Here is a 72,089-nt window from a genome sequence, read left to right as displayed (position 1 = left end):
TGATCGCAGGGCAACGTGCCACGGGTGGCTTTACAGTAGCCCTTTTATGGCTAGGCTGGAGTTACTCAGCATTGTGAACCTTCCATGGTACTAAATCACGTCCCAGTGCTGGGCACCCCCGTCTAGTTTTCTCTGTGGTGTTAGATTTACATCGTATTTTACGGGGATGTTTCGCTACTTCCTGCTTCCCAGTTTGGCTGGGGCAGAGTGTTGTTACGTTTTGGTACTTGTGTAACTGACCTGTGGTTTCCGTTCTGCCAGTCTTACCGGAGCGCCGACTTTATGCTAGTGGACCAAGGAGGAGAGATTTTTAAGACCCTACACTACCTCAGTACCCTCATTCAGAGTATTAAAAACCCACTGGGCACCAGAGACAACCCGGCCCGAGTCTGCAGAGATCTGATGAATTGCCAGCAGAAGATGGGAGATGGTGAGGAGATCGTCCGTTGTGTCTGTAACGTGGGGGAACCGCTCGCACCCCGATATAACCCTGGGCTTTCTTTGCAGGCACTTACTGGATTGACCCCAATGTTGGATGTTCCTCTGATACCATTGAAGTCTCGTGTAACTTTACACAAGGTGGTCAGACGTGCCTTAGGCCTGTAACTACATCCAAGGTAAGAAGTTATTAGCTGGTCCCCTGGGCCGGGTACTGATCATCCGGCACTGATCATCTGGTAGGCCGCCGCTCTGTAATCATGTCAGTCTCGATGTGTAGAGAGCCCCTGCTGCGTTAGAGAGCCCCTGCTGTGTTAGAGAGCCCCCCTGCTGCGTTAGAGAGCCCCCCTGCTGCGTTAGAGAGCCCCCCTGCTGCGTTAGAGAGCCCCCCTGCTGCGTTAGAGAGCCCCCCTGCTGCGTTAGAGAGCCCCCCTGCTGCGTTAGAGAGCCCCCCTGCTGCGTTAGAGAGCCCCCCTGCTGCGTTAGAGAGCCCCCCTGCTGCGTTAGAGAGCCCCCCTGCTGCGTTAGAGAGCCCCCCTGCTGCGTTAGAGAGCCCCCCTGCTGCGTTAGAGAGCCCCCCTGCTGCGTTAGAGAGCCCCCCTGCTGTGTTAGAGAGCCCCTGCTGTGTTAGAGAGCCCCTGCTGTGTTAGAGAGCCCCTGCTGTGTTAGAGAGCCCCCCTGCTGCGTTAGAGAGCCCCTGCTGTGTTAGAGAGCCCCTGCTGTGTTAGAGAGCCCCTGCTGCGTTAGAGAGCCCCTGCTGCGTTAGAGAGCCCCTGCTGCGTTAGAGAGCCCCTGCTGCGTTAGAGAGCCCCTGCTGCGTTAGAGAGCCCCCCTGCTGCGTTAGAGAGCCCCCCTGCTGCGTTAGAGAGCCCCTGCTGCGTTAGAGAGCCCCCCTGCTGCGTTAGAGAGCCCCCCTGCTGCGTTAGAGAGCCCCCCTGCTGCGTTAGAGAGCCCCCCTGCTGCGTTAGAGAGCCCCCCTGCTGCGTTAGAGAGCCCCCCTGCTGCGTTAGAGAGCCCCCCTGCTGCGTTAGAGAGCCCCCCTGCTGCGTTAGAGAGCCCCCCTGCTGCGTTAGAGAGCCCCCCTGCTGCGTTAGAGAGCCCCCCTGCTGCGTTAGAGAGCCCCCCTGCTGCGTTAGAGAGCCCCCCTGCTGCGTTAGAGAGCCCCCCTGCTGCGTTAGAGAGCCCCCCTGCTGCGTTAGAGAGCCCCCCTGCTGCGTTAGAGAGCCCCCCTGCTGCGTTAGAGAGCCCCCCTGCTGCGTTAGAGAGCCCCCCTGTCCTCCACCAGCTCGTACAATAGGTCACGTTGGAATTCTCTCTCTTCTCTTCCTGCAGTTGGTGTTTGATGTTGGCCGGGTTCAGATGAATTTCCTTCACCTCCTGAGTTCTGACGCAGTACAGCACATAACTATCCACTGCCTGAACGTCCCTGTGTGGGACGCCGCCTCCGACGGGCTCTCCCAGAATGCTGTGCGATTCAAGGCCTGGAACGGGCAGATATTTGAGGCGGGCGGCCAGTTTCAGCCGGAGGTCACTCAGGATGATTGCAGGGTAAGATTCCAAACTGAGCCGAAACCCCAATGGAACACGTCCAATGTTTCATTTAGAGAGACAAGGAACATTAAATGTAATTTAGTGACGTGTTAGAGGAGTTTCAGACCACCACAAGCCTTCCCTGATAATTTATTTACCAGCACTAGTGCGTGTATGTATATATGTGTGTGTGTCTATATATATATATATATATATATATATATAGAGAGAGATGGTGATAGATAAAGAGAGATAGGGATAGATATAGAGAGAGAGATGGTTATAGAGAGAGAGATAGATAGTTATGGGGCAGCATGGTGGCTCACTTCTGCCTCACAGCGCTGGGGTCATGAGTTAAATTCCCGACCATGGCCTTATCTGTGTGGAGTTTGTATGTTCTCCCTGTGTTTGCGTGGGTTTCCTCCGGGTGCTCCAGTTTCCTCCCACACTCTAAAAACATACTAGTTGGTTAATTGGGGCTGCTTTTAAATTGACCCTACTCTCTGATCATTCACCCAAAACAATGTTTTTATAGTGTAGCTCCAGTTTAATCCTGTGTTTGAGAGTTTACATTTATCTCATCTCTTGTAACATTTTACATATAAATCATTTTAAAGATAAGCGGAACGGAGCGCAGCCCTGTGACTCACTGGACGCGGGTCTAGGTGCGGTTACAAGTCGTAGAGTTTACTCAACAGAAAGAAGCTAAAGTGCAGCTGTTCTAGGACAATAACAGTCAAACATGACAGAGATTAGTGGTTAGTGACTGTACAGCGTACACTCATTTACCTCTTATTTATCACTTTGTTCTCTAGTTTCTATGGTTCTTAAAAGGGCCCTTACATAAAAAAAAAGTGTTTAAATGAAAGCGAAGCCCTTTCATCTTTACAAACAGGTGATATTAGGCAGGGTTTGCAGAAATTTGAAGATTAAAAAATAAATTTGACTACTTATTTGAAGGGCCTACAATAAATAAAGTATATAGGGTAAGATGAGTACATGCTGTAAGATACTGTGTGCATATTCAGCCACTAATGTAAGGGTTCTGACTGGATGTAGACGTTCTGGGCCCCAGACAACTTTGGCCACAGATAAAAACAGGGCTCCCCCTTATCTGTAAAAGCGGACCTCAAACTTTTCTGGGTTTTAATCCTACTTGCCTGATTAAAATCATTATGCTGAGTCCCACAACGGGATTGTACGAACTCCTGATACTTGAAATAGGACTTGTGCCTGAAATTGCCTGTTGAAGACTCAGAAACCAGACTGTTGCTGGCATTTGACAGATAAGGAGTGTTAGTTATTGTGAGGATACCACCCTCAGCTGGGATGGCAGTTATCCTCTGTGGGATTCAACTCACTCGGGTGGACCAGAATGTATGCAAAATAAGGCTTTATTACGACAGCACAACACTACAAGACGTTCACAGCTTACAGGGTAAATGGTAGCATGTATCCTCCAGCAGCCTCTTGCAGTCAGCACTCCAAAGTAATAATCTCAGTCTCTTCCAGGATCTTATCCTCCAGCAATATTACCACTACCGATTAGCTAGACAGTTATGGTGTCGCCCAGGCTGGATTACTGGCTCACACAGACCCTGTCGTGGTAGGGTTTCCTCCAGCAGCACCACGATTATACAATGGAATGGCTTCACTCAATTAGCTATTTAGCTGAATACACTAAACAAAGGTTTATAAAATAACATCAAGGAAAGACACTTGAGTCTCTGATACATTTGATATAATAACATTATATTGATACATATAGATACATTTCCCAATGCTATTTCAGACAATATATTACACACAATTTCCGCAGTGCCGTACAGAGACAGACATAAGACCATACAGGGTAGATACAGTACCGAACATTAAACAAATACTACCAGGACTTCAAACACTCCAAACATAGCTTGTATAGTAACTAGGAGCTGAAGAATAGGTAACAAGAGGGAAGAGGGCCCTGCTCATAAGAGCTTATATTTTAGAGGGAGGGTAAACAGACACAAAGGGAGTTAGAGGAGGGGATCAAGCGCAAGAGAGGGGGGGGGGGAGAGAGGGTAAGGTAATCAAGTATGGATAGAAGATTAGGTGGATGGCTGGTAGGCTTTGAGAAAAAAATGAGTTTTGAGGGCCCGTTTGAAGGAGCCCAAATTAGGGGACAATCGGATAGAGCGAGGGAGGTCGATCCAATGAAGAAGGGCAGCCCAGGAGAAGTATTGGATTCTGGAGTGGGATGAGGTGATCAGGGTGGAGGAGAGGCGACGGTCATTGGCCAATCGCAGGGAACGGCATGGAGCGGAGGTTAGAAATGTAAGGGGCAGTGAAGTGGGAGAGGGCCTTGTAGGTGAGTGTGAGGAGTTTGAAAAAGGTTCTGTAGGAGAAGCGGAGCCAGTGAAGGGCGAGGCAGAAGAGGAGCGGCGGGAGAGAAAGATGAGTCTCGCAGCCGCGTTGAGTATAGACCTGAGGTGGGAGAGGGGAAGGCCAGTGAGAAGAAGGTTACAGTAGTCCATACAGGAGATGATGGTTTTGGTGGCATCCTGGGAAAGGAAGGGCCAGATGCAGGCGATTATTACAGAGTTTGAAGCAACAGGTTTGGGAGAGAGATTGAATGTGGGGGGTAAAAGAGAGGGAGGAGGGTGAGGCCCAGGCATCGGAGTTGGGGAACAGATGAGATGGTGGTGTTGACAGTGATAGAGAGGTCAAGATGGGATGAAGATCTAGAAGGGGGGAAGACGATGAGTTCAGTTTTGACAATGATAATTTTGAGAAAATGTGAAGACATCCAAAATAATCATTTTATTTAGGTAAAACCATTTATTAGTGACGTTACCCTTTAAAAATCATTATCAAACTGACACGTGGGGTCATTGATTGGTGGCCTGGTCACCAGATTAACCCCTGATCATCTCCTCAGCCATGTGTGGGTTATGAATGGGTTGAAGAGCACCAATGTCTTCCATACGTCGTGGCCTCCTCGGTCACTGTTATCAGAACTCCGTTAAGTATTTATGGGCTATTTTAGAACTAAGCCCATTAATACTTTTTCCAGAACCATCATCCAGACACCATTTGTGTGACTTGTGGAATAAGAATGCTGGGACAATTCCAGACATCGGTAGAATCCGTTCCACGGTTCATACAAACCGAACTAGCCCCACGTGGTGGCCCCACACTCCTATTAAGTGACCCAAAGCTATAAGTGATTAAAATGACAGAAAAGGGAGCATCAGTAACAACATTGGAGGAGTTTCATTTCCATCCTCTCCTGTGTGTGGGAGAGAACCAAGATTCAGTGTTAAAGCTTCATATCACGATTGTGGTTCTGCATAGTATGTACCTATAGGTGTAGTCTGTGTCTAACAAGTTGTATGTATGAACCTTGTTTCATATAGAACAGGATAAGACACCACAATGTTCCCGCACCGTTTTGAAAGCAGTCTCGCATATATAAGTGATCTGATTGGCTACATGTTGGGAGTAGTACAGAGTATTAAATCTCACAACAATCTGTTTTATAAGTCAATTTGTACTGGCCGAATTATTATGTTAATAATAAGAAAAATATATTTGTATTTGCAGTTGCAAGATGGACGTTGGCATCAAACCATCTTTACCTTTCGGACACAGGACCCAGCTCTGTTACCAATCACCGACGTGTTAAATCTCCCTCCATCCAAACCTGGGAAGAACCTTCACTTGGAAGTGGGGAGCGTCTGCTTCTTGTGAAACCGTACGCTGGTTCCCTCGGACCCCTGAGCTAGCAACCTCGGCCCTTTAATGACCTCTGACCTTGAACAGACAAAGGGCGACACATGACTCACAAACACAGTAGAGCTAAACCGCATTCACCTAAACCCCCCCCGCCCATGGCGCCACAGCATAGCTGACACTTGGGGGGGCGGGGAACCAGCATGACCCACCCTCCCCCCCCACAGTGCCAAGGAATCTAAGGGGACAGGACGCTGAAATAAATCATTAGCCACAGAGCTGACACTCACCGGACAAGCGTGTTAGCCAAAGAAACAAGGAAGATAACGAGGTCCAGCAGTCACACGCTTGAGAGACAAAACACAACAAAACCAAAAAGCGTCACCATTATCCTCCCCTTCTGCCGGGGAGCCGGTAATAGACGGGCGTTTTGGGTAATCCAGGCAGAAAGCATTGTGAAGTGCAATATAAAATAATGTGTAAAAAAAAAAAAAATATGGAAAAAAAATAATATAAATGTTATTTAATGAGAATAAGCGTAGTCACTCCCCACCTTCTTTCCTGCAATGGATCAAGGAAAAAAAAACGAAAGCTTTTTATTATGAAGAGACGTGACTGGTTCAACGTGAGGCAAGGCCAACCGGTGCTACCCCCCACTGTGAAAATCTCTGGTGCTTTGAAGCTTTTATTATTTTTATTTGAAGCTATTTAAAGTTTCTGAAGGTGCTGATGTCCACACACGTCCGTGGGAGGACAAACCAGCTTTATTTTTATTTTTTTTCTTCATGGAAGGAAGCAATCGTTCGCTTCCTGATGTACAGCCCCCCTTCAGTCCTACGAGACGTTACGTGGACAGCTCGTGTATAAAGTGTATAAACCTTAGGAATCTCGTACATTACAGCCTGTTAGAAAAAGATTGTCACTGCAAACGTTTACTTACCATCATATAAGTATTAAGAGACGCACTGAAACCACAATTGTCATACGCTCACGTCAACTAGGCCCCTGGTCCACCGTTCTGTGGATTTATGAAATGACAACTAAATGTACTAATCCCTAATTGAAGTTAACAGTTCATTTAAATACAACTATAAACTCCCCAACTCCCATTTTTTAACCATTTATGTTTTGTAGAGAAAATTCCAGTCAGGATGACGGCAAGACTGTAAAACAAAACAAAAAAAATGGCAGATTTTGCCTCCAAACCCGAAAATGTTATATTTTGGTAACCTAAACCCTGCAGTGAACAAATAAATAGTGACTCAGGGATGAAGGGGTAAATTCATATCTAAAATAAATGGTAAATTAAGAACAAATTTTATTTAAATCGTGTTTATATATTTTAAGGGAATATTTTTGTAGGCTTGCATCCTGGTGAAATTTGTACCAAAGTTCATTTTTATCCATAGATCTCTTTGTAGAATTATCTCTTTTCTCTCCGCTTGGTTGTATAAATTGCTTTTTTGTTCATTATTATTTTTTATTTTTTTTTGAAGCTGTATGATTTTTTTTCTTTTTTTTTTAACAAAAGAATAGGCCAAATGTTTTAGTGCTGCTGTTGCCTGTCCATTATACTCCCTGCCTGCTATCTCACATCGGAAAAGGAGAAACTCATTTAATTGTAATTTAAATACATCCCTTACCCCTCTCCTCCCTATCCCCTACCCCCTTCTCTTTGAGATCATGTTGCTTTGAAACCCAACTGGCTTTGGAGTACGTTCTGTAGAAATTTTAGTTTCTATGTGTAAATTTGGAGCTAAAGAAGAATTATGTATCTGTCGTGTTCTATATTATATTGTAATCTAGACTGTACTGTACTGAAAATACCATGTTCTATGTGTAGAAAGGTCTATTGTTTGTTTTTTTAAAGTCTGTATTTCATTTTTTATTTTTTTTTGTGTCTCATCTTCCATCAACAAACTCCATGAAAGCAAAATCCTTCCAAATACCTCAACATGTGATATTGGGGCTCTTATCTCTTCCATGTCTTTCCATTGCATAGTATATTTGTTTCCTATATAAACCTGCTCCCCGCCCTGTCTCTCTCCTCTATCCTTCGTTCTCGCTCAGCCCCGTGTCATTTACCTGTTTCAGGGTGTTGGACTTTTATTCAATCACTTTGTTTTAAGAAAACAACAAAAAAAATAAACATTTCAGAATGAGGCCGTGCAGAAGGATTTAGTGTTTGTTTGTTACGTCAAGTGTCCCGAACAACAATCAAAGTGCAGCAACTGAGGGTCACGTGGGATTGCAACAGATTTTATTTTGTACAAATGTACCTGTGACCCCCCTAGGTACATATAGTGGAGCATACAACCAGTCCCCTTTTTTTGTCTGCTTGTTTTAAAGAGGAAAAGTCTTCATTTTAAAACTAGGATCAACTTTAGAATTTCAATTCTGACACTTATATTCGCACAAATCAGATTTTAATCTGAGACCTGGGACAAACCATCAACATTCTCTAATGCTATCCAGGGGCCTAACAGATCAATGATCTTGTTCCATTAATTCTGAAAATGCAATAACCCCCTACACAGACTAATACGTACCTATGGGCACATTGTGGTTCTCAAGTAAACTGGGTGTATTCTAATTTTGGGATACAGTCAAGTTTTCGCTGGTGGTTTGCAAAATGAATTGGAGGCCACTAATGTGAAACATTGTGTAAACTAATTGGCAGCAGGGTCGCTCAGTGGTTAGCACTTCTGCCTCACAGCACTGGGGTCATGAGTTCAATTCCCGACCATGGCCTTATCTGTGTGGAGTTTGTGTGGGTTTCCTCCGGGTACTCCGGTTTCCTCCCGCTCTCCAAAAACATACTGGTAGGTTAATTGGCTGCTATCAAAAATTGACCCTAGTCTGTGTGTGTATGTTAGGGAATTTAGACTGTAAGCTCCAATGGGTCAGGGACTGATGTAAATGAGTTCTTTGTACAGCGCTGCGGAATTAGCGGCGCTATATAAATAAATGATGATGAATATCTTAGATTCGCTGGTTTCGCTGACTGTCAACGATCAACCAAAAGAGATGAAACCTAATAGCATTTTTATCCTTCACCTGGAATCACAGGATCTAATATATATAAGCCTAGCGGCGTGTGTGTGTGTGTGGAAAAAACTATTTTCTCAGAAAGGGCTCATCCAATTGACCTGAAATTTGGTATACTGACATTACTTGACAAAAAAATTATAATAGTGAAGTCAGTTATCTTCCATCATCCCCCCTTCCCCCCGTGGGAGGGGTAGTAAAGGCTAAATTTACCAGTTGAGGGCTCAAACTCTTGACCGTGTGGGTATTTATTTAACAGAGCCTGTGTTTGGTCATGGACAATTGTATGTCGCATTTTCACAAGTACAGAAAAGCAGTGATGTGAAAGTGCAGGTTATGAATACTGCCCTTCAAGGAAGACTGATTGAGCACAGCGATAAGGTGTTTAGCAGAAATGTGTATCGAGAGGTTTTAGAACAGTAAGATGATGGAGATTAAGGATGTGGCGATGAAGATGAAGGATGAGGTGAAGGAGAAGAATGATGAGGTGGTGACGTGGACAAAACCACGTTAAAAAAGGGCGCTTGCGTCGGGAAGTAACGCTCTTCCCCTGAGGAGGCCTGGCCTAGCCCCAAATGCATGACAAGAACCTTTTTAACACCTTAAGTAGCTTAATTTGACTAGAATGCATGAGTATCGTGCACGGGTTAACTTGTTTGAGTATATATGGCCAAGGTTTACACTGACAAAAGACCTAGATACACTAACCTTAGGTCTTTGCATTTTCTTACAAACATCTTTGTTGATCTACCTGCCCTAATAATGTCTGCATCATAGGTGCAAAAAATGTTATGTAACACAGGTACCAGCAGATGCTGTGTGTAATTCAGAGGAGAATGGGCAAGAAATACTATATAAGGGACTTTGACCGTGGTATGGTATTGTGCCGTGGTAATCGTTTCTAGCTGTCGTGTTTTCCTTCAATCAATTTTTCATTGTAGGTGGCCTCTGTGTCGATGTCATCAGCACCCTTGGTGCCAAGTGCACCAGATTGAGTGTATCAGAAATAGCAACACCCCCTGGGGTTTCCCATGTACAAAAGTGGTGGCTTTATCTAGAACGGACACCCACCTAGATACCACCCAGCCAGTTACACCCCTGCAGCTGTAAACAGACCGTTGATCAATGGGCCAGTGCGCTGCCGTCACTCAGCTAATTGCTGCATACAACAGTGATGCTGATGGAGACATTTGGCTTCTTTCCCCAGATTCAAAATAATATGAAGAGCAAATAAAAAAATAAACAAACCACGAGTAGGACAAGATGCTACTGAAAGAAATGGAAGCATACAATACAACGGTGGGTACTGCGCCGTAGACTAGATGAGGTGTAGAGGCAGAAGACAGCAGAGTAACGGTGTGTTGTACTCAACAAGGGTAGAACAGTGCTTTAAGGATCACTGGACACTGGTGGATTGGAAACATCTGATCTGATGAATCTCTATCCCTGCTGTCTCACATTGCTGGGGGAACCAGGATGGGGATAAAATTAGGCCATGGATTTATCACGGATGACAGAAATGTTTGTTACGACTTAATGACATGGGGGGTATTTTTGTTGTTCACTTTGGATCCTTTGATAGAAGTAGATCAATGTTTGGATGCCACCAGGAATGTGGTCATTTCTGCTGATCGGATGCATCTCTTCATAGCCGTGTAGTCATCTGTGAATGGACTTTTACAGCAAGATAGCGGCACAAAGCTAGGAAATCCCAGATCAGTCCAAGGCATGGATTTACACCATTAGTCCCTGGAGAGACACAACTCTGGTCGCCTCATTCCGTCCTCTACCAAGTGTTATATAGAACGCGCTCAAGCTTTTCTGCTCCGGACAAAGAGTAGAATAGTTCACCGCCCCCTCCGTCAACAGATCACTATCATCATCATTTATTTATATAGCGCCACTAATTCCTCAGCGCTGTACAGAGAATTCATTCACATCAGTCTCTGCCCCATTGGAGCTTACAATCTAAATTCCCTAATATAGACACAGTGAGACAGAGAGGGAGAGACTAGGGTCAATATTGATAGCAGCCAATTAACCTATCCGTATGTTTTTTGGAGTGTGGGAGGAAACCGGAGCACCCGGAGGAAACCCACGCAAACAAGGGAGAACATACAAACTCCACACAGATAAGGCCACGGTTGGGAATTGAACTCATGACCCCAGTGCTGTGAGGCAGAAGTGCTAACCACTGATCCACCATACTGCCCAGGATCTGTGGAATGGGCCATTCGAAGCAAAGATCTACCACTATCATATATAGGATATGCCAAGGACCACAAGCCCTGTTCCACGCCTTGCCAAGTCCATTGTCCAGACTGACTGACTAAATCTTGTTTGCATATGGGTAAAATACGGAGAACATTAGTTCCCCTACCCTGCATGTGTCTAGATTTGCCCTGACCCACCTACCTCCTCCCATCAAGAGGTTGTTATGGGGAACTCCTTAATTAGCTAGTCTAATAAACAGAATAAATCAATATATAACAATGTCTGTTTCTTCCACTTTAAACTTAGGAAAGAAACATACCATCATTTTTGTTTTATTGGGCGTGAAAAATATTCAGAAGTTCCTGGTAACATTTTTTTCCCCCTTCGGATCTTAATAACCGGCTTTAGTAAATATTAAGTAATCATTAATAAAAGCCAATTGTTACTAAGAGAACTGGCTTTGTACAAGGGTTAACTCTTCCCGTGCCAGGCAATATTGTATGTATTCTAACTTAAACCAACAGTGAATGATCTTCAGCCCTTGACCCTAATCAGAATTGCACAGCCTGGTTTCACGAGTCCAAACAAAGTAAACATATTGCAGATATAGTGCGGGCATTTGGCTGGCAGCCTAGACCCAGCAGAATCTTATGACTGGACTACGCAACGTATATGGTGCTAGGGTCACTTACTCCAGCACTATATGTTCTCGAGCGGGAAAAACAACTGTTCCTCAGCTCAGCGATTGCCTTCTACAAACAGTTTACTATATTCAGGTTATAAAAATTACTTGAAGTTCAATAAAAAAAAAAAAAAGGAATTTTAAAAATAACAGCAGGTTTTATGGTGTAACAAAGTTTACACAATGCCTTTATTATTACCATTTATTTATATAGCGCCACTAATTCCACAGCGCTGTACAAAGAACTCACATCAGTCCCTGCTCCATTGGAGCTTACAGTCTAAATCCCCTAACACACACACACTAGAGTCCATTTGTTAGCAGCCAAATAACCTACTAGTATGTTTTTGGAGTGTGGTAGGAAACCGAAGCACCCAGGGGAAACCCACACAAACACGGGGAGAAAATACAAACTCCACACAGATAAGGCCATGGTCGGGAATTGAACTCATGACCCCAGTGCTGTAAGGCAGAAGTGCTAACCACTGAGCCACTGTGCTGCCTTTCAGAGAGTGCCTATAAGGAACCAGTCAATTTAAATATCATCCTGCAAACATGATGCAAATCTTAACGCTGGGAATCATACAATCTAGGTAACACATTGTGGGTCATTTACGCACAAAATGCATTCCTGCAGTGCGTTTAATTTGTACTAACCCTGTGAATACAAGTGAACAAATGGGCACAGTTAACATCCACTTTAGGAAATGCACCTGCAGAGAGGGCCCTGGTATAGCAACTTCTTGGGGCCCTTCTGTAGCTGCTGGAGGGGGTGTGGCCATCCCAGGTTGATGGCTCCTCCCACTACACAGACAGTCCGGGGTCCCTATTGGCACCCCTACTTGCGGAATTCAATTAATATAGGTACAATAACTTACTGCAATAACGCTTGATATGTGCAATTGGACTTTTACCTGAAATTAGCAGTTGGAAGATTTGGAAAGAGCTGTAGCTGTCGTTGGCAGACACTTTGTGAGCAACTGACATCCGTTAGAATCATCTGAAACTATTGCAGTCCAGTTTGTTTCCATGGTTGCAGTTGTTGCTGCAAAGGTTTGTAAGATATTGACAACATGGGAGCAACAGTGAGGTTTTCAACTGCCGATTTCGGGTAGAAGTCCTATCTTTCCTATGAAGAGTTACTGCAGTACGTTGTAGTATCCAGCATAGTGATTTTAATTGCAAAATCATTTGTTGTAATTTTTTTGTGAAAATATCCTTTCATATTTTTCACACATGAGTAGGAATTTGGAATGAATGTAGAATTGCCCTTGTATAATTGTTGTTTGGAATCAGTGCTTGTGAGTGAATGAGCCGAGCAATATACCCAAAATAATAAAAATGTTCTACTTCAACGGACTTCCCACCTACAGGTGATTATAATTTATTGGCTTGTTGTATATAGCCTCCTGCAACTTCTATTATTTGCTTTATCTTTTTTTGTTTCCTTCTGAGCTTTTCAGCCATGTGTTTATATCATCAGAGCTGTTTGCTTTATTTTTGCCCTTTGATATGAGAAAATGTAGCTCTGCATTTATATCCAGAGAGCATCTTTGTATCAAATTCCATAATTCTGCCCGATTATATAAATATGGCTAAAAAGGCGAAAGAATTCTAGTAAACAAAAACAATGTGTTAAGTCACACCTGCACGAGGGTACACACAAGCTATTAAATTAATGCGGCCATTAAATGTAAAATACAGGGGTAGTCTACTAGGTTCTGCAACTACAGATTGGTGGTTTTCATATGGAACGGTATAAAGATACTGTAAATTACTGACATTGAACGCAATCAAGAATGCTTTGTGATTTCAGATTTTTGACCCCTCTCAGCAGCGATTTACTAATTGACTGCAGGCTTCAGAATTTTATTGTTCCTGTAGTCCTGTGCTTCTCAGGGAGATATAATACTTAATCTTGCTTTAATATTAAAAATGCTGTGGACACCAGGGGTCGTTGAGATACTTAATAAAACCACATATTAAACCATTTGGATGCTGACTTAGCGACGGACTGGTCAGCAGATCATTTCTATCTCCTATTCATGAGGCCTAAAATCACGCTGAAACGTCTGTTTCTGTATGTCTTATGGAAAATTAAAGGTATGGGGCTATTTAACATTAGCCCAATGCAGGAGCTATCAGAGATAAACTACCAGACAATACCGCAGTCCCCATTATTTTTAACGGGGACTAATGTCCAGACCTATTGACCTTGACAGCGAACGCCATCTGTAATGATCTAAATAAATATCCTCCTATCAGCCGCGTTGTCCTGGCGGGACTTTTTGATAAACGGGCCCGAAACTTCATCCCTTATTGCTGTGAAAAGCGTTGATCAGGGGTCATAATTTAGTTGCCAATTCTGCATTGGGTCATAAATAGACCCCACAAAGAGATAATCAACAAAACATCAGTAAGTTTGCAGCAGAAAACCGTATTAACAGAAAAGGATTGTTCTTGTGGTAACAGTAGAAGAGACTCTCAAAACAAACGACCACTTCAGTGCTCCCGATCCATCTATATCCAGCCGATCGTGTATGGATAGGCCAGTGCCTATGGAGAACCTGTTTTTAATAGCTATAAATCCTCTGGGAACCATTATTCCTGCCTATTGCTAGTTGTGCCAGTGTTGAGCGAAAGGATCCATTTGCAGTTCGACCAGCTGCTTGGCACAGATCTGATGGTGACCTGACCACGCACAACCTGTGCGTTCGCCAGATGATCACACGCAGCTTTCGCTAAAGTCCTATCGTACAAATATCACATTAGTGGCACATTGTAAGGAGGTCACTACAATGGGGGGGTACAGTTATAGAAAGGTGATGTAATTCTTCTGGTGCAGCTTAGGCAATGAAAACTTCTCCCCCCTACAGAACTATAGAACCTTTTGTGCACAATCCACCTTTTCGATTGGAATTCCAAGAAAGTTTTGTGTTTCCTTGAACTTTATTCTACAAATGATAAAAACCCATTATTATCTGATCCCTATCAGCGATTACGTAGCAGAGGTAAAGTATCGGGTAGTTATATAGAAGTTATTATTAGAGAAAAGAAAACAACCTAATGTAACCTCTCTGCCAGGTGTCAGCCGGTGTTACTGTTTTCTGCGTCCCCCCATGGTGATAGAGGCTGGCATAGACTGACTGTAAACTGGGGTGTGAATATTAATATGCTACTGACTAAGTCTGACAACAGTCTTTCTTAGATTACATTATATGTACGTGTGCGCTCGTTGTTAGCTGCACGTACTCTCGTCATCTGTATCACTGCACGTTCCTGTCACTTATTCTCAGCCTGCCAAGTAATAGGTTATCAGTATGTTTGTATAGTAAGTAGGAGATAGATTCTATAGTCTGAGCAAACCGTCAGGTGGGGAATCACTGTTTTCCGTTGCACAATTAAGAGTCCTCTAATGGTTTCACAGAACAGTATATTATTTGAAGTAGATGATATTTAAGCAACATTCCAAGAAATAGTTGGCAGCTTTGTAGTCCTGCTTTCTGGCAGATGCAAAGTCACGGGCTGGTTAGGGATTCAAAAAATGCAACTTTCTGTACAAGATTTAATGACGCGAAATGCGTCGCCCCAAGTCTAGACCACTGGGATGTGCAGACATGAAACGCGTCATGCCGGCTACTTATTAAAAGTTCTATTACCTGCTCCCCCTTAGTGGGGTCCAGAGAAGAGCACGCTGAAACAGTTTCCTGGGGAGTCCTTATTTCTGTACTATAGCACCAGAAAAGGACCAATGAGAAGCTGCAAGCTCCATGCTTGCGGCTATATAGGAGAACACACGCAGGGACTTGATTAAGGGTTCAGGCCGCCCTTGGCTAATACGCTCTTAGCGCCCTCTTACCTTCCACACCAGGGTAACATACGGTAGGTAAAAATCCACTTAATAAATAAATTTAAAATCCAACTTCACCCCCCCGACCAATGTTTATCTTCCTGGGTTTTCGAAATTCAGCTCTATTTAGCTTTTTAACAAGGGTCAGTCATTACGTTTTCATTAAAATCAGAACTGAGGAGTGAACGAGCGCTGAGGGTGAGGGGGGAGGTGGCTGTCATTTAAGCGCCTGTCGCCATCCTTCTCGCTCCTACTCCCGCCCAAGGATGACTCATTGCCTACAGCAGGGTTTCCCATATCTCCTTGCTGGAGCACAGGTGTATTCATTACTGACTGACACATTGTAACAGATCCACAGGTGGTCCTAATTATGTCACATGTGATCCAGAAAACCTGCACTGTTAGGGAGCCCTGAGGACTGGGTTTGGGAAACCCTGGCCTACAGCCTTTACCATGAGAATACGTCAAACTTAAAACCTTATTACATTGTTCTTTCCTGTTTTCTATTTACTTTGGAGAACAAACTATTCCCTTATATTTTAAGAATGCATTTCAGCTTCTACCTCTCCCTGTCACAATTTTGCATTGGCAGAAATCTCCCGCCCTCCAAAAGCCTGAGCCCTAGGCTGCTGCCTAGTCGGCCTATTGTATAATCAGGGCCCGCAGGCACAGCCACAAAACTCTCCGGGGCTGTGAGACAAACAGCGTGAGCCCCGCAAAAATCAGCTGAATGTAACCCACCCTGGTACAAATTTCTTTCCTTCTTCACAATCCCTGGGACTAATCTGTAAGCATATTCCACAGCGCTCCCACTATAGAGGACTGGACATCAACTGACAGGACTACATGTCACTAATAGGATAAATACAAACACATACATGCTGGAGACAAACTGCATCGCTCCCTGTCATCCATCACTTGTCATGGACAGATGGGATGTTCTGTGCCAGGGCCAAGAACCTACTGACATTCATACCGAACTATATGTGCTTAATGCAGTTTCACAATCTAGAAGACTATTTAGATACCACAAAGTGCCTCAGACATATATTATAATGTGATCTTTCTTGCACAGGCCGACAGCAGAGGAGCCAGAGGTCCTAACGATACAAATACTTTGCCCTTTATTGCAGAACCCGGCACAGTGTGGACCTTTCAGTGTACAAAGGTCTCCTAGTTGCCACACTTCCTGAGATAATATGCTGAGTATGTATCTAACCAGCTGGGCCAAGATCACGACTTTGTAGGAAATAAAGTTTACAGAGAAGAGTCATTACTGTCCCCACTCCTCTTACACAGACTTGCCACAAAATTATTTACTGACAATTTTATGGAACTTTACTGGTGGTCAACTAATATTTGGGTGCATCAAAAAGTTTCAAGAACTGGAAATAGAAGCATTTAGATGGGAAAGGAGCCAAAATGACAGAAAATAAGGCTGTCATAACCTTATTTAGACCCAAAACCTTTGCCGAGCGGAATTGTAAGTGACATTTAGTACTATGTGAGGTGTTTAACAAATTTTATTGCACTTTTTATGGACGGTCAGTGAATTTGAGGACGTTGTTGGTACCACCGCTTCTGCCCTTCAGGAATGAGATTTGGCTTTCAGAGGATCACATGAGCCGTCATCAATAATTGACGATGTACCAATAAAACAAAGGATTGACGCCATGTGTGATTACACGACGAGAGCACCTCTAGAACTGACCGCAGTCCGCAGTCAATGTCATTGTGGGGAATTGTCTTCATGCTGTAGGATTCCTATTGCACGGTCCCTTCCATTCCGACAGCACCAAGTACAATACCAGGAAAGGTTCCTGTACACACCGTGCTGTTTTATATGGGCTGTTATCAGGCAATAAACACATAAAACACTTAGGTCGAAAAACACCTATATAGTTTTATATGGGAAAGGTTTGTTTTAACAAATATATTAGACACATTTATTTGAATAGTTTACTATAAATCTGTACAGAACAACCTGGAACACGAGAGGTATCTATGGTAAAGAAAGAGATACTTCATGAAAATAGTGGGGGGTATTTATGAAAATTGGTGCAAAGTATAAAGATGCTATTTCCATAGCAACCAATGAGATGCAAGCTTTCATTTTGTGAGCTGCACTACAGAAATGATAGCTATAATCCCATTGGTTGCTATGAGCATAGCCACTTTTTGTTCCTGCGCACCAGGTTTCATGAATGTATCCGTCAGGCAATGTAAATTCCTCCGTTTCTGAAGGGCAGACAGCTTTTTAATAATCTACTTTTATGATGTTTTGCTGATAATTACCTAATGTTGTTAGATTTCAGTGTTACGTGTTTTTTTTCAAAGCAAAACTACATTGGAAAACATTTGAAGGACAGGACACGGGAGTACATGCTATGACCTAGCAATGAACAGCGTGTAACAGCGACAATGGGAATGTACAGATTTATCATAATTCAGGGGAGCGATCGCAACAAGTTGTGTTATCATGTAATAAGCTGTAGGATTGTCATGTGACCAACATTTTACTAATTGTCCAGAAACCAAAACAGATATTGTTCCAGAAATAGGTCATTTACGAAGCACGCCAGGGGGCTAGATTTACTAAATCTTCAAAAAAAAAAGAAAATAGGACACGTTGTCCATAGCAGCCAATCAGATTCTAGCTCTCATTTATGAAGTGCATTCTATAAAATGGTAGCTAGAATCTGATTGGTTGCTATAGGCAACACCTTCATGTTTCCTTTTTAGAAAATTGACTAAAACTACCTCAAGATCCACACTGCAAATAACCACCCAACCAAAAAAACACAAAGTGCAACATGGAAGCACGAACAGGGTCCCGTAAACATATAGGACAAGAACCTGCAGATCGCCAGCTCTGAAGTTCTGTCATTTTGTGGTGTGGAAAAGTTAGTGCACCCCTCACCAGCAAAAGGAGATCTGCTTCCTGCAATGCTCCAGAAAATGAGGCACAACGCTGCTCCTATTCGTACCTTGCTGGGAACCACCCAAACGCTGCATATGTGCTCCTTAAAACTACGCTTGTCTGCGTCAATCTATGCACACGTACAACGAGGAGCACTGTGGATCCAAAACGGCTTAGGTCAGCAATAGGAGTCCATGGCTGGTCTTGTGCATGACCTGTGGACTCTGCACTAATATGTCATCAGGATTTGTGGGCAAGTTTGTGTATTGCTGTTGGCACCTCTAAAGCCAATGGTTACCTACAGCCAGGACTGCCATCAGGGTGGGCACAGGCGGTACAGTTAATTGGGGGCACGTACGGCGCTGAGAGAGGTGATGGCCCTGTCAGATTAATTTGTACCAGGCTCTACAGTTTCTGATGGCAGGTCTGAATACAGCTATGCCATGTTCTCAGTCCAACACAGGAGATTGCCGCTTCTACCAATACATGGCGGGTCATCTCAGCACACAAAGACCGCAGCAATATTCTGTTTACTTAAAGCAGGAGCATATTGCAGAATCCAACCAGATACATCTGCAGGAGATGATCATATAAAGGACAAGGGGTCAGAATACTAATTGTATGTACTGAGAATCCTGTGCTTTCATCCCTGTGATCATATCAACAGGTATTTAGATAAACAGCTTATCAAATCTGGGTAAAAAGTCAAGGCGTTTATCGTGTATAACAAATGACTTTAATGGGGACAATGGTCAATCCTCACACTTGGTGTTATCACTGGGTGACATCAAGTTTCTGATTACATAGCTTACAAAAATACCGGCCCACCTATTTTATTTTTGTAACAGTAATGATCATTTATAAGCCTTCAGCAAATGCCATTTTTATTGTTTTTGTCACAAAACGCGTGTGGTGATTTTGCTTATTTTCACAAGTGTATGAATGGGTTAATGCGATGGAGGCAATTGCGGAAAGGTTGAATGGTTATATTTTTGATATATTACAATTTATTTTTGTTTTAATATAATAAAACGGTACAAATGTCACATAAAACATGACAGCCCTGCTGTCGTCTTACTTTCACTGTATAAACATATATGTCTATTCACCCGGAATATTTGGGAGACTCCTGGAATTCTGGTAGTTCTCCCGAACTCCCGGGAGAGCAGGCAAACCCTCCCATGTTCTGCTCACTTCCTATGTAGTGGTTGGAACGGGGGCTTTAATGACGCAGATAGGCAGCGAATGTGATCATATTGGCCCCGACTCCTGCAGCGCGATTATGGCTAAATGCCGCTTCATGCCCCCACATCAGCTGCTACGAAACCTAGAAAAAGTCTGAAAGTATGGATGTAAATAAGGCTCGATTAGCAGTATTTTATGTAATGTGAGGGATACCTATTTAATGTACCTGTAAGTGGGGGCTATCCATGTAATATGTGGCTCTTTTTATAAAAATGTGGAGCTATTAAATTTAATGGCATTGAGAGAAATTTTCTGTAGTGTGTACCCAGCCTAAGAGAGGATAACTCCCCTCTGGGTCACTGATTATTTTATTTATTTATTTTAAAAAACAAAAACATATAGGGTTACATACAGCTACACGCTACCATATGTAAGTTACATTTACTCTACGGATCCCTCACCTTAGCACAGCCAAACTTCCCCAAGAAGAGTCACTTTATTGCTTTATCTGATACATTACATTCTATTGGTTGCGGTCTGTACCATGAGTAAAGCCAATCAGCATTCAGCTTTGTGCTTTTATAGAATGACAAAACGCATTGATTTGTTATAGCTACAAATGACACAAAGACTCAATTATCCCACTTACAATACACAAGAATTGTTCATAAAATGCCAGTTTACTGTAAATGACTTTACTGCAATGATACACAAGGGACAGAGATGTGTGTTCATTTACCATATCCTCATAAACAACGCCTCGTTTTTATTAGGAAAATTGAATTATCAGAAACCACATACTGTAGATTCTAAGGATAGTTGAAGTCACCGCAGAGATTCATGCCTCGTGAAATGACTGTAGTTTCCTTTATATGGTCCGTTAGCAAAGGGACTTGTGTGAAATAATATATATATATATATATATATATATATATATATTTACGGAGCCGTAACTTAGAATTCTAGTGCCTGGGGCGAAAAAGACAAATGCCGCCCCCCTAGCCCTCAATTTTAACCAAATGAACCTAAACTTAGGTTCATTTGGTTAAAACATTCCTAAATTGCGCCCCCCTTCAGCGTTGCGCCCTGGCCGGTTGCCCCCTATTGCACAGCCCTAGTTACGGGCCTGTCTATATATATATATATATATATATATATATATATATATATATATATTGCCAGTCTGGCGAGCCACCGACAACATATCCAGCACCTGGTATCCACCCAATGTGATGCCTCACTGCACAGGTTCTCTCCAGCCACTCTAAATATAAGAAGATTGAACGTAGGGATACTAGGACAATTTGGTTGAAAGAACAAAGTTTGCCAATGACATTGCACAGTGTGGTTGGCATCATACTGAAGGTTGACACATACGTCAAGATCTGTATCCAGTTTGGTCATGCAATAGGGTTTACAAATTGGACAGATCTAGTGTTGGCTCATGAGACTCCATTAGCACTGATTGTGTGACATCAACTGTCTGAACTAAGCAAAGGTCTGAGACACGCAGTACATGATCTAACCAGAAGAATCATCAACGTATATATATACTCTTGTTTCTGTTATTGTGTGACCGTACTGCAGTATGTGTCATAGGAAGCAGCTAAATAAGTCACAACAGGAAATCTGCATTTGGAGTTAAAGGAATTCAGCACAAAGTCCAGACCTTTAAAATAATAAATAAGGTTATAAACAGGATACGAACCGCAAGGATAATAAAGTGAGTTCACACCTAAGTGCACGTCCCAAGTTCCAGTCACAATCCATGTGTGTGTGTGGAGAAATGGGCCATTTATCCCGCTCCCTGCTGGTTCAATTAGTTTAACTTTTTTTTTTTAGTTATGAGCAGCCAGTGGAGGCAGCCATTTTGTGGGCCAGACCAAGAACCATGAAGAGGGGCAGCATTAGAGCGGTGCCCGTGTCCTCCTACATTTTAGGATGAGTCAATATGTTGCTGTTAACTGTTTAATTTCTGTTTAGCCAACGACAGGCCCTTTTGATGCTCATGGGAGGCTGCCTGTTTGCATTGAACAAAAGCCCATCTTATGTCATGTGACTTAGGGGTAGCATTATCAAACCTTCTATAAAAGAAAAGTGGAGGTGTTGCCTATAACAACCAATCAGATTCTAGTTATCATTTATTTAGTACATTTCAGAGAATGACAGCTAGAATCTGATTGGTTGCTGTGGGCAACATCTCCACTTTTCCTTCTTAGGTCTCATAATTCTACCGCTTATTGTAAAAGAATTTCCTGTTGGAATTTCAGGTTTAAAAATATATATTCCACAGAGGTTAGGACTTTAGGGTCCACTGTCTATTACACTGGGACCTCTGGGTGAGCAGAGAGGGCAAACTTGCCACTCCAGGGTTCCCAATCTTCTTCATAATGGTGGCCAGTAAGATAATGGACAGGAAGAGCCCCAACCATTCCTGAACGAGAGACCATGAGCCCGTCGAGAACCTCCTGCCATAGTGAAGACCAGTCCCAGGTTGGCCTACGTGGGGCAGGTATCCTCTAGGGGGGGCTGATTTTTTGGGGCCCCCCATACTGCCATAGGTCAGTACTGACCAGCCTGGGGCTGTATTCACTATGGCAGGGGGACCTCACTCTTGCAGTCTCCCTGTTATTTTGGGAACCAGTGAACATTTGCCTGCCTTTCTACACATCCAGATACACTTTTACTTTGAAGAGGCTGCTCCTGAGCCCAGAGAGGAGGTGGTGGGAGAACCACTTAGTGTGTTACGTACATGACCTCTAATAGTGGGACCACCGCAGGTGAACTGTGACCTCCCGCGTAATGAGCCAAGTCTCTGTACAGGCTGCGGCCAAGATCCCAAGATGGGCTTGGGGGCACCTGCCCCCCGGGCCGGTCCTTTAGTGGGCTAACCTTTAAAATGTTCCTTATAGGCTGCTGGTCCAAGTTTCACCCTCCGGGCTAAAATTTGCCAGCCAGTCCCTGGATCCCAGCAAAACATGTATTACAAATGACTCAGCATTCAGATTACATGTGTCATACGTAACCACAAAGTTTCTTTGGCATAATGCTCTCTCGAAAGAGAAGATAAAGGGCACACTTGGCGCAGCTACTGAAGCAGCGATCCGTGCGGGCGATAGGAGAGTCCAGAAGAGCCGCCTTTGGTGCAATTATCCTTATAATTTAATGTTAGAGATAACTGAATGGCAGCTTACAATCAAATTGAAGTAAATCAGCGAAACACCAAATGGGATCACAGTATAGATCCAGGTTGGGGTTTAATTACACAATTCACCTCGCACAAGTTGCATGTATGGTAAAGTGTCAGCGTCTCGTGGAGCTCAGCAGTTTATTATTTGCAGTAGTTATATGTTGTGTCCTTATCTCTTCCATCGAGTTGTTGCATTTTATTATTCATGCCAGTGTTTGTTTTTAATTTAATACCATTATATCTGTTCACATCTACATTGTTAGCAATCTGCTTTTATCGTCATTTACTGCACAGTGGTTAGATCATGTTTGGAGATTAAGGCGCTGTATCAGTTCTGTTTGTTTATTGAATAACCTTTGTACAAATTTTTACTATTAATTGAATATTTATGATGTATCTTTATGCTATTATTTGTTCAGTGTGATGTGATTACAGGGAGTAGTGCGATTAATGGGAAAAGTGATCTCGTGGATATATGGGGACAAGGATTCCTGCGAATTGAAGCATTTTGGCCCCACCCCCTAAACAAACGTCAACATTTTAGCCTATTACAACAGGGGGCGGGGCCACAGCAAAGCGTGAATAGTGTCGTAGGCAACTATGATCTATGTTGAACTACAGGGTGGTCCGTAAGTGTGGAAACACCCTTTTAAAACGGAAATGAGTAAGGAAATATTAATCCAGTGTCTACACATATGATCTGGGCCTGGTGGAAAACATTTTACGGTATGTGGTCAGTATGGCGGCCGTCTTGAAGTGTAGACACTGGATTAATATTTCTTTACTCATTTCCATTTTAAAAGGGTGTTTCCACACTTATGGACCCCCCTGTATTAAATGTCCGATGTATAAAATTATGATATTAAAGATATTTTGGAACATTATTTTATAAGATACTTCATACATATATATCATACCTGCCAACTCTCCCGGAATGTGCGGGAGACTCCTGAAATTCGTGTCGGCCTCACGGACTCCCAGGAGAGCAGGCAAGTTTCCGGCATCCCAGAACTGCCTAGCCTAAATTACGCAGTTCACGTCATTTTGGTCTCTGTACAATATTTACTGTATTGAGGCAGTATAAAACCCTTAATCCCAATGCAGATATATCATACTTGCCAACTTTCGGCAAGTGTATTCCGGGAGAGGGGAATGACTAGAGGGCGGGAGGCAGCGGGGCGCGACCAAATGCATCATTCTGGCCCCGCCCCCAAGCGATGGAAATGCGGGGCCAGAATGATGCGTTTGGTTAAATTTAACCTAGTCTGTGTGTGTGTATTAGGGAATTTAGACTGTAAGCTCCAATGGGGCAGGGACAGATGTGAGTTCTCTGTACAGCGCTGCGGAATTAGTGGCGCTATATAAATGATGATGATGATACTTGTCTACTCTCCCAGAATGTTCAGAAGACCCCCAAATTGTGGGTAGGTCTCTTGGACACCTGAGAGAGTAGACAATTATCCCACATCCTGCCCACTTTGAGCCTCAGTGACACAATTCGAGAGGAATGGTATCAACCTGACCCCGCCCCCCACGACAACATGTCAATTTTGTGGTGGTGGGGGGGCAAAATGACGCGATCGGCCCGTTCCCTCCCGTCCTCCCACCACGCCAAGTATGGAGCATCCACAGAACTGAAGGCACGGGATGACTTAGTATATCATATAAAACCTATTTACTTCTTGTAGAATAAAAGTTATATTTATATTAAACAAGTGCAGCCTTCACAGTGACATGTATTAGTTACTGTATATGTTTCTAAGAAATGTTCAAGGCAAATAACAGGAAATCCCAAACACGCACAGTACACAGAGATGTAAATGAATTATGAGCGTTATTTACGCGATGCTGGTGTCCCGAGTCCTAGTGACCAGAAGTGAACATTGGACAATGATTTACTGATGTTCAGCTGGATTCCACAAACAACAACAAACGACCAACTGCTGACGTCAGTGGACGATTTTGAGGGACAGTTCAGAATAAAGTCAAACACATTATTTTACAAAGTAATGTTATGATACTATAGTGCTGAAAACAGTCATCATTTGCTCAGGCTGACATCACAGAGGAAAAAGTATCAACATAAACACTGAATGTAGGTTAATCGAAAACACAGATAATGAAAACAGATATAATGATTTGCCAGTAGACAGCCAGCAGATAGCTGGCAGAGCATGCTGGGACTTGTAGTTTCACAACACCTGGAGAGCCACCGATTGGCCAGGCCTGTAATACAGAATCGCCATGTATGTGTGACATATAAATGCATAAAATATCACGTTCACTAGCAGAATTTCATTTGCTGGCCATAGCTAATGGTGCATCTTATTTACTTGTGACGCTTGGTACAGACATTCTGAAATATATGGTAGCATCCAGTTAAAGGAGAAAGGTTGAATTGTGTCATATGTTTATATTAAAAAAAATCATACCTGTACTTCTACAATCCCCAGATTTGGCAGCAGCTAGTTAGTTCCTAACTGCATGATTTTATTTTTATTATTATTATTATTTTATGCATAAAAGATTAATTTAAAATAATTTCTTTGCTGCCTTATAAACAATACAACCCCTTCTTCAGTTCTCAGTTATCAGCTGTTTTTAAAAAAAACATGACTTCCCGTGTCACAAGACTGTGCTTATGTGTGCACACGCGTGTGTGTGTGGTTTTTGTGTTTTTAAATGAAGACATCTGTTACACTTAATATATAGATATTATACAAAAATTTGAAACATCAATATAAAGTCACGTACTAGTGTGTTGGGCTGCCACGGGTAGTTAGTAAAGTCTGTACATGTCACGGCACCAGGGCCGGATTAAGAATGGGCCCAATCACGCTGCAGCCCCAGGCCTCTCCACAGAAATAGGCCCAGGTCAGCCAGGAGGGGAAAAAAAGTTTTTTTGTTTGTGAGGGCACCTGGCACAGGGAGGGAAAGGGGGGGCAGGGTGATGAGCGGTACAGGGTGGTGATGTGGGCTGCTGGCGGCTTCCCTGGGTGCCAGGGAGGTAGCCCCAGTCGTTGGAGAGCAACAGGCAGCCAATCGGGAGGCTGCCTGTTGCTGAGTGGGGTGGAGGCTGCACCTACAGGGGCTGTGTGTGACTCGTGCTGTACCAACGTCCACCCAGTCCCAGACGGAGGTCAGCGGCGCTCAACACAACAGGTAGGAACAATTCAATTTTAACAGGGATATGTAACAACAGCGAATATGTGACAATAGGGGATATGTGATAACAGAGAATATGTGACAACAGGAGATATCTGACAACAGGGGATATGTGACAACAAAGAGTGCTGTGCATTGTGTGGCGGTCACAAGGGTGCTGTGCATTGTGTGGCGGTCACAAGGGTGCTGTGTATTGTGTGGCGGTCACAAGGGTGCTGTGTATTGTGTGGCGGTCACAAGGGTGCTGTGCATTGTGTGGCGGTCACAAGGGTGCTGTGTATTGGGTGGCGGTCACAAGGGTGCTGTGTATTGGGTGGCGGTCACAAGGGTGCTGTGTATTGGGTGGCGGTCACAAGGGTGCTGTGTATTGTGTGGCGGTCACTTCATGTTTGGATGTGCTGTGCATTCAGAGATGCTCTTCTGCCTACCACCCATGGTTAATTGAGTTACTGTCGCCTTCCTGTTAACTTGAACCAGACTGGCCATTCTCTTCTGACGTCTTTCGTTAACAAGGTGATTCCACCCACAGATCTGCCGCTCTGGTTTCACCGTTCTCTGTAAATTCTAGAGACTGTTGTGTGTAGAAATCCCAAGAGATCAGCAGTTTCTGAGGTACTGACACAACCCGTCCGGCACCAACAATCATTCCACAGTAACAGTCACTTAGATCACATTTCTTCTGCATTCTGGTGTTTGGTCTGAACTACAATTGTAATTTTTGACCATGTCTGTCAGGGGAGGGCTGGAAAAGTTTAGCCTGGGGGGCAAGACTCGACTCACCAGCCTAGTAGGAGCATTTTAAAGGGAAAAAAATGCAGGTGGCCCAGTGACCTAGTTCAAGGTAGTCCAATATGTGACCGGCCCGGGGAGCAGATGCCCCCTGTCCCTGATCTCTGCATGATTTTATGCTTTGAATTTCTGCCACATGATTGGCTGATTAGATATTTGCACTAACTAGCAGGCGTTCAGGTATAACTAATAAAATGACCAGTAAATGTTTATATATTAGAAATCAATCTAGATACATACAGAGTATTTATATATATTTATACATAGATTCAAATTTTATTTAATTTCTTTTTCTTAGGCTTTCAGCACCCTGTACTTTGTTCAATATTAAAAACTTGAAAATTATCCTTTTTCATGTATGTTTCTGTTAAACACTTTATAAATAAAAATAATGACACATTGTTTGTATTTTTGTCTTCAATAGTCAATAAAATAACATAACTTTACCTCTCAACTGTCCCCATTCCATCAGGATAGTCCTGATTTTCAGGGACTATCCTGATCAGCCAGGTGCTTGTCCCGGCATGAGGGACAGCTGGGACGTATTTCCAGTCATCACGTTACATACATGCTGTGTGATCCAGTTAGTGGTGCACTCTTTATATAAGGGAGGATGGGAGGGAGATGTAGGTGGTTGGAGGCAAGTGCAAGCTATGTCCTCCATGGTGCTGGCCACACCCACACATCACTGGCCACACCCACACATCGCTGGCCACACCTCCGGTGGGACGGCACTTCTCACAATAGGCCCTTCATAATTTTCAGCCCCAGGCCCATGTGGCCCGTAATCTGGCTCTGCCTCTGTTGATGAATACGGGTCTAGGTCAGCTCTGCTCTAACAGACAGTGCATTGCAGGATACGTCCAGTACATATGTGGACTATAAAGTCACGCACAGAAGAGAAACAAAATTAATGTCACCTGTTTTGTGTCTATCTTATAGAGTAATATTTGACATTCATCACACAATAAGGTATTTTCAGATTTGTATCTAACTTAATTATAACTTCATTGTACCTAACTTAAATATTAGTCTCTCTCACTAACTGCCCCAAGTGTGAGGAGACCCCAAAGGTCTTTCTTTAACCATTACCACAAACTGCCCCCAGCTGTGATTTGTCTGGTGTAGAGGTGACCACACCAAAATCATCATCATCACTCCACATATCACTTGTCACCTTCCCCGTCCTATAGTCCTTGACATGTACAAACCCCACCACAGAGCAGAATTATTTGACACCATTGTTTCAAAGCTATAAAGGTGCCTATGTAGAAATATAAGATAATCAGATAACAAAGGCTTTTGCAGTCAGAGAAATAGAGGACCCCAGTTGTGGCTGGACTCTCTCCACTGATGGTCAAACAGAGGTTTGTTGAGTTTGCTGGGAGTTGCAGTTCAGAAACATGGCCCATTCCTGATACAAAGTTACTGACTGAAGACAGTGAGAAAAGTCTCTCCCCTTACTTCAAGAAGGGAATAGCTCAGCGGGCTAGTAAGTCCTTTACTTGCTTGGATTGTGGAGGCTCTGGTTTGAATCCCCTGTCTGGCTTCATTTTAGTAAATTGAAAGTTGCAGCTGGCTGATTAAAGACATTGAGAAAAGAATAAGTTAGCTCAGTTGACCAGTAGTGAGGAGCCCATGGACAGTTATAGTAGAGGCCCTGCATTGAATTCTGAGTGACTTCCTTTCTAACATATTTCATACTGCAACAGGCTTGAGGAAGTCCATGAGACAAGTCTCTCCATATCTTCATCATATGTACTAGCTTGGTGGTGCAGTAGATAGGAGATCTGTCTACAGGTTATAGGGATTCCCTTGTTCAAATCCCCAACCAGGTAACATTTACAACTCCTTTGATTTTGCTCCAGGCCCCTTGATGGTAATGATAGAAGTCTCACTGCTGCTTACATCATGTACTGGCTCAGTTGACTAGTAGGCAAGTTGTTGACTATGATGCTGGAGATCCTGGTTTGAATCCCCAGACAGGCTTGATGGTCTTTCCTAAGTCATTAGCCTGGTCTGGGGCTGGTTATTGGGTTCTCTCCTGGTGATGTGTTAACTTGTTTGTCTAGTGTTCTTTAATATACTTGGCTGTTGTATGTAAAAGTACAACAGTCAATGTATAAAAAGAGAACTCTTTTCTTACATTATTAACTTCCTACTAGACTACTCTTTTCTCAACATTGATAGGAACTCTGCTTTCAGTTGAACACTTTACTGCTTGCACACTAACTTATAGCCCTTAATGTGATTAAAGACAGACCATCCTTCATGTAAGTAGGAAGACTCTGTTTAATGTCATGAATTAGCTAGGTGCATCAACCAATGTATAAAGGGGGATTTGAACCAGCACCACAGCCATCTAATGACAGAAGAGCACTTGGCTACTAGTCATCTGAGCCAACATATGGTGCAAGTAAGTGGCAAGACTTTTCTTAATGTCTTCAACAAGCGAGGTGTAATATCCAAGGTACAAAAGCTACAGCTGTTTGTGGAGTTGAACTAAGACTTCAATCATCTCTATAAGCAGAGAACCAGGATACTACTCCCCTGAGCCAGCTTAAGCTTATGTAACTACTGGTCCTAAGTGTCATAATTTATCCTGGAGCACCAGGCAAGATAGTTAAAATAAGTCTTACTTGGGTTTTGAACCAGAGTCTCCACCAATAGTTATGAACAAAGAATCTGGACACAAGTCTATGGAGCCACCTTGTTTGATAAACATTGTTGGGGAGATTATGTTCAATGTCATCAACCAGCCTGGAACATGGCCCATTCCTGATACAAAGTTACTTACTGAAGACAGTGAGAAAAGTCTCCAAACTTACTTCAAGAAGGGAATAGCTCAGCGGGCTAGTAACCAGGTTCTTTACTGGCAGTGATAGAGGAGGCTCTGGTTTGAATCCCATGTTTGGTTTCATTTTAGTAAATTGAATGTTGCATCAGGCTTGAAGAAGTCCATGAGAAAAGTTTCTACATATCATCAGCAAATGTCCTAACTTGGTGGCACAGTAGATAGGAGATCTGTCTACAGTGTATATGGATTCCCTTGTTCAAATCCCCAACCAGGTAACATTTACAACTCCTTTGATTTTGCTCCAGGCCCCTTGATGGTATTGATAAAAGTCTCATTGCTGCTTACATCATGTACTGGCTCAGTTGACTAGTAGGCAAGTTGTTGACTATGATGCTGGAGATCCTGGTTTGAATCCCCAGACAGGCTTGATGGTCTTTCCTAAGTCATTAGCCTGGTCTGGGGCTGGTTATTGGGTTCTCTCCTGATGATGTGTTAACTTGTTTGTCTAGTGTTCTTTAATATACTTGGCTGTTGTATGTAAAAGTACAACAGTCAATGTATGAAAAGAAGAACTCTTTTCTTACATTATTAACTTGCTACTAGATTACTCTTTTCTCAACATTGATAGGAACTCTGCTTTCAGTTGAACACTTTACTGCTTGCACACTAACTTATGCACATCAATGTTATTAAAGACAGACCACCCTTCATGTAAGTAGGAAGACACTTCTCAATGTCATGAACCAACCAGGTGCACCAACAAATGTATGAAGGGGATTTGAACCATGGCCACAGCCATCTAATGATAGGAGAGCACCAGGCTACTAGTCATCTGAGCCATCATATGGTCTAAGTAAGTACAGAGACTTTTCTCAATGTCTTCAACAAATCAGGTGTAAAATCCAAGATACAAAATCTACAGCTGTATGTGGATTTGAACTAAGACTTCAATCATCTCTACAAGCCAAGAACCAGGGTACTAGTCCTCAGAGCCAGCTTAAGCTTATGTAAGTGGTTCTCCTCAGAGTCATAATTCATCCTGGTGCATCAGACAAGGTAGTTAAAAGACATCTCTCTTGGGGTTCAAACCAGAGACTCCACCATTAGTTATGAACAGAGAATCTGGACACAAGTCTACAGAGCCACATGTTTGCTAGGTAGGGTGGGGAGATTATGCTCAATGTCATTAACCAGCCTGGTGCAACATCCAAGGTACTAACATAAACCAGGACTTCAACACCTCTGCTAGTAGAGCACATGGGTACTAGTCCAGTGACCCAACATAGTATTTTTAGGAGGTAAGACTTTCTAAATGTCACCAACTATGTGCAATATCCTAAGTACTAAAATGGTACCTGTCTGCAGATTCAAACCTGGGACTCTTCAATTACTGGTGGTAACTTGCTGGACCAGCTCGTGAACTTTTCATGATGTTACACACCAGCCTGGTGCAACATTCATGGTAGTAAGAAAGAACACACCTAGGGATTCAAGAAACAAGCTCCACCATCACAGCCAAATGAGTACCTGGCTTCTAGACACCTCCATCATAGCCAGGTGAGTACTGGGCTTCTAGATACCTCCATCATAGCCAGGTGAGTACTGGGCTTCTAGACAACTAAGCTAGTTTTTGCCATCAGTGTTTCTAAATATTTTTCTCATTGTTATCGACCAGCCTGGGGCACTATTCAAATACCTAAAAATTAAAACTGCCTGAGGACTCAAACCAAGATCTCTTCCATTGCTGTTAGAGCACCAAGCTACTAGTCCACCAAACATACATGTTTGCTATGTTAGTACAGAGACCTTTCTCAATGCCATCAATGAGCCTAGTGTCTCAAGGTCATCAGAGACTAGTGCAACATCCAAGATACTAAAAGGAAGTTTACCTGCAAAATCAAACCAGAGCCTCTACTACTGCCTGTATATTCAATCCTGGACAGAGTTATCTTACTTCTTTCTGCTACTCAGCTAGTAGCTCTCCAATCCCCAGCAGAGATATGGCTGTATCAGGCACAGTTCAATATGAGTTGAATATGGAGAACAAGGGTACCCCAATTATACGGGACCAGCAAGAGACAAATTCAACACCTTGAACTTTTTGGGATGTTCCTCAAACAATTAATGAACAATTTTTGCAGTGTGGCAGGGTGCACTATCCTGCTGAAAGAGGCAACTGTCATCAGGGAATACCGCTGCCATGATGGGGTGTACTTGGTCTGCAACAATGTTTAGGTAGGTGGTACGTGTCAAAGTAACATCCACATGAATGCCAGGACCCAAGGTTTCCCAGCAGAACATTGCCCAGAGAATCACACTGCTACCGCCAGCTTGTCTTCTTCCCATAGTGCATCCTGGTGCCATCTCTTCCCCAGGTAAATAACGCACACGTACCCGGCCGTTCACATGATGTAAAAGAAAACGTGATAATCAGACCAGGCCACCTTCTTCCATTGCTCCATGGTCCAGTTCTGGCACTCATGTGCCAGTTGTAGGCATTTTCAGTGGTGGACAAGAATCAGCATGGGCACTCTGACCGGTCTGCGCAGCCCATACGCAGCAAGCTGCTATGCACTGTGTGTTCAGACACCCTTCTATCATAGACAGCATTAACTTTTTTAGCACTAAGTTAGATAGTTTTTCTTTTTTTTTTGTTTAAAAAAGGGGGAGGGAAGAAGGGGAAGGTTTTGGGAGAGTGGGTTCAGATACAGTACAGACAACAATTCAAAAGCTATTCTAACAAAAAATATATAATGGCATGGCCTGAAATAGCTGTAAGATATGTAAGTACAATGAGGCAGCTTATGTGTCATAAAGGATCCTGTCTTATACGATCATGAGGAGGAGCCTGAAAGTGGGTTAAAGACATACTTTTAATTGAAAAGGTATCTTTATTTAGTATAAAGGAGCAAAAAACATACAATATATTACATTCAACTATATTGCGTTGCAGGATAGCTGAAAGCACAATACACCGTGAAACATAATCAGTGATACTTTTTAGCACAATACAAGTCATAAGGTACAAGATATGACATCCTACACTATACATCAAGTCAGGGTTTCCCAAACCCAGTCCTCAGGGCTCCCCAACAGTGCAGGTTTTCCATATCTCCTTGCTGGAGCACAGGTGTAATCATTACTGACTGACACATTGTAACAGATCCACAGGTGGTCCTAATTATGTCACATGTGATCCGGAAAACCTGCACTGTTGGGGAGCCCTGAGGATTGGGTTTGGGAAACCCTGCATCAAGTACTGCACTAACCATACAAACTTAAACGACATAACAGATTAAAATAAGCAATGGATGTGAGCGGGCGGTAGGTTAGAGGGGTTAGGGGGAGAGACCACCAGCCCAAAGCTTTATCGAAAGACAGACATAAAAATAGGGGACGGTGCATTAATTAAGACAAGACATTCAACAAAACTTCAAACAGTGATGGAGGAATGGGTTGGAGGGGGAGACACAAGCCCAAAGCTTTATTGAATAAACAGACATATGGGGGAGAAGGATAAAAGGGAGAAAAAAAATAAATAATCTTCCTCAGGACTGTCAATGGTGTTATAGTCTCTTAGCAGGCTGTAGATCAGCTTGCAACGTTCCTGGATGGACATCTTCTCCCTTTACAAGATGAGGTGATTCCTGGCAAGCCACATAGCGTCCTTAAAACAGTTCATAAGGCGCCAGGCCTCCTGGATTGCCCCAATAGTGTAGGTCCCAGGAAATAATCCATAAAATGCCAAATGGTATAAAAGGCAAGTCCTGGGCACACTGTCCTTAAGTTCGTGTTCCAGGGCATCCAACTGTGCCCACTATAAGATTTCATTCACCTGTATGAGTAAATGTATCTCTCAATGTATGTAACAGTTGAAACAACTTATATATAAAATGTGGATTAAAAACATTTAGTTATATTGAAGGAATAAAACCAATGTGTCCTTAAGGGGGACGTCCAACTAAAGTACTTTGTTTAGGTAGATGGGGTTCCAAATCATCAATGTTACTCAGATGTATTCCTCTAGTCTTAGGTGCTAAGTTGCAAGTTCCATATAACTCCTGTGTGGCATATCCAGATAAAATGTAACACCTAGCCTCAATAAACTCATTCGAAACCCTACCTGTGTCTCCAGCTACCGCTCTTTTACTCTCCCCCCTTTGCTTTTAAACTACTTGAGAGGCTTGTGTCAGGTCTCTAGGACTTATGTTTGTAAATATTGGGTTGTTGGATTCCAGTAGCAGAAAACACAGGAAGAGACTTTAATGGGAAGAGATACTGGATCTTTAAATACAGAAAGTAAGTCTTAAGTAGGTCCAGGGATTAGCCAGGAATCCAGAGCCAGAGAAGGTAGTTGTCCAAGCTAGGGGTCAAAACCAGTGAAGAACTCATCCATTAGCTAGAGATCAAAGCAAGAGAGGGCATTCATCTGCAAGCCAAGGGACAGACAGAGTAAGGCAGCCAGGTGACAACAGGATACAGAGTGCTGGTTTAAGGAGAGAAGCTCAATAAACTCGTAGTATGTTGTTTCCAGGAAGCTGCTTATATAGGCATGAACATGTGGATGAAGCCTGAGGTGCTGGCAACTAATTACTAGCAGCAGCTCATTAGTCCATGCTCTGATGCAGGTTTACACAGAAGTGATAAAAAGAATGCAGCAGCTTATTAACTGAGCATGTGTGCAGACAGTAAAGATGTCAGAGCATATGAAACTTGTGGATCAACCACAGGGTAAGTCAGGGACTGAATAAGTACGAGACCTGGTAGCTTCTCTCCTCTCCTCTCAGCCTTCTGTAATTGGGTTTTCATCATCTACTTCCACTGAGACCGTCCTCACTAAAGTGACCAATGATCTGCTCACAGCTAAGTTGAAGGATCACTTCTCCATACTCATCCTCCTTGACCTCTCTGTTGATTTTGATCCAGTTGACCACCCTCTTCTCCTGCACACTTTTCACTGCCTAGACCTCTGTGACATTGTACCATTCTGGTTCACCTCCTACCTTTCTGATTGCTGATCAGTGTCTCTACTGCTGCCACATCCTCCCTCCATCACACTATTTGTCAGGGCTCAAGACTCCTCAAGGCTCTCTTCTTGGTCTTCTGCTTTTCTCTCTTTATAGATTATCTCTTGGTGAACTAATATCTTCCTTCAGCCTCTAATACCACCTCTATACAGAAGACACCCAAATCTACCTCTCCTCCCTGACCGCTCTCCTTCAGGGGAAATAAAAACTTATTTTTGCTTGTGGGCACAATATGAGAGGAAGGAACGCCCCAATCTGCCCACTGTCTGATAGCTTCTCCCATCAGAAGATACAAACTTTTGCCATTCCGCACATGCAGCCTTCTTGAGGGGCTAATTTGTGCGCTTCCTGTAAAAATGGACACAAGACATCACAAAGCATCGTTTGCTTATTTGCTGTGTATTTGCAGTTTTGGGTGCTACCTATTCTGACTTACATGCAGTGGATTCAGGGATTAGTTTTATTTAGAGATGGTCACTGACCCCCGTGTTTTGGTTTTGGATTCGGTTTTGGATCTGGATTACCGTCGTGTTTTGGTTTTGGTTTTGGTTTTGCAAAACCGCCATTGCGTGTTTTGGTTTTGGTTTTGTTTGGTTTTGTTTTGCTATTTTGTTGGAAAATCCATGTTTTTGGGCCTAAATTAACCCAATTTAGTACTCCAACTGTTTTAGAGATAAGTAATCTAATTGTTGAGGTAATAAATCATCCAAAAAAACAGTTTAATTCTTTGTTGGTAGGCCTTCATTTATTCTACACACAAAACACATTGTCTTCCTCTCCATCTATGCATATTGGCAATGCAGCCATCGTCTTTGAATGTATATTACACCCTACACTTATAGTTAAATATGTAAAGAAATGAAAAAAGACAGTTTGCTTTCTGTCTCTATAGGCCCCCCTCCACTTGTTTAAAAAAAAAAAAAAAATTCAGTCGTTATAGACTGTACAATATTAATTGAAATGGACAAAGCCAGTTTGGTTTCTGCATCTATAGGCCCCCCTCCACTTGTATAAAATACCAAAAAATTCAGCCATTATAGACTGTACAATATTAATTGACATGGAGAAAGCCAGTTTGGTTTCTGTCTCTCTAGGCCCCCCTCCACTTGTATAAAACACCAAAAAATTCAGCCATTATAGACTGTACAATATTAATTGACATGGAGAAAACCAGTTTGGTTTCTGTCTCTCTAGGCCCCCCTCCACTTGTATAAAATACCAAAAAATTCAGCCGTTATAGACTGTACATTATGAAAAATGGACAAAGCCAGTTTGGGGTCACTCTGTCTATGACACCCTACCCTTAAGGATAAATTGCCCTAACAGCAGCCTTTCAAGATGGTATGTGATATGGAAATGCCACAAGTCCCTTTCCTCTTTGGGGGTAGATTGCACCCTACACTTACATAGAAAGTTTTAAAAAGATGTTATCGTCATCATCTTCAGCTTAATCCTCACCCTCATCAACATCCTCATTAGCGCCCTCGTCGCCTACACAAATCTCCCCCTCATCCTCTTCTAATTCCAAAGTGGCATCCTCAATTTGGGTATCACCGGCTACACTCGGGCTATTAAGGCACACATCAGCAGAATGCTCACGATTAGACATCCCACTGTTGGATGGACTCTCCACAGGGATTGTTGTCATTTGTGAATCAGAGCAAATATTCTCCTGTAATGCCTCACTGTTATCTTGCAGCTCGGCTTTGACGCGTAACAGTAGTTGTGCACCAATTGTAGGCTGGGTAACTTTTTGGGATCTGCCACTAATAGCCAAAGGTGAAGGCCTCATTCTCTCTTTGCCACTGCGTGTGTAGAATGGCATGCTTGCAATTTTTTTTTTATCGTCACTTAACTTTTGCTCAGTTACACTTCTTTTTCGCTTCAATACAGTAAATTTTTTTTTGGTTTTTGTTTTTTGCACTAATTTGAAAACACTCTGTTGTTTGACATCGCCTTGGCCAGATGACGTACTGGGAACACTAACATCAGGACTGGTGACAGAACCTGGTTGCTCATTCAGATCATATGTGGACTGCTTTGAATCCATTCTGAGCGCAAACCACTGGGGAGTGCTAAAAATTATTTAGTAGATTCTGCTGACAGTTATGACTTTTGACAGCCAGAAATATTAATGCACAATTAGGGAGGACACCCCAAAAACACTGAGGAGTGCTAAAAATTATTTAGTAGATACTGCTGACAGATATGACTTTTGACAGCCAGAAATATTAATGCACAATTAGGGAGGACACCCCAAAAACACTGAGGAGTGCTAAAAATTATTTAGTAGATACTGCTGACAGATATGACTTTTGACAGCCAGAAATATTAATGCACAATTAGGGAGGACACCCCAAAAACACTGAGGAGTGCTAAAAATTATTTAGTAGATACTGCTGACAGATATGACTTTTGACAGCCAGAAATATTAATGCACAATTAGGGAGGACACCCCAAAAGCACTGAGGTGTGCTACAAATTATTTAGTAGATACTGCTGACAGATATGACTTTTGACAGCCAGAAATATTAATGCACAATTAGGGAGGACACCCCAAAAGCACTGAGGAGTGCTACAAATTATTTAGTAGATACTGCTGACAGATATGACTTTTGACAGCCAGAAATATTAATGCACAATTATGGGGGACACCCCAAAAGCGCTGGGGAGTGCCAAATATGAAGAAAAAATAATAAACCTCTATCCTCCTCTCTGCACTAGCGATTTTGGTTAGAGCAATTGCAAGAACAATATTGTATTCTCTGTCCCTGCTCTAATTAGCCTATGACTACACCCTGCTCTCTCCCTCTGTCAAATGGCGATGGATTGCTGTGGAGGCGTGTATTTATAATGTTGAAGTATCGCGAGAACCGAGTCCCGAGATCCGACAACGTCACAATGACGTTCGGCCTCGATTTGGATTCGGAATGGGCGGGAGAGTACCGAGCTGCTCAGCTCGGTACTCGGATACCCAAAGTTCGGGTGGGTTCGGTTCTCGGAGAACCGGACCCGCCCATCTCTAGTTTTATTACCAGGAAGAAGAAATTCAAACCACAGTTTTGGACAGATAAATTTACCAGGAACATTGTAAAGAATTCCGGAGAACTGAAACATGTAAAAACACCAGTACAAACACTCACATGGGCGAGACTTTAAACCAGATCTTTTTACAGCCGAGGGAAACAAGATATTGGGGCTTCTGAATGTATTAAACACGGATTTACATAACTTCAAGTAAAAAGGAAGATGTATAAAGTTGTATTCATAGTACGCTGTATTTTGTAAGGGTTATAGCTTTATAAATATTGTAAAGCTGTTTTTTATTTTTAAAAGGACAGGAAACCCCAGATGCATTGGGATTGGCCACAGGATTCGGCAACAGTGTGACCTACCTGGTTGAAAAGTTCATCCCACTATTAGGTGTCATGAATCAAATGCAACTTTGGGATGACTTTGTTAAATATTATTAACTGTCTTTAACAATTAGTATGCTTATGGTCACATGCAGATTTTTGGGTATCGTTGACATTCGTCTCGCTACACCAGGGAAGGGAAGGGGGGCAAACATACAATAAGGGAGTGTTTATATAAATGTAACTCAATTAGACGTGGACACATATGCAGAAACGTCTATTAAGAGAAGTATTATATAGTTTTGCATTAGGGCTGGCAACAAGATAAGCAATGACGATCATTAGCTAATTGTGTACTAACCCCTCCAGTTTATAACACTTAAAACATTATCATTTACTTGAACGTGCCCTTACTGTACCTGCCCTATACTTGCACGCTCCTTGCCTCCCCCGATTCACCTCTATAAGTGTAAAGAGTCGTATATGCAGAATGTGATTTACACGGCATACAGAGTTTATTTTGTGCACACGCGTAGTAGTGAAATTCATATTTTACTCTACATAAATGGACTTTCACCAGAATCTACACAAGACCCTAAATTCGTCGAAACATTTCGCTTATCTTTATTATGATTGGTCTATTCAAAATTAACCATTGGCTCAATAGGTCAAACTGGTGAATACGGAACACGTCAGGACCAGCCCGTTTACCTCAAGCAATCCTAATTAACAGTGTGTTCTAAAACAATTACGCCATTCATCAATAAAAATCTGACAAAGTTAGCCTAGATGTAAATAGTAAATTAAATAATTTCACAAAACAAGTTTACTGCAGGTCATAAGCAGGACGGGGTTAACAATGGTCCCAATCCAGCTGCAGCACCAGCCCTCTCCACAGGAATAGGCCCAGGCCAGTCAGGAGGAACTGGCGCTGGGAGGGGGGCGTTCGGGGTGTTGAGTGGAGCGGGGCGGTGATGTGGACCGCTGGCGGCTTCCCTGGTTGCTAGGGGAGGTCCTGTATTAGTGCAACAGGCAGCCAATTGCAAAGCTGCCTGGTCTGAGTGGGGTGGGGGTAGCGCCTACAGAGGCTGTGTGCTGTACCAACCTCTACCCAGTCCCAGACGGAGGTCAGCGGCGCTCAATTATCAATTCCATCAGGATAGTCCTGATTTTAGGGGACTGTCCCTTATGCCAGGAGCTTGTCCCGGCATAAGGGACAGCTGGGACGTATTTCCACTCTTCACGTTACATACATGCTGTGTGATCCAGTTAGTGGTGCACTCTTTATATAAGGGAGGATGGGAGGGAGATGTAGGTGATTGGAGGGAAGTGCAAGCTATGCCCTCCATGGCGCTGGCCACACCCACACATCACTGGCCACTCCTTCTCATAATAGGCCTTTTATCATTTTCAGCCCATGTGGCCCTTAAACTGGCCCTGAGTCCGGTCTGTATGCGCCACAGTACAGAGTCGACTAATTGTGTCGAATTGTGCAGGAGAGATGAAGGAACGGCCGCCGGGGTGGTGGAAAACTCTGTCTCCTGCGCTGTTCTGTAATATGCTATAAATGTTTTGGGTGGGCTCAGATCTGGTGACTGGCACGTGTCCATGTGGATAATGTCAGGGTCAATGGATCAGCCCTCGCTCATCTGTTCTGGTCATTGAAACCTTCATTCAAAGTCACTGAGCTCTCCCTGCAGCCATGCTAGTCATGATTCCAGCCAACCAGGACACTTCAGAATTGTTATACATCATCAGGCTGGGATGTCAGCTGCTCAATTACCACATGATCCGCACCCGTAGGGGAATCCTTGCTTCCAATATGCTTGATTCCCCTCATTTCCTTGCCCACTACCTGTAGCTGCCAACACTTCAATAGATTTTCCAGGCGCAACTGGCTGCCGGGCCCTGTGCTCCTAGGCCTATCCCATGCTATATAGACTTTGGTTCACTACAAGTTTACTGAAGATAAATGTAATTTATTCAAATCTTCTGACGTACTATTAACATATTGCTGGTACTTAGTGCAAATAATTATTTGGCATGTTGACAACAGGAATAAATAGGAAAGTAAGTGGAATTATGAAATAATAACAGATTGGGCAGGTCTGTGAGCCAGCAGCAGTTTGTACAATAATAATTTAGTAGCAGTCAGACAGCTAAACGAAGCTCGGAGGGAAACCTATTCCGCCAGGTATGTTTACAGACTGACGTCTGGAGTATTCTGGTAACCGGCTCGCTGACGTCGCTGGAAGGGAACTAACCCTACAGATACATGAGATAGCTGACAAGCCAGTTGTTGTTTCACTGACCTCTCTGCTCTTAGATGTTCTGTTGTCGTGAAAGGAATATTAGTATTTGGGAGCAACAATAGCACATTGTGAATGTAACGTGTTGCTGAAAAATGGTCATTATTTCCTTCACTGGTGTTTTTGAGTCCTGTGATGTAAAACGAGATTAAAAGGATGGAGGTAATTGTAAAGTAGGCAAACCAACACTAACAATGCACAATTCTAAATATGCAGGATTTAAATGGAATCTTGGGGCTAGATTAACTAAGCTGCGGGTTTGAAAAAGTGGGGCTGTTGCCTATAGCAACCAATCAGATTCTAGCTTTCATTTATTTAGTACCTTATACAAAATGACAGCTAGAATCTGATTGGTTGCTATAGGCAACATCCCCCCTTTTTCAAACCCGCAGCTTAGTAAATCTAGCCCTTGGTGTCAGAAGAACTACAGTTACAGGGGCAAACGCAGGATTTGTAGAGGAGGGTTTCCACACCACGCCACCAGTTGGCGTGATCAGCATGCATGGGGGCGTGGCTATAATTTTAGACATAGTGCTTGGCTGGTCTCCAACTCTTCCTATCCCCATAATATACATGGGCAATGCTGCCTGCACTACTGTTAGGTGCACGCAGCTCTCCCTTTTCAAGCAGAGCCGTGTGAAGCAGGGACAGGGTCCAGCCACCTCAATTATACAGTTCCCTAGGCTTGGAGGGGGGTTTCCAGGCACAAAGACACCCCCCCCCCTCAGTTTGCCCATGAGTTATAACTGGAACTTAAGACTTTAAGCTCCGTATGAGCAGTGCAATTCTTAACTGTATACAACATGGCCGTTACTGTATGCAGAGAATTCTGCATGACAATTGGTCAAAATTAGCAAGACAAGACTTTTGCAGTGAAGTATTATAACTGTATACACACAGTACTTATCAGAGCTGTAATTAGAGATTTTAGACCCCTGGGCAAGAGAGAGTCCGCTGTGTGTTACAGTATTTACATTAGACGTGTGGACGTCTGATACGTTGGAAATATTTCATGAAGTAACTTAGATCTGCTGGACTCTATTGTGTGCTAAGCTGTGACCGGGCAAGAGTTTTATTATAGGGTTTAATAATCCCAAAAACACCAGTGTATTGCCAGTGATTAAGAGGTGCCTTGGCTGCAGGTAAAGCTTTATGTAAATGGATATTGACACCACATCATTACAATATATGAGGACAATTTCCAGGCTTTGATTGCGGTCTGCGGTCACGCAGAGCATGAGGGACTTTGTCATTGGTAAAATTGTTAAATATATCGATTTGGGCAGCACGTCGGCTTAGTGGTTAGCACTTCTGCCTTACAGCACTGGAGTCTTGAGTTCAATTCCCGACCATGGCCTTATCTGTGAGGAGTTTGTATGTTCTCCCCGTGTTTGCGTGGGTTTCCTCCGGGTGCTCCAGTTTCCTCCCACACTCCAAAAACATACTGGTAGGTTAATTGGCTGCTAACAAATTGACGTGTGTGTGTGATTAGACTGTAAGCTCCAATGGGGCAGGGACTGATGTGAGTGAGTTCTCTGTACAGCGCTACGGAATTAATGGCGCTATATAAATAGATGATAATGATGATGATCGGGAGACATTTTCTGTAGTGTGTACCCAGCCTAACAGTCATCCATTGCGGCTTCTACAGCAGTACTTGTTAGTGCTCCAAAGAGAAGCATTCATCCTATTGTACATACTATTTAAGGTGCTAAAAGGTCCTTGACGTTCGCTTACTACATAGAGAGCAGAGCTTTCTTACTCAGTCATATCAACAATTCCTAGAATATGACTCATTTAATGACCTTTGAGTACAATAAACACATTTCCATTTCTTAAAATTTCCTCCTACTAAAGTGAACTAGGTAACAGAAGACAGAATAACCTGACGATGAAAGATTTTAAACAAAACAGACATGCTGTATTAAATCGGAGCAGCAATTGTGTGGTCCCAGTGTGTTTAGGGTCTTGTCATACTATGGAATAAATTGGAAACAATTCAATAGACACATGGGTCGCAGAACACTAACAATTAATGTCCCAGTAATAAACTATTGAGCACGCTGTAATAAAAGGATGAAAGACTGCCGTTGCTCTTTCATGACTTTAGAACAGCTGTAAATTATAAAATCAAATATTCTGAAGTGGCTTACTACACACCACCATATTTCTCTGAAAGTCTGTGCCAACTCCCTAGTCACTGACTTGAATCAGCGAACGATCAGGTTATCGGTAATGTTTAACACTAGAGACTTTCTATAATTGTCGTGTTCGTTCCAGACAGCAGATCTCCATTCACATGGAGCTCTAAAGCAACATTTTGTTCTGTTTGGGGATTTATTATACAGACAGTCGTACCACTAATGTGTTTTCATCAATATAGCGGGGCAGCACGGTAGCTAAGTGGTTAGCACTTCTGCCTTACAGCACTGGGGTCATGACTTCAATTCCCGACCATGGCCTTATCTGTGAGGAGTTTGTATGTTCTCTCCGTATTTGCGTGGGTTTCCTCCGGGTGCTCCGGTTTCCTCCCACACTCCAAAAACATACTGGTAGGTTAATTGGCTGCTTTCAAAATTGACCCTAGTCTCTGTCTGTGTGTGTGTTGGGGAATTTAGACTGTAAGCTCCAATGGGGCAGGGACTGATGTGAGTAAGTTCTCTGTACAGCGCTACGGAATTAGTGGCGCTATATAAATAAATGATGATGTTTGCGGCTGGGTCCAACCCTTAAACTCCAAAAACCCCACACCATAAGAATTATAAACGAAAAGAATAATGTATAGAAGTTTAATATACATATATAAGACATGTATTTAATAAAACAAGTGTATTTTGAAGTCACCATAGTAGTCCAATAGGGACTGGGGCATTTCAGGCGGTAATGTATGAAGAGGGGTGATAGAGGAAATGGATAAGTTGGACAGCCAGCACAAGGCTGGGAAGTGGGTGTATATAGGGAGATAGCGAAGCAGGAATGACAAGGGGCTACACAGAACATGAGCAGGAACCCCCCCCAGGAGTGTTGGATGTCAGCCGCCTCTAGAAGTTTCCAGGTAGAATCTTCACCTCCTGTACAACTCTATTCTACTAAACTTTAATACACACTGCACTCCAACACTACAATTGGAGTCGATACACACTAAATACACGGACACAGATACATGTGACCGACAACTTCACATTACAAAGGCCAGCAATAAAATTCTTAAACTATGCAGAAAATCAGCATAACATGGGATTTAAATAACTTAATGCTAATAGCACATCAGATTGCAGCCCAAGATACTGGTGTAGAACTGGTAGAAGATAAGAACATTGATTGCATCTGATTGCAGTGTAACGTTGCGTCATGAGATGCGTTGAAGAGCAGGTGGTAGTTTGTCTTTTTTGACAAGCCCTTATCACAGGTCATTCAAACTCAAAAATACTTCCACTTTAGGACCAAACCCTCGTTAGGTTAAAGGTCACTTTTCTTTTTAAAAAAGCATTAGGAGACATTGTGACTGCTCGTTATACACGTCACTCCTGTGCGCACCTAAAGATTCACTTTTCCACAAAATGTATCTCAGTAAAATAATAAGAAAAAGTTTGGTTTTCCCAAACGTCCAATCAGCTGGACAAACCTGTTGGAGAGGCTGAAACAGAGGTAGGTGGTATCCAGTAATTCTTGGTATAGTCACCCATCTGCATGAAAGTCACTGCGTCACTTGATAAAATTCAGCTGGATCAAAATTTGCACTACAAAAAAACACTCATGTTCAATTTCAGATAATACACAAATGTTTCCTACTAGAAATATCTGAAGTGTATACATTCGTCCCTTTTGACAAATTTGGGTGTGGGAACCAAATCACCCCCCAACACACACATAAGGGGCAGGAACGGCTGTGTGCCCATCCATTGAACCGGAAACTACCATAAATCCACATTTTCCACCGGCCTGTTCATTTTAGAATATGGTCCCACAAAAAAAAAAGTTGCCTCATTTCTGCCCTTAACCTGCACCTAGCAATGTATACAACCTGACCCGCCCAGCTCCTACCATTGGATGGTATAAAACGCTTGTACCCCTGTAGAAAACAATGGATGTGCACAGCAGTAGGTGTGACGAGGCATTTCTACTTCCATGAAAGATCTGCAGACCCCAAATCTAGAACTTGCACCAGGATTTAGTTACGTAGGTACAAAACTGAAGCCTCATACTCAGTGAGCTTTAAGGTATGCTTAAGACTATTGTCAAAAGGGGTGCACCTGTACATACCCCTTTCAGCTCAAGTTGGGTGCATGCAGTGTCAATTCTGGACCATAAAACATCTTTACATTATACAAATTCACTTCCATGCAATTCTAAACCAGGCCTTAAGGGTGTACTCCCCCCTCCATAGGAGATACGGAGGTTACTTACCGGACAAATTGGTCCAGGAATACAGATTTCAAAAAAGGTCATCTTAAAGTCAGGGGAAAAGGTTTAATAAAATATCAGAAAGCTACAAATGTGGCCTTATGAACTTAAGTATATAAAAATCAGAAGCTAGAACAGCAGCTATCCGCTGTGTTACAATAAAACCAACATTCTTCAGGAGTGCAGCGCACAAGTGTACATACATAGCTACACGTAGACATATCCTTGTAGGGTGGAAGCATAAATATTTTGTAATGAAATGCTTTTATTCTGTGAATTAAGGCGGAGTGGTCACCTGACTTGGCAGACGTGTAGGTATGAACAGCTATTATAGTCTACAGGTACTTGGTGTGTGTGTGTATGGGATTACTTATTAGAATATCTGGCAAAAATAATTCTCATGAAATCTCCCCTCCCTGCAGGTTACAGATTAACCGAATGCTCCTTCCAGCTACGTCTAGGACCTGAGAGTTGGGTTCCAGGTTCGGACAATCCAGTTATATGCGGGACGGAGTGGTCAGGTAATGTCTTGAGGCGTGTACCGTGCTTAACACGCACTTCTGGGAATTCAGAGACATGGGCGGGATGCAAACAATAAAAACAAAAAGCACGTTTTATTACAATATAAAGAACTTTATTAAACGGACTACAACAAGCGCTCTTGGCATTAACAGCATTCCGTTTACAACAGGCAATTTTAACCTTGACATAGTATCTTATTTTTGCATTGATTCTTGCTTAGAATTCTGTGGAAACTGTCAAATTGTTTTGGGATGTGTGGAAAGCCGTATATTCAAAATGAATGCTTTCATCCGAAAAAAAAAAAAAAAAAAAGTGGACAACTACAAGTCCCAGGATGGCATGTTGTGGAATTTGGCTCATGCTAAATAAATCAAAAATCCTTCACATCAGTAAACCTTTAGACCAGTGTTGGCTAACCTGTGACACTCCAGGTGTTTGTGAAACTACAAGTCCCAGCATGCTTTGCCAATATGTAGCAGCTTATTGCTGGAAGGGTATGCTGGGACTTGTAGTTTCACAACACCTGGAGTGTCACAGGTTAGCCAACACTGCTTTAGACTGCAGAGCTTTCCAATCCCGTGTTCCAAGAACAGACTTATTGATCACTAGCCGAGATCGTCACATGCTATAACCAAACCTTACTGTGAAAAAGGATTATTATAACCTATTGCATCTCTATAGAAAGTTGTGATCAGTGTCACAAGCAGCATTGAGGGGCCATTAACACACAACACAGGTGGGTCAAAAGGCTTTGCAAGAAATATATATTTTCCAGGGAAACAAAAAACAAGATTATGCCTACTAATATGGTCCCTGTGGCTGTATAAACCAGCTTGACAGACAATACTGTCTATTACAAAGTTTTCAGTGGCTTTAGATGAGCACCTGTAAAATTGAACAGTATTTAAAGGACCCACAACAAAATAAATTCACATACATCCCATGGACAGGTCATGGGAATATCTCTGTTACATTATTAGACTTTTTAGAAGACAGTCACTGTTCAAAAGCTCTGTACCCAGTCTAAGGTTACACTACAGTAATGTTAGAATCTTATACACACACTGGCAATTACAAATCACTGTAGGCGATCTGACGCGTTTTACAGGTGGTGGAACAAGCAGCTCAGATAAACACTACAGCAACGCAAGTAAAATGCCAATGGGTGAAGTAACATTACAAAGACTTCCAGTATCCTAGGTTTCTTCCATGCGTTAAGATTAAGAAAGCAGGTTTGGAAGAAACCAGTGGGTTAGGTTGGACTAACAGCCAGCGACTCAACGCTTCAGCTACATCTCCCAGCAGAGCATGCTGGGGGTTAAAATAGAACCTCAATTTTAAATGAGTACATCACCACCTACAATTGCTGTGTTTCCAGCTATTTATAAAGGCAGAGAAGGAAATGCAGCAACTTGGTTTAGAAAGAAATGGGTAAAGTACCAAAAACATTCACTCTAAAATCTCAAAACATCCTATTTAAAGTGCAAAGTTTCTCTTTAGGAGGTCTGAAGAGATACGTTCCGTGTCCCAAACGACCTCAGGGCTCACTAACCAACACTGATCTCTGGCTGAACCCGCTCACTGATTAGTCCCCATAACTCAGGCAAGAGGTTACCACACATATATGACCAAAGTAACTACTGCCTACAATCCGGCCTGACACTTGTATACTAGGCGAAAATAAAACTTAAGTTAGTGATATTAAAGGCGCAAAAACAAAGCCATAAAACTCTAGGTATAATTAAACATTTGTAAAAAATAGCAACGTTATTTTTTTAAAATAAATATATAATAAATATACAAGCTCGGCAGTAACAAATATGACAATAAAAGAGGAATGTGCAACAAACACTGCCCTGGATGGACACAGGTATTGATCCTGTGTATGGATAACAGTATTTGCAAATACAATTTAAAGAGACAGTACTGTTGCTAGGTAACCAAACAACAGCGATTGACATTGGCTTAGGGTGGACGGACTTCACCCTTCGTAAGCCCATGACTGTGGGGAAGCCGCGGTTTTTTTAGTGTGCTCAATGGCCTCAACTAGGAACGAGCCCCCAAAACGGAGGCACAAACTGCTTACCTCCGAGGTCACCGGTTCCTAGTTGAGAAGCCAACGAGGGTTTCAACCCACAAAAAAAAGGGTTACGTACCCGGTGTATAGGTGATGGGTACACATTAAGACAGAAGTGACCTACAACCCAGGAGTCCACAAGGTGAATGCATACAGCTGGGCGTCAGTGCCGAGAGTCCAGTAATTAGGGCGTCTCAACGCCTACAGAATGGTAATTTGAAGTGGTAAATAGTCATTTCAGTGCCAACTGCAAACTCCTACATCAATGAAGTATGTAGTGTCAGCTTTTATTGTTGTAGAAGCCAAAGTTTGTATGAATCCACAGCAGCAGCGAGGTCTTCCGGCGGGGCGTTACGCATGCCGCAGAAACAGCGCCTGGTCGACAGGCATGCGGGCACGTCAGGATTTCAGAATATTACACACATTCACAGGGAGACATGCTGCCCATTGAGTAGCTTCGTATATGAAGAAATGTGTCAAACGCAAGAAACTAAAACTAAACAGATTTAATAAATAAGACGATGTAAACAGGTCCAGCTTGGAAGATGCTACAGATCCCAAACAGGTGGTGGAATGAGTTCTTAGTGTTAAACATTCACAGAATGGAGACGGGGTTCTTCACATCCAGGGAGATACACCCCAAGACTGTAGTCCATTGTCCAGGAAACAGGTCACCGAGAAGTCACTCCAAGAGTGAGCTTCAGGTTCTCGTACACCACATAGCTGATGCTGACGGCTGGGATGACCTTCATGAAGTTGGGGGCCAGGCCCCGGTACAGTCCGGGTAGTCCTTCTGTCTTAATGATGTGCTTGAAGAGGCTGCTCATGGTCGCCTGGGGAGCGCCTTCAATGGAAGCTGGGAAAGAACCAAAAAGCAGATGGTCAAACACTTCAGACAGACTGACGAATACTCAGAGACCCTTCCAACGTTCACAAACAGGGACTCACCTTGTGCCTGCATGCGTGTCCTGACCAGAGCCAGGGGATAGCTGGCCAGCTGCCCACACGTACTGGATATGGTTCCACAGGCCAGTAATACAAATACTCCGGGATCAGCGCTCCTGGTGGCATATCTATTCAGCCAGGCATTCTTCAGGGTCTTTAATAAAGAACGACAAGAGGCAACCATTAGTGGTGACTGTTACTAGCAACAGAAAGATGGGTCACAATTTATTTGATGGAACCTAACAGTAAAGGACCAAACCAGACACTCACCTCATAGACTGCCAAGTCAATGCCAGCGTAGGGAATGATGCCCAGCATATTGGGGACGTATCCTTTGTAGAAGGCAGACATTCCTTCCTTCAGCAAGATCTTTTTCCCACAGTCCAACACGCCCTGATATTGGCCAGTTTTGCGCAGAGCCATCCGCGTCTTCAGGACCTGCAAAAACCATTATAAAGTGGTTGGTCTCACAATTATAAATGAAAACATCAGCACTAAGACCCGATAAGGACTCAGGACTCACCTCCATGGGGTAAATGCTGCTTTGGGCAATGACGCCTGCTAAAGATCCCGCTACCAGTCTCTCATGAATCCCTAGAGTCTCCTGATCGCTGCCAATGAGCCGTTTAATCTGCAGAACAAAAGACATTTGGAACAAGTCAGACAAAGGTAACAGAGCTTCATTACAACGTACTTTGGTAGCCGAACTACCACAAGTACACCAAACTTTCCACAAGGAATTCAATTATAAAGTTTTTACTATAGAGTCTTTGTAAAGTCGAATAGTTAGCACCCAAATGCCTCACCTGTTCATAAGCCATGAACTTAATTGCAGACTCTGGGGCAATTTTGACGACGTTGATGCCGTTCCCTCTCCACAGTGAGCGAAAACCGCCCTCTCGGATCATGTGCGTGAAGCCGCCCATGATGGACATGTTGTTGCTGCGGGAAGCGTGGACCTGGAATAGAGAACATGAGACACGTGTTCAGAAACTGGAGCTGGTCTAAGAACAATGGGGCTTTTGCTTGTTTGTGCGAGTGAAGTGTAATCCCAACAGGAATGTTCAATACAAGCTTTGGAGAGCTGCACAGGGTACTTTGGTTAAAGACGGAGGTCACTCGGCTGCAAGTGCGTCACAGCTATAATACGTGTTCCAAAAACAAGTCATTAAAGGTTGCAACACGTGGACCTCGATCTGCGATAAAACAGCAGCAATGCAGAACCAGTGTAGGGCGATTACACCAATACGTGGAGGGGATATAGTGGTACATAAGTCTATGAATAAGTTGCAGAAACTTGTTACAGCTAATGTTTGTGAAAGAACCATTTTTCTATGCAAAACAGACTCAAATGCTAAAACAACCAGTAACAGTTTAACAGATTACAAAGTGTACATACAATGATATGTCTAGAGGTCAGCTTTAAGAATGTCAACATTTGCCAATGCTAGAAGGGAGATTTATGTTGAACTTCAATGCTTAATGGTTTATAATAAGCACTACAGCAACAGATGGAGCAGTGTCCGTTCATAAAGAAACGCATGACCCAGGGACACAATATGAGGGTGTGCTGACAATCCTGTCCTATTAAAGGGGCAGTTCCTTCCATCACACACAGATCCTGGCTATTAACAGGCTTTAACACTTAAAAAAATAACCGCTGTTCCATATACATTATTTATGCAATCATCAGGATTACCACTAATATATAAGCTTCTCATTACAAGTTGCATTTACAGAGAAGCATTTCACTCTTCAAGAACTACCCTTGCAGCTTTGTCACACGACGTTCTACACAGAAACGGCTACATGCCGGCCGGGAACGTGTTCCGCGTTTTAGGACACACATTGTTCTGAACAAGTTTGAGTTCATCTCCTCCAGTACAAAGTCCAGCATTCCTCTCATTCACCTGTGCAATAAAGGTTACACAATAATCCCTGCCCTGGGGACATGACTGCAATGAAAGTTGTGCAAGAGTTTGCGCTATTACCGACTTCACCTATTTTACCCTGTAATACATTTACTGCATCATCATCACCCCACACATACCTGCATGAGAACTTTCAGCCGATCCAGGGGAGCTGTACATGTCCGAGACACCGCACCGGCCCCACCGCCAGCGACCAGATGTCTCCACCACATCCCCGTTTGCTTCTCTTCAACCGTAAACTCATCGGGGACAATCAAGTTCTCTCCCACATCAAAGATCTGTAGGGGTAGAAGATAAATGGAATCAGTATTGGCAGTCTCCAGCCAAAATGTATAGGCCATGCTCAACACTGGGCAGCCGCCGTCAGACTACTCCAGCAAGTACTTTTGCCAAGACTGTTGATGCAAATTTTTTTGCAAACGTATGTGAGGAACATTCGGGTGTTGCAATCATTAAACAACAAAACTGGTAGCTGCAGGTGGTGGTGGGAACCAGTACAGGCTGACTGGGACCAGTTACAGACTGGGTGGAGTTTGGTGTCAGATCAGCAAGATTTGGATCACTTCTAGGAAGCCACCCAAACACTAGTAAGAAGTAGAACTTACTGTAGAGTGTTTCCAGTACAGGATGATTTCAGGAATGTTCTCTGCAGGGTGCAAGAGATGATAATCCCTCCATTCGTTCCAGTCTATGGTCATTGTACCGTTTTTATCCATGCTGAAAGACAATGATGGCACAGAGTCAGACAAAGGGCAGGAGAGCAAAGCTGGACAGCGAACACACACAACACACAAACACACAGCAGAGAAGCCACACGACACTGCAGGAGGGACACAAGGACATACTTACTGGGTGACAGGACCCCAGCGGTGGCCCTTCCTAATTCTGACAGCCACACAGACAGGAGCAAAAGGAAAAAATAGCACAATAAAAGTTACTCCCTGCCCATGTTATAACTCTGCAGTTTTCCAAACCCACTTAGAGTACGGTAAGGAAACTGAAAAGCAAAAACGTATACCCAAAGAGATGGTTTAATCAGTTAGTGCATGCCAAAATAGCCCAGATGATACGCAAGGGCCGAGTCACCTACTTTGGATGATTAGGTTACTTTATTGCGTTAGACAGGAGAGAAACACGAGACGCAGAAGTCAGCACACTACGGGACACGGACTACAGAAGCAGAAGACAGACATGTCTGATATTGCCGTTTCTCACCTTTTCAGGATTTTCCCTGCCTGCTGCTCAGAGATGTTCACTCCAAGGTCTCGGAGAGACTGCATTATTTCCTGAGCGTCAATCCGGCCTGGAGATAAAGAAACAATCCCTTTAAAATCAGGAGAGAAAAAACAAAAACAAAAAACAAAAAGACAAGTGCCAAAGAATTCCTTGCATTGCGACAATATCCCGAGTTATACTAGCTCTTCCAGACAGGGGTCAATTTCTGATTATAAATGCAGACACTGTTTTAAATTAACTAGTTACTGTGAGTTTTGCAGTGTTCTAGATGTAGAAAGCAGCAAGATATTGGGTGAGTTTAGGATATATGGCAGAATATAGCGTCAGGGCTATTTAATACGTCAGTGTCCGAAAACAGTACTACAGCTATAGAGATTCCCAGGCAAACACATCCAAATGCAATGAACTATCTGTAACGTGCAGTGGAATGCGATACTGGCATACGGAGGACACTAACCATCATTCTTCTTGTCCAGGCTGCGGAAGACTAATCTCAGCTTTTTCTCGTGATCACGAAGGTAATGCACAAACTCTTCAAAATCCAGCTGCCCATCCCGGTCCTTATCTCCGGCTTTCACTATTTTCTGTTGGAAGAAAGATCAAACATTCAAACACTGACCCAGTTATTGGTTTGGCCACCTAATGTAATACTGTGAATGTAGCGAGAGGCAGGCTGGGCAATGTGACAAGTGTCAGGCTGTATCTGCACTGTGCGGGACAGATCTGGATACAGCCCATAAATCTAACTCATCACTTAACAGAACCCTGTCTAATAAAAACCAACAGACTGACGCATACCTGAGATAAAGCAACAGAACACTTTCACTACTGCAAGGAAAATAGACGTCATCTCAACACCTAAACCAAATCACTCAGCCTGCTATTAACTAGCAAGAAGCAATTCTGTTCCAGATTCATAGTTCGCAGACTGAACACCACCCTATGGCAGACTTCCACCCACCATAAATATGGAGCCTGCCACAATGCAGGTGTATATACTGCAGCAAGCCACAGGTTAATAGGACTGCAGTGACTGTGCCAAGTAGAGGATGACCTGGGATCAGCAGGGAGATTTACAGTGACCTTTGTAAACTGTCTGAGCTGCAGTCACATGAATCCCTCAGGGGACACAGAGTACCCAAATCTAAAGATAGTTGGGCATGCGACATCAGGGCAGGACAGCAGGCCAACACCAGGGTGCACAAAGTATGCTGTTAAGTCAATTACACAAACCGGAATATATTATATGATATAAAAAGTCATTCAATAATGCAATTTAACAATGATGCATTGAATAAAACAATGCTGGGAATATATGTACAAGTTTTATATATATTATTTTTAATTTTACAGTAATCACACAATATAAATACACACGTGTATATGTTATATGTTTGATTAAACTGTAATATCAGAATATATAAATATAAAGGAGCCTGCATGCAATCACCACTAGTAAAGTCACAAATACTGTGCAGTCCATATTGTCAAAATAATGTCCTTAGTTGTTCAATAAAGGACAACAGACCTGCACCGGCTATATAGAAAAAGCTACACAATTTTATTGGGGGGGAAAAAAAAAAGCAAAAATAAAGAAAATAATGCATTACAATATCAAGCCTTGCAGGGGCTATATAGCTGTTGCAGGTCAGTTCTCATTTATTGAATTAAGGAGAAATACATATTTTTATACACACACACACACACATTATAAGTCATTATTAAACTGTAAAGCAGCCACTAGTCAGTAATACACAGTAAGATCATAGTAATAACCTGCACCCAGCAGCCGATCACTCACCTGTCTCCACTGCCGGTAAGTAGAGAACTCCTGAGATGGGATAAACAGGCTCAGTCTGAAGATAGACTTCAGCTCTGACGGAAGCCCGTCAGACTCAAAGTACTGGAACTCCGCCGGCGCCTGGTCCAGCACCGGCACATAGAGGCACAGACAGAGCATCCTAGAGGTGCTGCTCCCACCTACACCACTGGCAGACTGCTCTCCCTCTGCTGCACCTGTTCTCTGTAAAGTACAGGCAGGGGTGCGTCCTCTGATGCTATTGGCAGCCTCAGACCTGCCCCCGCCCATTAAAATCTGTCCAGCTGATAGCACCAGCCTCTTGACGCCGGCCAATCCGAAGAGAGGGGTGTGACTGAAGGGAGCACCGGAGTCTCCAGCCATAGTGATTGACGTGCGCTCACACTGATCTCTGGCAGCCAAGTGACAGGGAGAGTGGAACGCGGCCAGGACACCCCGCTGTCACCATGACAACGCATCATAGAACGCGTCCTCTCTGTGACCCAACAGGACACGCGGCTGCGCTCCCGTGCGTTTATGGTGGAATGTAACGGATTCAAAAATAAATAAAAATATAATACAAAATAAATATATCCATATACACCCCCCCCCCCCTCCCCACTATGGAATGGACGATATACACTCCCATACATTTACAGCATACCAATTTAGTTACAATGGTCCAAGTAATATTCCAAATTATATAGACTGTTACACAAGTACCATCTCAACTTGTATTAAATTACAGCCTTAGACAGATTAGCCAGAACTAACAGTACAACCCAACTACTTAAAGGCGCAAGTTTAAATGTGTTTTATAAGTATGGTTTTCTTTACACTCTGTTCACAATATTTTATACACATTGTGTATTAAACTATAACCGGATATAATTATTGTATATTATTCTTTATTTATATGGCGTCACAAGGTTTCTGTAGTGCTGTACAAATACAAAGTACAATATGGACAGTGGACGATACAGGGTACAACAATAAAGAAGACTAGTAAAATCAAAACGCCAATAGCGCCAAGTATACTGCAAGAAGGACGGACGCAAATGCCTTCATGTTATCTCACAATACCCTCTTCATAATCAATATTATACTATGTACAACTTTGAGATTATATATCTATATTATGTGATGCTTGTTTTGATTGTCTTTATATATTTTGTTCTTTTGCTTGTATTGTTGAAAAATAAAAGAAAGAAATACAAAACTAATATTTGCACTATGCTCTAACTAGTCCGCAGCAGGTTGCACACAGTAGGGAGATGGTTCTCCAACTAACCCAGCAAACAGTGACTGACAGCTGAATTGTGCAGTGTGGACTGATGGTTTCATAAAAGAGGTCAGGGCCGGCAATATCAAGTGAAATACCTGCAAAATAAGCTTTGCCTTGCATCACAAACTAAATAGACAAAAGGGACCTTCCCTGAGAACTGGAACAAGCTGCAAGTCATGCGATACAGGCAGTTAATTATTAGGAGATGAGAGCTCTCAGATGTTAGCTTATCAAGATTAGGCAGGTGACTGAGGAACAGATCTGCAAATTCTAAAAGTCCACGTGAGCAAGTTGCATCAATGCCGGCACAATACGATAGGGACCAAAGAGTCATGTATAGGTGCAAATGCTTTGTCTGATGAGGATATTGACATCGTATGGTAAACTCCAACATTAAACGATGAATGACTCAACACAATTCGGAAGTACTGAGCATAAGAGCAGCAAATACCCTAAAAAAAACAGCTTACACAGGGCTGCAAAGCAAATTTAAATACAACAAACAGTTCTAATGGTTCTTTAATGAAATGGGAGACAGCGATATCAAACCGCTATAAAGTGCAGCAGTAACACTAAAAAAATAATATTTCACCAAAAGCATGCCTGGAATAAACTACGAGTAAATGTACAGAGACAAATATGGACACACTTAGTATACACATCTCCAATAAGGCTTCCATTGTGATGTAGGTATGTCTGTCCTATGCACATCACCACTTCTTTTCAGTAAGGCAATTGAAGGACAGAGTATACCTATGATGGCTGATTATTCATCGTTGTACAGAACGCTATAACCAATGTCAAACACTTAACTAACTTGTCCAGATATGGAAACATACATTTTATTAGGTTATTAGTTAATCTTTAGAAAACCTTTAAAGCAGACCAGATGCAAGGCATCTACAAGGTGACTAGAGCTCATCCACTGACATCTCTTGCTGAAAGGGCAAGAAAAGTGCAAAAATAAATAACTTAATGCTTAAAAAAAAAATAAAAAAAAAAAAATGTCATGTTCCAGTTTCTAATAAGCCACCAGAAGTACTGGATTTAGGACGGTATAATCAATGGTGTCATTTGTCATGTTTGACAGACACATATCTTGCCAATCCAGCAGACTAGGGGAGTGCTGGGAGCTGCAACACAACTGAAACATGGAAGTCCAGCACACGTCCCATATAATAAGTACATACCCAGACAATGGTACCATTACCATTTCACTGCTTATAGATTCCTAAATCATGGATAGGCTGATCTCTAGTGGACGGTTCAGTCGCCCGTTACCCATGGAAACATTACCTGCTTCAGCAGCTTCCTGGGAGCTACCATCATCAGAATGACCTGGTCCTCATCATGTTCCTGAAGGTCTGACCCTTCTGCACTGGAAGAACTATTTTTATTCTCCATGTCGGAGCCTTCGCAGGCTGCCCAGGGAATATACATGGCTAGGAACTCCCTGGCTGACTGCAGCATCCTTCCTTGCGCTCTGACTACAAGGATGCAGTGTCACCTTATACACACCCTAAACTCCTCAGTCTCTGCAGTTGCAGACAGTGCTGCACCGCCTCTATAGTAACACAGGACAAGGCTGGAACTATGCAGCCAGCATCTCCTACAGCCACCTGAAGTCTCCTTTCCCCTCACTCCGCAAATGTGCAGATAACCTGAAGCCGGCTGCTCTGACTGCATTCACACTGCAGCAGGGTCCAGCCAATCACAGCTATGGACATTAACATGTTCTGTAATTAAACCAGTCAGCATCAAGCAATTCAAAAAAAGGAAATTCCTTCAACCCTTCATGAAGTCACAGAACCAATGTAATCTGTACTGTAATTTCAGCTAGGCACAGATCAAACAGCTTCACCAACACGTCACCATCTGTGCTTCCCATCCACCCCACATTACAATGGTGGTGTGAACAAGCATACAGGCTAAGGATAATATCCTGGAAAGACCATAGTATTCCCTGAAACAGCAGGAATTTCACGTGCTTCCCTCCCCCGCACTATACTACTACTGAGCAATCAATGAGTCATCTCATGCCAAAAGGATGTGATCACAGACAGAGGAACAGAGAACTGGCGGTGCGGCATTCTTACACTGCTCTGTAATAGGAATCTGTCCATTCAATCCCTAATTGTAGGTACCAGCATTAAGAGACGTGGACAGGTTTTTAGCAAAATAAACGGAGTGATCGGATGTGTACTACAGGTGAGGAGGCCAAAGTGCTACAGTGCACATATTTTGTTTCACACTGGTCCTTTTAACAATGCTGAGGTACAGAATAAGATTCCTCTTTTCCTGAAGCAAATACTTGTTTAACCAATTTTTATTATGGACCCTTTAATGGTGTACAAGTCTCCCAACGTGAATCTCGGATATAAGAGAAAACCAAAGTTGTGCACCCCTGGTCTACTGCTACCATGCACTCTAAAGTGTCTCCAGCTCACTAGTGAAGGCCTATAGTGAAACAGCATTCTGCAAACCCATCCTGTCTCTGCATATAAACCACTACTATTTGTATGCTAAACATTTATTTATATAGCACCCAGGTGGGAACAAACACAGAACTAAAACAAGACCATGTGGTAGACAAAGATAAGAGGGTCCTGCTCGCAATCACACACTTCATAGGAAAATATAACGTGTTACATACATCATCATTTTATATAACGCCAACATATTCCGTAGCGCTTGTGGGGACAAACACAGTAAACTAAAACTGGGTAAAACAGACAGAGGTGAGAAGGTCCTGCTCGCAAGCTTACAATCTATAACTTATACATGACTTCGGCTACTCTACTGAAAGGTTGGCTGCCTATAGATGAGGTTTTTTTTAGAAGGGAATAGATCTTGGGCAGAGGTAATAAGTTGGGAGATATTTTGAGACAGGTATTTTGATATATTTTGATGCATGTTGGTGCTGTTTTGCAAATGGCTTTGTATGTTAAGTTAAAGTGTTTTATATTGCATTCTTCAAACTATAGGCGACCAGTGTAGGGTAGGGATCAGCAGAAGAACATTTTGGGAGGAATATTCCTGTAGCGACTTGCATTCAAAATAGATTGGAGGAGTAAACTGTTATAAGAAAACCAGTGAGAAGGGAATTGCTAGAGGCAATTTGGGAGACTGAGTGAATAGTTTTTGCAATGTCTGGTATGAGATATTCATATTCTTAGATGTATTTAGCAGGATATGGGTAACAAAGGACATTTGAGGCAAGGAAGTCAGCAAGGCCGGGAGCTTGAGGTCTAGACTTTATTATTGGATGAACATGACAAGAACGTCCTCTACCAGGAGACAGATTTCTCAATGGACACTAATTCCATACAAAGGTGAAAGAGTACAAAGAGCTTTATAGAATGAGGAAATATCATTGAGAGCTAAGCTCTTAAACAGATTAAATAAATGATGGAAGTACAAAGCACATTAACAGGTCTGTAAACAAGACATTGTGATCTTCTGCTTGAAGACAAGCCCACAACAAATAAAGCAGGAGACTTGGAGAATGACCCTGTGAGATAAGAGACAACTGGACAACCCAAGATATCTGCTTCTTATTCCTACCGCTCAGTCTTTGCAGCCATGTGAAGGCGGCCAACTTAAATTTTCTGCCATTTAGGTGGCGATACAGCTTTAAAATAGAGTTGCATTTGTTATCTCTGAGACTAAGCAGTATCACATAGAGTAAAAAAAAGAGCTTTGCACAGAGGCAATGAAATAGATTTCCATAGCTTTGCAGAGTCAAGTTGAGATTTGCATGCACACTATTCAGCCAAGCTGGCTGTGGGATACTTCACTTTCCCAGTTCAGGGTATGAATGAAATTTCTTTTCAGCTTGTTCTTAGTCACAGCATAGAGCAGTTCAGCTGATTTTCAAGTGAACTTGCAGATAAGCTGCAGTTTTCCTGAAATGTATTTTAATCATGTACCATTGGCAGTGTTATACACCCAGAATACACCGATTCTGCTATACAAGGAATAGAGATCACTGGGTCCCCAATGTAATTTTATTGCTTTGTGCACTATGTAATAAGCGTAAACAAACACAAAAGCACAACCATAAAGACGACAGACTACCCTGGATCAGCTGGTTCTAGTCTGTGCAGAGAGCAAGAATAATGCAGTTTAATAACTTGACAGGTCCTAAACAAACATGGCAGACTAGGAACATCAACATGCAATGTAATCAGCATGACAAATGCATTGGCAGGTTTCTTGCTACATTTACATCTCCAGCAGACCTGGACTATGTGCAAGCATTTCCTAACCCAAGACAGGGCTCATCAATTCAAGATAGATTATGGAGACCTAGGGGGTAAATGTATCAAGCTGTGAGTGAAGAGTGGAGATGTTGCCTATAGCAACCAAATCCTAGCTAGAATCTGATTGGTTGCTATAGGCAACATCTCCACTCTTCAAATCTGCCAGAAACTCACAACTTGATACATTTACCCCCTACTCTTTACAAAGAAAGAATCAGAAATTAGGACAGATCTACATTGCAAGTTCAAATGCTGCTCTGTCAGTCCCTACATTGGTTGTTTGTACTTCACTGAATCCAAAATAAGATTTTGAAACTATAACAAAATTGCACCAAGACGTATCTCATCATTCATCTCAAAGTATCTCCAAACTCTGCCACGCCAATCTGCACCTTTGATATACACACACACGACTTGCTCCCAGCCACAAGACCAAACTGTACCCAACCTGTGGATTTCCAAAGTTAGGAAAATTTCAGATTCCCGAACAATCATCCTAACCTCCTTAGACAACTCAACTGCCAATCATCTGCAGGGTTCATGCAAAAACTTGTTTATTCTGTTTCTATACTCAGAATATCCTCAATAACTAGATAAGCAGCACAGCATTTGTTTAAAAAAAAAAAAAAAAACCACGTTACAGCAAACACCACAATTGTGTATTTTCATTCAAAACAATGATTAAATCTCAAGCAACAAGCACAACATTATTAAGGGGCAAATTCAATTCCCGCGTTGTTCTTTAGAACGCGGGCCGTGCGCTATTACCATCACTACGGTAATTGCAACACTGATTTTTGCTGTGAGCCACAAGCAGAAATCAGTGTTAAAAATATAACACGTCTGCACCTAAGGGGCTGATTTAATTGTCCACGATGTTCCAGTCTTTTGTTTTTGCCGTTGCTACAGTAACGCACATTGTTGCTCACACCTGTGAGGTGCAAGTAAAAATGAGTATTACTTCTGAAAAAAAAAAATCTGTACATGGTGTTTCGGAGGCACTGCCCGCAGATATTTTGAGAATCAAAATCCCTCCTAATAACGTTAGTGATACCTTCATGATTTTATATAAGTGTTTAAACACTATGCCAAAATGGTTAATTCTTCAGACATCCCACCAACTGAGATCAGCTGGATGTCCCTGAAACTGAGTTGTTGGGGAGAAACAAACTGACAGCTTTAGAGTGTCAGTAGGGGGGATGGTAAATCCATTAGTCTTCTTCATTCATGCTAATGAAGAGTCATCTCCAAGTTATTTGAGGCATCTCAGGAATGGGAGCTCCCTCCTTATTCACCAATAGTACTCGCATTACTGCAATAAGAAATCATATGTTTCCATCTACTGTGTTAAAACCTGGGCTGCACTAATTTGTGAATAATCTTTATACGTGAAAGCCAATAATCTATAGGGACTGGTGGTAAAACGTGGTAGTCTAATGACCATAATCTGACGGTGTTCGAGATAACCGATTGACCACACCAACTGGGCTGCCTGGCACTTAATATAGATCACATAAGGATTTACACTTTAGAAAGGAAAGCCAGAAAGAGACCACTAAATACAAGAGAAGTATCTTTATAACTTCCACTAAGTATTTCACAGAGTATCCATGACAACAGAAACATAAACCAAAGAGCTTACAATTCAAACTTACTCATCTTATTTACACTTATACCAGCTTTGCTAATAAAAAGGATTATGGATTTTTCACTTACTGAGAATAATGAAAACAAGATTGCCAATGATCTTAACATAATGCAACATACATTTGTTTGTATATTTAAGATAGCAGCCCCTAGTTTTCCCATGGAAAACATTCAAGATATATCAAATGCAAACATTGAATTTTAGCATATTACATAAAACCTTCCTAAATTCTGGCATTTATCTAAGATACAGTAGTATTAGCATCAAGGTACATGTACACATCTATACAGCTGTCATTTTATACCAGCAACATGAAGGGGCAGCTTTGCAGTAACTATGGCATAAAGAGGAAAGGACTAAAGAAGAGTTTAATGCAGGTTTGCTGTGCAGTTACAGAGTGATAGCACAGTAACACAGATAAAGCAATGTATGATTAGGAGAAACCAGCTCAGTATATACAGTTATGCATTAACATACACAGATAAGAAATATATAGTGCAATTAATTGAAGGCTCAAAGTCTTAATGCGATGAAAGGGAAATGTCACCAACAATGAACATCGAGTCTAACTTTTTTATGGGGGACTACAAATACCAGCATGCCTGTTCAACCTATACATACAGCAACCTATACATACAGGGAGGTAGCTCCATGTGGGTGAGCTTAGTCCTCTATACCCCTTACCGGCCATGCCCCCCCCGCCCGCCACTGCCCGGGGGTCTCCCACCCTCTTACCCGGGGGTCTCCCACCATCTTACCCGCAGTTCCAGCTCCGTCCTGTGGACCCCGAGCCGCTTGAGCCCCACAGCCAGGTCATTGAAGCAGATGGCGCCGTCCTTATTGACGTCCAGCTCCTGGAAGAGGATCTGCAGCCGGCGCTCATGCTCGGGGCCCCCGCACAGGGCTCCTCCGCAGGGGGCAGCGGCAAAGGCGGCAGCCAGGGACGGGGGGGTCGGGGCCTCGTGCGTGTGGGGGGCTCCGGCCAACGTGTCGCACTGACAGAAGACCCCGCTGAGGAGCGGCGACACCAGCGAGCGGGGACGGGCCATAGACGGGACGACGGGGTCGGATGATGGCGCCAGGGGGATCCTCTCACCACGAAGCCAGCCGGTATATGGCGACCGGAAACGCGTCGGCTCACACCTCCCTGACGTAGCAGACACACCCAGACACACGTGCGCTTCCGTCACGCCGACGACCAATCAGATGCGCCCAGTCAGTCAGGCAGAGCCAGCGACCACACCATTGGCTGAGAAGTTTTGATTTACAGCTGCAACAGCCAACAGGAGCTCGCCCATTAGGAGGGAAATTTAAACAAATATTTTCTCACGACTGGAAGTCGTATAGACCAATGGTAACCTCAGTGTTAGTGACGGACGGACACACTAGCTAATCATTAACCACCTGCGACTGATGAGCTAATCAGCTGCTAGGAAAAAAAAAGAGGCGTTGCTGTGACTGGCAGCGGCGTCCTCCAATAACCGATCAGATCGTCTGAGTGGGCGCGCCTCCCTCTCCGCAAGAGTGCGTACAGACGCGATAAAGAGGCTGATTCTGGAAGCCGTTACGCTGCGTAGGTTTCTTGCCGCCCCACTTACGCAATTTACGTATTGCGGCCTATTCCACATCGTTGGTGGGGGCAATGGCTACGCCAGCCAAGAAAAGGAAGACGAATTTCTCAGAGCAGGAGGTGGAAATCATCATGGAGGAAATGGAGAAGCAGAAGCACATCTTGATTAACCATTATAATGCTGGGGTGCCACTGCTGACCAAAAGCAACGCCTGGTACGACATCTTGAAGCGCGTGAACGCCATCAGCACGTGCCACCGCGAGCTGGCCGAGGTGAAGAAAAAGTGGTCTGACCTAAAGACTGAGGTGCGCAGGAAGATGTCGCAGGCGCGTGCTACGGTGGAAGGCGAGGGAGACGTGGGCACTCCGCCGGTCATGCTCACCCCCCTACAACAGCGCATTTGCAATTTGCTGGGTGAAAGCGCCATCCTCAGCCTGCCCGCCCAGGACTGTCCTTCAGAAATACCCGCCCAAGTGTCCATCAGCTCCCCTGGCACCGTGACGCTGTCACAAAGTGAGTGGGCAAAAGCCTGTTAACATGCCAACCCTGGTGCGCCATTGGCTCTAAGATAAATAGAGCGGCCGTATTACGCACAATAGTATTAACGTTGCAAATGGTGATTTCGTTTCTTGAGGGCAGATTCCAATATTTTGCATTTCAGTACAATCTGGTGCAAGTACATTTTAGACGTAAAAAAATATAACTCACAAAAGAACTTTCCATTGTAGCAGCAAAAAGCGCAAGAAAATGAAATCCAATGATACGTGACCACAAGTCTCTCAATATTTTACCCTGGTATTTGTTTACAATATTACCCTCTAGGGCTCAGTTTACTTGCAGATTTCACGCTTATTCGTAGACTTTATTGATTCAGAGTATTTTTCGTGATTGGAGAACTTCTCGGATCAGTTTAATGTGCTGAAAATTTCAATAGTAGAATTACAAAGCATGGTGAAGATAGATTCAGGCCTATGAGATCTAAATGCAAGACTTTCATCTAGATGTCCACATCCCATCTGAAGATGAGATACATATATTTATATTCTAACATTTATCTTTCTTCCAGTTCCTGCAGAAACCACCTACCACACTTTGGAGGAAAACGTAGTGGAGTATTGCACAACGGAGGCCCCCACGACTGTTACTTCCGAGACACCCGTAGAAATCATCTCTCCTTCTGCTGAAGTCACAGGGAAACCTCAGGAACTGAAGAATCGGATTGCTCTCAACTCCGCCCGTCTCCTGCAGGAACAGAGAGTGACTAACCTGCACGTGAAGGAGATCGCGCAGCACCTTGAGCAGCAGAACGACATCTTGCAGATGATTCGCCGGTCTCAGGAAGTCCAGGCCAGCGCTCAAGAGCGGCAGGCGCAGGCCATGGAGGGGACCCAGGCGGCTTTGAGCGCCCTCATTCAGGTGCTGCGGCCTATGATCAAAGATGTTCGCAAGTTCTTACAAAGCCAGATCGCCGACTCGCCGGGTACCAATGAATCTGGCGACCCGGGAAGTCAAAATGGACAATCAAATAGTATCGGTCAGTGACTGTAAATGACATTCAAAGTCCGGGAAGGTACAACAGCGTTGTATCACGGAGAAGTGTTCCGAGAATGGAGGTCCCTTTTTTTGGGGGGATGGTGCAACTACTAGAAAGCAGAGATCGGTCACTGGTGGCTCAGATTTATGGAGGACAAAGGATAAATCTGCATAAAAACTGTTCATTTTTAAGATTTTCTGAAAATAGGACTAAATGTCGAAATTGCCATTGCAAGTGCGCAATTTGTTTTTATCGTCCTGTACGGAATGTTTCGTGAGTTGAACTGGTAACTGGAAGGGGTTGAGGCAGATCATACAGTTGTAGTGGGCAATTCTGGAAGTCAATTACCAGAAGATGCGCACACTCCCAAGTTTATATATGGACGTGTGTTCTTTATTTGTTATTGAACATAAATGCTTAGGACTCTCTTTATACCCAATCATTGTGAAGCCGTGTTATTCATCTACTGGTTTATCACTGAGATTTTTACAATAAAATCATGAATTTATTTTTGTGGTACCTCTGTTTTCATTAATGTGCTAATACTGAATGAATATCATCCACTGTGCGAGCGTCAATAGGGCTACAAAATAATAGATATAATGTTAATTTTTCACTACTTTTTCTACTTTTTTATTTTTTTTAAGATTCTCACACATGGTTAAATCTGGGTGTTTAACCCGACCACCTGATGAGTGTCCACTTTGACCGCACATGTGAAGAGCTAAACTGTAGAGATCCCGTCATTTGTACCAAGAATAGGATCATAAGAGGCTTAACCAGGCTGGTAAATGCACAAATATTTTTTATCTTTTATCTGACCGTATAATTGCAGAATAGTCATTTTGGGTTCATATACAGACTGATATCTGCCCAAACATATCTAAAATGACAAATCAGCAGAAGCAACTTAAGAAAAACAAACAATCTGCCTTCTTATTGGTGGTTTAACAATTTTCTTCCTCTCTGTGATCTAGCCCCCAACTTCTCCCATAGACAAGGGACTGGGATCTAGTCTTCCTTCCTAAATGTGCTAATTCCCTACAAAAAGGAAAAATAATCAAGCTCCATCATCACCATTTATTTACAATCTGCCCCATACATAGGCAAACCGAGGGGGGGGGTATCCTAGTGTTTGGAAACCCCCCTCCAAGCTTGGGGCACTGTATAATTGAGGTGGCTGGACCCTGCCCCCGCTTCACAGGGCTCTATTTGAAACAGTAGTGCACGCAGCATTGCATTGTATATTATGGGGATAGGAAGAGTTGGAGAGCAGCCAAGCACTGTGTAAAATTATAGCTACACCCCCATGCATGCTGGTCACTCCCACTGGTGGCGTGGTGTGGAAACACCCCTCTACAAATCCTGCGTTTGCCCCTGCCATAAGAATCATGAGCCTCTTTCTCCAGAAAAGATATACTTACCCAAGGACATCACACATATCCAGCACAAAGTCCAACAAGCCATCTCGGACCTATAGTTGGACATGACGGACGCAGGGACCCAACTTGTGGCTGACCAAGAATTCAAAAACCTCACCTTGATATTTTAGTCCTCAAAGTTCAGCAACAAGATATTGAAAATAAAGCAAAACTATATAATTGAAGAATTAAACATATCCCCGTGTCTGTGGAACAGAAAAGTGTTGATGCAGATTCTTTTTACAACTAATCCCTGATATCCCAAAGGAACAACTCATTTTGGATTGAGCACAATATGATCCTCAGAATATATTTTTACCATGTTAATGAAATGATCCTGCACGCCATGAGACAAGCTAATTGCTTCTCTTTTGAAAATTGGAAGCTGCATATAGATTGAGATTTGGCCCCAACACTGAATTTAAAGAGCAACAAAATATTAAATGATAACCTAGATCATATAAAACATTACTAAATCTAAATAATATAGTCCCCCTACAACCTCAAGCCTAAAAACAGCATGTAAGCCTAACCAAAGAAGGTTTATATGTATTCTATGTGAGTGAACTGATATTCATGTGAATATAAATTAAAAGCAAACTGATGTAGGAAAGTGAAGGCTTATAAATAGATAAAAATGATTAGAGGACTCCGATGCACTGGACTGTCACAGAAGAGAATGAAGATTTTGTTTTTTATTGTCTAATTATTATTTTTTTTTACAATTTTTGTCAGGCAATATAGGTCAAACAACACATGATTTGAGATATTTTGCCTCTCACTACCACAACTGGCCAGTTCTAACCCTCGCTGAACATTTAGGGAAACATCTGATATGTACAGTGTGAAGCAGATTTCCATCTCCTTCATCAATAACTAGATACTTTCTTTTCGGAAAATTGTTTCTGTTCTGAAGACAACCCAGCTCCTTATAAGTAATTAAACTGGCAAGTAAATCGTCAAAATGTCTACTTTGTTGTCTAGTCCCTGTATATGTTGGATTTAAAATAGTTATAACTGTACTAAACACCACCCAAAAGAAGAAAAAACACTTTTTGGGGTATATTTACTAAACTGCGGGTTTGAACAAGTGGAGATGTTGCCAACCAATCAGATTCTAGCTGTCATTTATTAAGTGCATTCTACAAAATGAAAGCTAGAATCTGATTGGTTGCTATAGGCAACATCCCCACATTTTCAAACCCGCAGTTTAGTAAATATAACCCCTCTTATCCCCATGTTATCTTCATAATATTACCGCCTCATTAACATATCCCTCCAGTATACAGGTGAGCAACCTATGGATCTCCAAGCTACTAGTTTAAGCATGCCAGCATTCTTGGAGGTGGAGTTCCACAGTCTAAGCTAAGGCATGTTGTACACACCAGTTTTGAGGGCAATGCTTGGGAACCACATGCATAACAGCAGCCCGGACATGTCTACAATATCTATAAGATCTATGTCTCTACTTTCTATGTGACCTTTGCCCTCTGGATCCATCGATAGAAGATTCTTTTGGTGTTTGTCTTCACCTCTCTCCTGAGCTCTCTCTGGTAGAACTAATATTAAAGTATAAGTATCATGCCATATGTTCTCCTTTACCTACACTATTTAAAGTCTTGCCGCCTATTTTGAAGTTGTGGCTTACTGGAGAGGAAATTGATCTATGTGGCTCAAAACTGCTTAAAATACAGAGCACACAACTATAAAAACGTAGTTCCATTCAACTATTATAACAGTAAATAAATCCAAATCAAATAAAAATGAACCTAGGCTATGGTGCATTATAGAAGCATATGAGGAAGAAGGAGATGGCAAGTGATCAGCTTGATTTAGGGAGTATCTGTCCCCTCAATAGATTTATGCAAAATACAGGTTCGAATTGTACGGGGGGAGAAGTGCAACAAGAGAGTAAGTAGGTTTAAATACTATGGGCCTAATACATCAAGGCACACATACTGTACATAAAATACATTATTACATTTCCTGATTGAAAACACATGTTCAAGCATGTATACGTGACTGTCATCACTAGTAATCAGGACTTAGACTAGCCCTGTAGCTGGAGCAAGAGATACAACATAAAACAAGTAACTTTGAGATGCCCAGAACTTAAATCGGACATGGCTGCGTGCGCTTGGGTTTGGCACGACCTTACTGTACATTGACTAAGGGCGAACGCCTCTTCCCTGCCCCGTTCCCTCCCAAAAATCATAGGCTGTATAAGTGTCCTCTACGTACGAAGTTGAATCGGACATGGCTGCAATCACTGGTTCAACCTGCTGCTCTTTGTCCTGCCCAGGTGCTAGCAAATCAATATGTGGAACTACAACAAGCAGTACAGCTCCCCAGCAGTCAGATCCGGAGGAACGTGTTAAGAGCGCTGCTACTGTACAAGCTGCACCTTTTGAACCTAAATTGCACCTTCCAGATCATTTCATTTGGGACAGAGGTTGCTTCAGCAAGTTCATGAACAGTTGCAAGTTTTATTTCCATTTGGTACTGAATCACAAGTGTGCTTCATTATCTCACTTCAGGGAAATCCTGCTCTTTTTCATTAAAGCCTCATGATCCTGCATTACAGAAAGTGGAGTTGTTCTTTTCTTCATTATCCCCGCTGTATGATGACCCAGATTGGAGATACTCTGCAGAATCTTCACTACATGTTCTGAGACAAGCCAATCGTTCTGCAGAAATATACTGTACAGAATTTCATTGGAATGATCAGAATTTCCGCTTGGAATGATCCAGCTCTCTGCAGTCAATACCATGTTGGCTTCTCCAAGGTGATAAAGGATGCCCTTCTACAATACCCTCCATCTGAGATGTTAGACCACTCATGAATCTGTCCATCAAGATTGACCGCAGACACAGGGAGAGACGTCAAGAGAGGAGTCAGCAGATACTTTCTACACCTTTTCTTCAATCAGCGATGGATTCTTCTGAGCCCATACAGTTAAGGATATCTTATCTCACTCTGGAGAATGGCACCAACCGTAGGACTCTAAGAAAACGCATGTACTGTGGTCTTGGTGGACATTACGCTACTTCTTGTTCAAACAAATATAAGATATTGAGAAAACCAGAGGACCTAGGGAATGATGGAGTGGTTCTCCTAAGCCTCAAATCTGAAATTCTGCACAATTCCCTAAAACTTCCAACAAAACTGCTTTTTGTTACCACTTTAATCCACACCTCAACCTTCATTGATTCTGAGGACACAGGTAAATTCCTGGACTATAATTTGGCTAAAACCCTGCAATAACCACTTAACCCGCTACTAAATAGCATGTCTTTGAAAGGGGAGGATGGTTCACCTCTTCCTGGGAGTCCCATCAAGTTCTCTACTCCTTCAGTGACTGTGAACATTGGGATGTTTCACTCAGAAGAGATCACTTTTCTACTCATCAACTCACTGTTAGGAACCCCTCCAGCCGGCACAACACAACCCGGAATCTACTCTGCTAATCAGGTGTTCACTGGAGCCCCTGATGGTGGGGACAGACTGGGCCGCAGACTGACAGAGAGTCGTGAAGTGTGTACCGGCTGGGGAGAACCCAGGCAAGCAGAGTGGAGTCCAAGCAGAGGTCAAGGGCCGGTAGCAGATCCGATAAACAAGCCGGGGTCAGGGGTCACGAGCAGACAGGATGGTCGGTATACAAGCCAGAGGTCAAGGTCACGAGAAACACAGGCAGGGTCCAAATCCAGGCAAGGGGTCATACATGGGTAGTCAATAGGATTTCCAAGAGACAGGAACAAGGCACAGAGCAGGTCAGCAGACTGGAACAGAAGCTATAACCGGCAGTGAGGCTGCAGACCTCACTGCCTTAAGAACTGAAGACCACCAATCAGAGCCTAGCTCTGAATCATGCACCGCCCCTGTATTGCTAATTAATCAGCCCACAGGCTGATCTATTACACATGCGCCCGGCTACTCAGCCTGCCGGAGCGCCTACAGCCTATTTTCGGCGTCCGGCCGTTGCCCTGGCAACGGTCGGCCCGAGAAACCGGAAGTGACGCCCCGGTCGTCATGGCGACGGCCGGGACGTCGGAAGAAGGTAATGAGTGTCACGGCGGTGCCCGCGGCCGCCGCGACTGTATAACACTCACTAGGTTTTTCAGTCATCTTGGGATACCCATGGTTAGTTAGAGCTAATCTGGAAATTAATTTTAAAGCCGGTGAGATAGTATGCTGGAGGAAAACCTGTGAGACTGGAGTGGTTTGTGTCATCATATTTGCTTGAGTATTTCCCTATGTCAAAACACCTTGAATTCTGTTGACTTACCTGTTCCATACAAAAACTTTGCCAATGTTTGTAGTAAAAGTTCTTTGAACACTCTGTCCATCACAGATCATATTATTGTGCAATTGACATTGTTCCTGCTGACATGTCTAATACTAGACTGTATTCTTTACCTGCTACTGAATTCAAGCCTATGGCTGAATACATAAAATAATTCATTGAGAAAGGTTTTATTCTTTATCCTTCTAAATCCCCAGATAGAGTCATAGGGCTAGATTTACTAAGCTGCGGGTTTAAAAAAGTGGGGATGTTGCCTATAGCAACCAATCAGATTCTAGCTTTCATTTATTTAGTACCTTCTACAAAATGACAGCTAGAATCTGATTGGTTGCTATAGGCAACATCCCCACTTTTTCAAACCCGCAGCTTAGTAAATCTAGCCCTTAGTCTTTTTTGTTTCCAAAAAAGACAGAGAAATAAGCCATTGCATCGACTTCTGTGAAGTTAATGAACTAACTATAAAGCTTCAATAACCACTTCCATAATTTCTGAACTTTATGACCAGTTTAGGGGCGCTACCATCTTCACTATGATTGATCTTCAAACCTACAATCTGATAAGAATAACAGCTGATGATGAAGGCAAAATGCCCTTTAATAATAAATCAGGTCATTATGAGTACCTGGTAAGGCCATTTGGCCTTTTCAATGCTCCTGCAATGTTCCAACGCCTCCTCAATAATACTCTCTGTGATTTCTTGAGACATTTTTCTTGTGGTTTATCTTGATGATATCCTGATTTATTCCTCTAGTCTCACAGAACATCAACCTCATGTACGCCAAGTCCTTGAGTGTTTAAGACATAATAAGTTATTTGCCAAAAAGGAGACGTGAATTCAAGGTCTCTATTTTGGGCTACATCATCTCTGCTGAAGGCTTCTCTATGGATCCCGTCAAGGTCCAAGCCATATAAGATTGGGCAGTGCCGTCAAAGCCATCCAAAGGTTCCTGGGGCTTGCTGAATATTATAAAAGATTTATACCTGCCTTTTCCTCTATAGTAGCATCAATCACAACACTCGCAAAGAAAGGAGCAGATCCGTCGTCCTGGTCCCCTCAGGCCTTGCAAGCTTTCAAATCACTGAAGAAAGCTTTCACTTCTGCACTAGTTTTGCAACATCCTGATTCTTAACTGCTGATCTTTGTTGAAGTAGATGCCTTGGATGTGAAAGCTGGAGATTTACTCTCGCAAGCAGATCCAGAAACTCAGAAACTCCATCCCTGTGCATTAGATTCCAACAATCTGCTGAGCATAATCACGTGGGTAACAGAGCTTTATCAGCGATAAAATGTGCCCTAGAAGAATGGCAGCACTAGCTGGAGGGAGCAAATCACAGAGTGACCATTTTCACTGAACATAAAAACCTGGAATACATCAGTTCTGCTAAAAGACTCACACTAAGACAAGCTAAATATCTCAAAGCACTCTCTAGGGTGGTTAGGTACGACTTAACGGTGACGACAACCCGAACAAGCTTGACACCTACAAAAAAATTCAGATTTAACAAAAAAGGAATACAATATAAACAGACTTACCTGAAAACCGAAGATCCAGATTTCCGATGGCAGCGGCATGCTGACAGGTAGTCTTTCCGAAGACCCAGCTGTCCGGCACTTCATTTGACGTCAGTGCGCTCAACATTAATGTTAATTTAAAGTGGCAATGTCTGAAACCCGCAGGTTAAGTGTTTAAATATTTAGCCTGCAGGGTCCAGACATTGTCGATAGCATGGATGTCCAGGTTAACCAGGAAGCATGAGGTACCGGAGGACTCATGGGAGAATCAGACAAAAGGAGGGTCAGACAAGCCAGGGATCACAAGCCAGAAGGTGCACCACGATACCAGGGAGCGAAGTCACAACGAAACCCGGTCTGGGTCATAATGTGAGGTGCAAAACAGAGGGACAAGCAAAAGTCAATAACAGGAAGGCAAGCAGGATCAGAACACAGGAGTTACACTGAGGAACCAGCAGCAACAAAGACAAATGATGAACTGGCCCAGACTGCTGGGAGAGATAGTCTTTTAAAGGCCAGGGACAGGTGAGCATGAGCCAGATCCAACGTTGAGGGCTTAACCCTTAGTAGGCAGCATCAGGGAAGATGCTGCTGCAAACTAAGGAAGATTGTGACAGGTAGCTATTATGGGATTAATCCTAACGCCGATTCCTTTTCTACTCCTAATCATGCATACTCTTCTGAGGTCAGTGATACTGTCAGAACTTGGTCTGGACGAGAGGTCACATAAGCCTTGTCTCTAGCTGCTGTCTTAGCAAAAAAAGTAACATCACAGACCATTTAAATTCAGCATTGGGGGCCTTTTTTGTCTTTAAAAAAAAAAATCCATATTTGTCTGCTAATTTGGAATCCATGTTTATTGGTCCATATAAGATCATCAAGAAAATTTACCAAGTTACAGTACAGCTGGCTTTACCCAGAACCCTTAAGATTCCTAACGATTTCCATTGTTCCTTGCTGAAACCGGCTTACAGAATCCAAACCTTTAAGAGAACTCCTTCTAAGGCTCCATCTTCGGTACTAGTTGATTGATCACCTGAGTATACAGTGGAGAAAATATTCAAATCATAAAGGGTCTGGAACCAAGTACAATATCAGGGGCTATGGACCTGAAGAGGGGTTGAGGGTTCTTTTTCAAGACTTTCATGCAGAGAAACTAAAAGCAACATTCCATCAGCAATTTCCGAGCAAACCCTGCTAGGTTTCTGTTGACCCCTCCTCATGGGGGAAGCACTGTTAGGGCTTTTTACTCAGACATGGTATTCAGTTCAGGTGTGTCTCCCTCTGAGTGCTGATTGGAGGGCTGCACTTTATAAGCTCTCACTGTCATGCACTCATTGCCAGTGATAGCACTCCTGGTTCCTGAATGTTCTGTGTGCTTCTGACCTTGCATCAGTAGTTCCTGGCTCTGCATTTGTTTGTCTCCT

The 72,089-nt window shown here is 42.9% G+C and overlaps 3 protein-coding genes across 8 annotated transcripts in view; 2 read left to right on the top strand and 1 right to left on the bottom strand.

The window, feature by feature from the left end:
• Nucleotides 1-7,853, top strand: part of COL27A1 (collagen type XXVII alpha 1 chain) — a 199,965-nt gene extending 192,112 nt beyond the window's left edge. For both annotated transcript variants that reach the window (XM_075185183.1, XM_075185182.1), the window contains exons 58-61: nt 262-430; nt 508-617; nt 1,771-1,986; nt 5,551-7,853. In XM_075185183.1, the coding sequence (XP_075041284.1) occupies nt 262-430; nt 508-617; nt 1,771-1,986; nt 5,551-5,697 (642 nt within the window). In that variant the 3' untranslated portion in view covers nt 5,698-7,853. The remainder of the gene's footprint in view (nt 1-261; nt 431-507; nt 618-1,770; nt 1,987-5,550) is intronic.
• A 37,374-nt stretch (nt 7,854-45,227) lies between these two features.
• Nucleotides 45,228-61,447, bottom strand: SLC25A25 (solute carrier family 25 member 25). 5 transcript variants are annotated; one of them, XM_075185179.1, is made up of 11 exons: nt 61,078-61,447; nt 51,784-51,910; nt 51,306-51,393; nt 50,940-50,975; nt 50,696-50,807; nt 50,210-50,368; nt 48,966-49,118; nt 48,683-48,790; nt 48,430-48,597; nt 48,163-48,313; nt 45,228-48,070 (listed from the first exon to the last, which is right to left on the bottom strand). In XM_075185179.1, exons 1-11 carry the CDS (start codon nt 61,366-61,368, stop codon nt 47,886-47,888), a joined length of 1,578 nt encoding a protein of 525 aa, XP_075041280.1. In that variant the 5' UTR covers nt 61,369-61,447; the 3' UTR covers nt 45,228-47,885. The 5 variants fall into 5 exon arrangements, with proteins under 5 accessions (XP_075041280.1, XP_075041282.1, XP_075041278.1 ...); XM_075185181.1 differs by lacking the exon at nt 61,078-61,447 and adding an exon at nt 55,706-56,051; XM_075185177.1 differs by lacking the exon at nt 61,078-61,447 and adding an exon at nt 53,128-53,622.
• A 275-nt stretch (nt 61,448-61,722) lies between these two features.
• NAIF1 (nuclear apoptosis inducing factor 1) lies at nt 61,723-63,932 on the top strand. Its single transcript, XM_075186080.1, has 2 exons — nt 61,723-62,403; nt 62,957-63,932. Exons 1-2 carry the CDS (start codon nt 61,962-61,964, stop codon nt 63,430-63,432), a joined length of 918 nt encoding a protein of 305 aa, XP_075042181.1. The 5' UTR covers nt 61,723-61,961; the 3' UTR covers nt 63,433-63,932.
• Nucleotides 63,933-72,089: the final 8,157 nt, after the last annotated feature.

The sequence above is a fragment of the Mixophyes fleayi genome, chromosome 9, assembly GCF_038048845.1.
Source record: "Mixophyes fleayi isolate aMixFle1 chromosome 9, aMixFle1.hap1, whole genome shotgun sequence".
Lineage (NCBI taxonomy): Eukaryota > Metazoa > Chordata > Amphibia > Anura > Limnodynastidae > Mixophyes > Mixophyes fleayi.
Note: the sequence above shows the minus strand (reverse complement) of the source record. Positions and strands in the feature narration are given on the sequence as shown.

Coding starts and splice junctions, on each gene's coding strand:
- SLC25A25 (XM_075185177.1), bottom strand. CDS start 53,508: ATGGCTGGAGACTCCGGTGCTCCCTTCAGTCACACCCCTCTCTTCGGA. Junction 50,976..51,305: donor GCAGGGAAAATCCTGAAAAG/GTGAGAAACGGC, acceptor TGTGGCTGTCAG/AATTAGGAAGGGCCACCGCT. Junction 50,369..50,695: donor TGTACTGGAAACACTCTACA/GTAAGTTCTACT, acceptor CTACCCCTACAG/ATCTTTGATGTGGGAGAGAA.
- NAIF1 (XM_075186080.1), top strand. CDS start 61,962: ATGGCTACGCCAGCCAAGAAAAGGAAGACGAATTTCTCAGAGCAGGAG. Junction 62,404..62,956: donor CACCGTGACGCTGTCACAAA/GTGAGTGGGCAA, acceptor TCTTTCTTCCAG/TTCCTGCAGAAACCACCTAC.